This window comes from Myotis daubentonii, chromosome X (genome assembly GCF_963259705.1).
Source record: "Myotis daubentonii chromosome X, mMyoDau2.1, whole genome shotgun sequence".
Lineage (NCBI taxonomy): Eukaryota > Metazoa > Chordata > Mammalia > Chiroptera > Vespertilionidae > Myotis > Myotis daubentonii.
This window is the reverse complement of record NC_081861.1, coordinates 81,618,540-81,690,628: the sequence shown is the minus strand read 5'-3', so window position 1 is coordinate 81,690,628 and position 72,089 is coordinate 81,618,540.

The window sequence follows — 72,089 nt, the reverse complement described above, 5'->3', positions numbered from 1 at the left end:
GTCGTTTTAAAGTCTAGGGCTGGGCCAAACCTGTTTGCAAGCCTCAGGTGTGGTTTTCCTGAACTGCTGGGAACTTGGGATCTTGAAGCTTACTGACTTCAAATGATAAAATACTTATGTCTTGCATTTTTGATGTTTATTCTGAAAAATGTTACTGATTGAGAAATGCTGAATATTTGCTAAAAGTTTAAGGTTCAGATTGAATTTGGAGAAATTGTGTGTTGTGGTAGCTAAATGCCTTTGCTGAATGAATGTTTGGTGAAAGTATGTGAGTGTGGAGAGAGGGGGCCTGCCCTCTCCTATCCTTTGTGTGGCTCCACGACTTAGGTCAGGCTGGCAACTGAGTAAGGATCTGTGAAAACAGGTCACCACCTCCCTTGTCTGTCTCTCTTCACCGATCATCATGAGGTCGGGAGAACATAAACCTGCTGTTCTTAATTACATTTTAAAAAAAATTTTTAAAGGGGTACAATAGAGATTGTGTTATTGTAATGAATGCAGAAACATTAAGAAATCATGATTAAACAGGTGTTTGTTTGTGTGGAGTAGCCAATTTGCTACTGAGAGGGGTGACTGGAAGCAGACTTAATTCCTCTGGTAGGTTCTCACCAAAAGGTTGGTCGAAATTCTTTTCTGGGACATGGGTGCCAGGAGTGCCCCCATGCTCGTCTGGGAAGTTGTGCATTGTTTTGTTTATCTGCCCAGCTAGAGACTGGGCTAGTCTACAGAGAGAGTGTGAATACGAGTGTTTGTATATTTTGGCTGCTCATTACTAGTCTGTGAGAAGTAAAAGTTACTTTGATTTATTTTTCATTTCTGTTAATTCATCGTGCTGAACGTTTGGACTGGACCCACGATGATCCTGTCCTTAGCAGTGCCAAGAGAGAAAGGATGGAGACTTTATTCCCCCCAGCCAAAGGCCCCAACATCTGTGCTTGTCAGGCCCCTATCAGTGGACTTGGGCAGTGTTCCAGTTATCTGCCAAAATTCGCAAGATTGTAAAAGTACTTGTTCACAGAAAAGGTGTAAATGTGGATGTTTATTTGATGTTTATTTGTCTACTTAGGTATAAATATTTGTAGGTAAATAGAACCCCATTAATTATCTGGTGTATTCTCCAGCAGCCTATTCAGTCTTGACAGAGCCAATGGGACTAGTAACATCTAAGAAGACACCAGTTCTAAGAGCCACCAGACAAACTGCCTTTTTCCTTGTACATCAAAGTGGACTGTGGACCTCAGAAAGAACATGGTAACTCATTCGTTTCTAGTTATGCCAGAATGATTGTACCCCTTACTTGGACGTGATCTCTTACAGAAATGACAAGCCACCCATAAGCTTGTTCGAGATGCCCTGCAAGTGCCAACTAGGACTCTGTACATCATTTCCATCATGGGGACTCTGTGTGGGTAAAGAAGTTCAGGACCCCAGGACTCACCCCAACTTGAAAAGGACTATACCTGCAGAAAATTGTATAATAGGCTCAGATGATTCCTGCATCTTCATAAACATGGCTTCAGAAAAACAAGGACAATTTTACCTTATATAGAACGGTCCAAGAGTGGACTTTAGTCACCTCCCTAATATGTTTGTATAGCCCTGCCATATCTCATGTTTAGTAGTGGAGGATTTAGCTGCCTGAAGCAGCCATGTGGCCAATATTATGTTTCATTGTATTAATATGTTGTATTAACCTTCAATTATCTCACGGGTTTAAATGTATCTGTAGCTGTGGACCATTGATGGTCTACAGTCCTTGATAGTTTTAGGGAATAACTGGCAAGTGTCCAGTCTCCCACACTGAGGGACATTGATATAGCTATATGAAAGCATTCCTGGAAGGGGACTATATGGGATGAAACCCAAAAGTAAAGGGTGTCTGGTTGCCAAGAGGGTAGATGCGCAACTGGACAAAAAAGAATAACCATCAGGTTTTGGTCTCTATTGAGAAACAGCTAAAAGTTGGCAGCCTGTGTACTGTCTTGCAGGCCTGCATGATCATGCCCATGTCAGGGGTGGTACAAACCTTGGCAGTAGAGAGCTGGGAAAGGCCTATTTAGAATGGAAGGTCTGAGGCATAGTTATGCATTCTTAAAGGACTGACAAGAAAAATCAGAAGATCTTAGAGCAGATCAGTATGTTTTTCTCCTTATATAATTCCTCTGAAATCTGGCAATGCTTAACAAGTCATGCCAATATATTTCTTGGCATGAAATCAATAAGACCGGTTTTCAGTAGTGATTTTATTAACCGGAAACTTTGGAGTATCATGTTTTAAAGAAACCTGTCTGAGCTCTGAATTCTTGAAGCCAATAGGAGTACCACGGAGAAAGCCTGGTATCCTGCTTGGGAGCCTTGAAGATGGCCGGCGCTGGAGCTTCAGGCACATGTCCTACCATCACTGGTGGTTTGTAAGAGTAGAAGGGGAGCAATAAGGACCCCTCTGCATCCCTGTGGAACCCCAACACACTGGACCGCAACGAGTAGTAGGGCTACTGAGATGGGCCTTAAAGCCTAGAGCATGGGCTCAGGTGGAGTTGCTACAGGTGAGGGATTCACCTAACGCAGCAGATACTGCAGGCAGGCCTGATGGCAGCTGGATGGCTTGGCTTCCTGGCCCTATGGGGCACATCAAGATTAAATGATGAAATTCCAGCAAAGGTAGGCAGTTACCATTCTTGTTGTGTTTATGCAAACATAAGGCCAAATAGAATACAGTAGATGAATTCACCTTGATTTGGCTTTTTGATAGCCCTAGAGGAATTTTTAGGAAGAAAAACTCTACTCGATGGAGGTTATTAAAACTGAAATATTTTCTTTCCCTTCCACTCAGGCCATTTGTTATAGTTAGTCTCTGCCGGGTCACAAGCCCAGATCATTCTGTGCCCAGGACAGCAGGGAGCCTGACTGGAAGGTGACCTCTGACTAGACACACCCGCTGAAGTTCACCCTCAAGAAGACAGCGGACGTTGGCAGACCCCATGTAATACTCCCGCTGTTGTTGACTTACAGTCCTTCCATTATTAACAAACTAGTCCAATTTGTCAAGAAGTGTATAAAAGTAGTTCAGTTGATAGTTCAGTCCTTCTCATATTTGAGCCGGAAGTTCTAAGACAAGGGGGGATTCTTTCTGTCTTTCTGCCTCTTGTCTTCATTCAGCTTAAAGTCCAAATTTACCATTGCCACTATCTTGGTTATGTGAAAGGACAGAACAGGACTGATAGCTGTTTCTTTATCCCCTCTTCCAAGAAAAAGCCCCAGAATGTATCAGTTACTCAGCCAGCCCTTATCTAAGCCAATGGGAAAGCGGGGGATACTAGCCCAAGGCCAATAGTATGCTAGCCACCCCCCAGTCTTTGTGTAACCAGATCCTAGCTCCACCTTCCCCTTGCGTCTCTAGCCACTGCTCCTCACTCAACCAACTGGAATCGGGCAAAATAGTGGTCATAGGGTGCCCACACCCCCCAACACAAAGCCTTATGAATTCTTTGTTCCCTTGGGACTCAGGGCTCTCACTTGCATCCAGTAATGGAGGCAGGAGGGGGACCAAGTCCCGGGCTTGAATAAAAGACTCTATGCTTTTGCATCGGACTCGGCTCCCTAGTGGTCTGTCTTGGGGGATCTTTAAATCTGGGCATAGCATATGTATTTTGGAAATAAGTTAAACACAGAAAGACGTTGGTTTTGAGGAAGAAATTGGAAAATGATTTGGAAATGTGCTTGGAATTGAATGACAATGGATTGAATGAGGAAGTGTGTGTGGTCAAAAAGCACAAGGACGGAAATTTGGGTGAGGAATTACTGGGGAAGGAGCAACATTTCAATAATGTATTCTGACCTTATCTACTTCTTTGACATCCAATTGAGAAACTGACTTCTAATTCACTTTAGGACTTGCAGTTTCTTCACCCATCCTTGTGTTTGGAGTCTTATTCCTTGTCTCCACTAGACTACAAAATCTTCTTTGTAAGTTTGGCTATCTTGAGGCAAGAGACACTACTCAAAGTGTCCTGGCCTGTATATATAGTCTGTAGGTCACTGAGGAACCACTCAATACAGCTCTGGTTGCCCAAATTAAGTTGTTGCCATGGTGTGGGTTGACATCAGAAAGCCTCAACTTGACCATCCAGGAGGGTCAGGGGTAGAAGAGGATGAGAACTCTAAGATGCTCTGGTTATAGAAAAGAGAGACCTTCCTCTTACCACTTAAAATTTTTCCCAAACTTATCTCTATCTTTCTCTCTCTCTCTCTCTCTCTCTCTCTCTCTCTCTCTCTCTCTCTCTCTCCCTCTCTCCCCCTCTCTCTTATTTCCTCTAGTTCCACAAAAGTCAAGTATATGGCAGGGAGGCGGTGTTTCCTCTATGCAACTTCTCAAACGCCACTGTCATTTCAGTGGTCCATTCCACTATGTTCAGATATTACCATTTCCTATTATTTTGAGTGTTTTTTATAGATGTTTTATTTTAGAATAGTTCCATATTACAGAAAACTGTGAAGAAAATACGCATGTACACTATACCCAATTTCCCTTATTAATAATATCTAACTTGGGTATAGGGAAAATGTAACGTGAAGTCAATCATCAGTGAAACAGTTAGAGTGCAACCTCATTTCTCTAGTATAACTAATATCCACCAATGCTGTTCTGTACCAAGTTGTTAAATTAAAACTGTACCAGTTGTGGCATAAAACTTCACATCTTGAGCTGACAATCCTGTCAATAGTTCAACAATATTCCATAGTCTAGCATGTAAGAAAGAAATCAAATTCATTATGACACTGTCAAGTAAGACTCCCTCCACGTTCTGCGTGGAGTAGGGTTTGGTATCTGAAAGAGGAGCCGCACAACAAAAGAGGGAAAAACACACCAGATAATTTTGCAATATTGGGGACCAGGCTGCAAGTCCCGAAGGACTTCCTCCGTGTTTAGGCATCACTAAGCTTTTATTGATCTGGGATGCACCCATAGCGTAACCCTTCGGCAGGTGACCCCCTAGTAACAAGCAGACTAGCCCATCAGCAAGGATTTACATAATAATAAATGGGGGAGCAGTTTCAGCTTCCACTGTCTGGACAAACAGAGGTGGCGCCTAGGTCTGACCTTTGCTAGGGCACCCAGCCTTCTAGGGGTTCTCTGTCAATGCTTATCAGATAGTGAAGGCAATAAACAGTTCCCACATCTCCGCCTTGTTTTTCCTTAAAAAAACAGAAATAAACATATAAGAACAAAAAATGTTTAAGTCCCAAAATCAATGTCCAACCATTTTGAGTCCAAGTTTCAATGTCCGACAGTTCATGTGTACATGCCAGCAATGAAATGCTGGTTCTGGATGGTGGACAAATGCAGATCCGGTACTCTCTGGTTTGGTCCTGGGCAACCTGCAGCGCCTTACAGCTGCTGACTGCTAGCATGGCAAGGCGTCTTCACCATCTCCATCTCTGAACTGTCTCTCCTGTCTTTGTGGCTGGAGCAATCTGGTCTGTTTCTCTCCGGGATCTCTTGTTGCAGGAATCCACATGGTCTTGGAGTTGTTCTCTGAAAGTATACAAACATATACTCGACCAAAGGTTAATAAAGGCAATTTTACTTGGGGAATCCTTTTTATATTTGCCCAAATGATTTTCCTTTGTCAAGGACTGGTAGCTTTGCCCTCATCCCCTCTTCCAAGAAAAAGCTGAAGTATGTATCAGTTACTCAGCCTGCCCTTATCTCATCCAATGCGAATGGGGGCAAAGTAGCCCAAGGCCAAAAATATGGTAGCCACCGCCCTGTCTTTGTGAAACCAGACCCTAGATGTACCCTGCCCTTGCACCACTAGCCCCCGTCCCACACTCAACCAACCGGAATCGGCCAAATTAGTGTTCAGAGTGTGCCCTCACCCCGACCCCAAGCCCTATAAATTCTTTGTTCCCTTGGAACTCAGGGCTCTTTCTTGAATCCATTAATGGAGGCAGTGGGGGATCAAGTCCGGGTTTGAATAAAAGACTCTATGCTTTTACATTGGACGCGGCTCCCTAGTGGTCTGACTTGGGGGATCTTGAAATCTGGGCCTAACATTTGGGGGCTCGTCCAGGACCCCTGAGACTCAGGAGGGACCCCGATTTGGAGAGTCTGACTGACCGCGGTAAGTGTTTGTGTGTTGTCTGCTGTGTTCTGTGTGTTCTGTCCTGTGTGTGCTCACTTATGAAATCTCTAATGCCCGTAATGTCCTAGGTGGATGCACTGGGGGGCCACAGGTGGTAGGAGTTGGGGGACGCTCTGATCCTCCATCTGGATGGGCCAAGAAACCCCTCAATCTGAGGCAAGTGGTGGATGGCCATCGTCTAATCTAATCTGCTTGCCAGGCTCAGGTGTGGTTTTCCAGAACTGCTGGGAACTTGGGACCTTGAAGCTTCCTGAATTCAAATGATAAAAAACTTATGTCTTGCATTTTTGATGTTTATTCTAAAAAATTTTACTGATTGAGAAATGCTGAATATTTGCTAAAAGTTTAACTTTCGGATTAAATTGGGAAAAATTGTGTGTTGTGGGAGCTAAATGCCTTTGCTGAATGAATGTTTTGTGAAAGTATGTGAGTGTGGAGGGAGGGGGCATGCCCTCTCCTCTCCTTTGTGTGGCTCCATGACTTCGGTCTTGCAGGCAACTGAGTAAGGATCTGTGAAAACAGGCCAACCCCTCCCTTGTCTGTCTCTCGTCACCGATCATCATGAGGTCAGGACAAAGTAAACCTGCTCTTCTTAATTACAGGTTAAAAAACTTTTAAAGGGGTACAATAGAGATTGAGGAATTGGAATGAATGCTGAAACATTGAGAAAGCACGAGTGAACAGCTGTTTGTTTGTGTGGGGCTAGCCAATTTGCTACCGAGTGGGCGGAATGGAAGCAGTCTTCACTCCTCCGGTAGGTTCTCACCAAAAGGTTGGTCGAGAATTCTGTTCTGGGACATGGGTGCCAGGAGTGCCCCCACGCTCCTAAGGGAAGTTGGGCATTGTTTTGTTCATCTGCTCAGCTCCAGTCTGGGCTAGCCTACCGAAAAAGTGTGAATGTGAGTGTTTGTCTATTTTGACTAATCATTACAGGTCTGTGTGAAGTGGAAGTTACTTTGATTTATTTTGCATTTCTGTTAATTCATCTGGCTGAACGTTTGGACTGGACCTGCAATGGGCTGCAAGAATTTGTAGCAGTTCTCAGAGTCTTTTGCTCGGCATTACAGAAGGAATCAGCCCACATAGTTAATATAAACTTCTGTCTATAAGTTGCTCTTACCTGGGTTGTAAATCGCTGTAATTCCAAGATTGCTTAGTTCTGAGATTGCTTATAAAAGTGCAAGAGAGAAGTCTTTTCAAGTGAACTGTTTGCTTAGCAAATTAACAAAGTAGCAAATTTCAAAGAACTTGTTATTCATGGTTTTCTTATCTCTTTGGTGGACAGCTGCACAGGACGGCGAGAATTACTGCCTGTGACCGTAGTTTGTTTAACTTGTTGTTTTCAATTGTTTATTAGAACCCTCATAGAGAACATAACCTGGTCTTTCCCTTCCTCCCTCATCCGGATTCTGAAAGCATCTGTAACTGGATTTCTGATGGTCTCCAGGTTTTCTGTCTGCAAGAATCCTCCCTATGCACCTGTTATATTTCAAGGCCGACTCTGTGAGGAAAAGCAATCGGCCAGGGCAGAGACAAGAGGGCTGGGGTTTTGGCAGTTATGCTGCTGGCTGAAAACCTAACAGGTCTTATCTATGAACTTCAAGGTTACAAAAAAAAATAACTGTAAGCACAGTCTTTCTCTGCCCTGGTTTATATTTTTAACCCCTCCAATGCTGAATCAGACTGATACCTGTTCTTAGTTTTATCACAAAAGGTCTAGATATATCTTAAGAGTAAACGTACATTTAAAATATGTTCATAAATATTAATCTAAAATTGCTCAATGTTAACTTTTGGAAATCATTAAAGGATCAAGGTTTCTAAGAATAATAAACAAACGAACAAACAAACAAAAAAAAAAACCAACTAAACTCCCGCTAGAAAAACAGAGGAGGCACAAAGCCAGAATCCGCAGCCCCCCTGGTAATTTAGAACTGTTTGCCAGGCAGACTCAACCCCTGAGAGGCAGGTCAAAGAAGGGGTGGGGGGCTGAATGCCTGAGCTGCCCGCAAGGTCCAGAAGCCCCTGTTGGAGAATAAGCAGCGTGCACGTGGATCAATGATAGACTACAGGAGCTTCAGGAGCTGCTGTTCGGTACCGAGGTGCAGGCTAAGCTTGAGAACGCTGAGGTGCTGGAGCTACCTGTGCAGTGCATGCTGTGGGGCAGAGCTTGTGGGCACAAGCAGCTGCCGGCAGAAGCCAGCGAGCCCTTCGCTGCCTGCTACATCCAGTGAACCCTCTGCTAGAATCCATACCACTGCAAAAGGGCAGCGGCTTTGGGGATTTGCTGGGTTATGCTCGGGCTGGGCCTCTGGGAGACCCTAGGTGGAGCAGCTGGCTCACAGGAGGGGCTGATTTCCCCTTCTAGTGCACTCCCTAGAAAGAGGCCTTGTTGCTGCTCTGCCAAGAAGGAAACTGGTAAAAAGGCAAAAAGCAGGGCCCTAAGGGTTAACAAAAAGGCACTCTCCCTGGACCTGGAAGCCATCAGGACTTTGAAATTCTCCAAGAGAGGAGGAGTTTGACTCAGAGACTGGCTGAAACCTCCTTGGGGTAGAAAAAACGGAGGCTGCATTTTGAACTTATAGACTGCAGTTTGCTGGGCAGAGGTCCAAGCCCAATTATATAGGGGTTAAACTACCTGTGTATAGCAAAACATCTTTCTCCTGTGTCAGAATACATTTTAAGAAAATTGAATGCATGATAGATCAGTAAGCTCGGACTAGTAAAATAGGGAGACTGAGCAAAAAACCTATCTTCCCTAAACCAATGACACTTGGGAGTAAATGCTTTGCATTTGCCTCCCTAAACAAAGGTTAAATCCTTTATGTCAATCTGATTAGTGTCATTTGTTGTCCACACCCAGGGACAAATATAGTTAGAAAATAAGCCTTATTTTGATGAGCTCTTTTATTCAGGAGGAGCCAACCCAGTCCCTCCCTGCAACATGAATGATAAAATGTATGTTAAGGAATTTTAAAATTGCTCAAACCTCGCTGCCTGGGGTCCAGTTCTGCATGTGTAAGAAGGGACAGAGTAAAGTTTAGTACCAGGCCAGAAAAAGCTGGCAAGGCCATCCAAACCACCCAGCCACGCTTGGCCATAGCAGCCTGAGGCAGACCTCCTCGGACTGGCAACAGCTGACTCTGAATAGGATAGACTGGCCTTTTTCCTACTGGGCCCCCATGAGCCGATGGTCAAAATGAAGATCGGTGGCGAGACTGTGAACTTTATGACTGATACAGCGGCAGAGCACTCGGTAGTTACTCAGAAGGTAGCTCCCTTCTCAGGACAGGAAGTCACCATTATTGGAGCTACTGGTATGGTACCACAGCTGCAGACTGCTCTTCTACCCCCGCCAATGTCAGTTAGGCCGCCATTAGGTGGTTCATGAATTCCAATATTTACCAGTTGACCTGGTCCCTCTTGTGGACAGAGACTTATTAGCAAAAATGGAAGCAGAAACCACTTTTTCCAAGGATGGCTCAGCACAGCCTCGCTTGGGTGAAGCGACCTCCCCAATAATCCTGTCCTTAGTAGTGCCGAGAGAGAAAGAATGGAGACTTTAAACCCCACAGCCAAAGGCCCCCACATCTGTTCTTGTCAGGCCCCCATCAGGGGACTTGTTCAGTGTTCCAGTTATCTGCCGAAATTCCTGAGACTGGAAAAGTACTTGTTCACTGAAAAGGTGTAAATGTGGATGTTTATTTGATGTTTATATGTCTACTTAGGTATAAATATTTGTAGATAAATAGAACCCCTGGTTAATTTTCTGTTGTATTCTGGAGCAGCCTATACAGTCTTGACAGAGCCAATGGGACCAGTAACATCTAAGAAGATACCAGTTCTAAGAGCCACCAGACAAACTGCCTTTTTCCTTGTACATCAAAGAGGACTGTGGACCTCAGAAAGAACACGGTAACTCATTCGTTTGTAGTTATGCCAGAATGCCTGTAACCCTTATTTGGACGTGATCTCTTAGAGAAATGACAAGCCACACATAAGCTAGTTCGAGATGCACTGGCAGTGCCACCTCAGACTCTGTACATCCTTTCCAGCCTGGGGACTCGGTGTGGGTAAAGAAGTTCAGGACCCCAGGACTCACCCCAACTTGAAAAGGACTATACCTGCAGAAAATTGTATAATAGGCTCAGATGATGCCTGCTTCTTCATAGACATGGCTTCAGAAAGACAAGGACAATTTTACCTTATATAGAAAGGTCAAAGAGTGTACTTTAGTCACCTCCCTAAAATGTTTGTATAGCCCTGCCATATCTCATGTTTAGTAGCGGAGCATTTAGCTGCTTGAAGCGGTCATGTGTCCAATATTATGTTTCATTGTATTAATATATTGTGTTAACCTTCAATTCTCTTACAGGTTTAAATGTAGCTGTAGCTGTGGACCGGTGATGTTCTACAGTCCTCGGTAGTCTTTGGGAATAACTGGCAAGTGTCCAGTCTCCCACACTGAGGGAAATTGTTATAGCTATGTGTTAGCTGTCCAGGAAGGGGACTATATGGGATGAACCCCAAAAGTAAAGGGTGTCTGGCTGCCAAGAGGGCAGATGCCCAACTGGACAAAGAAGAATACCCATCAGGTTTTGGTCTCTATTGAGAAACAGCTAACAGTTGGCAGCCTGTGTACTGTCTTGCAGGCCTGCATGATCATGCCCATGTCAGGGGTGGTACAAACCTTGGCAGTAGAGAGCTGGGAAAGGCCTATTTAGAATGGAAGGTCTGAGGCATAGTTATGCATTCTTAAAGGACTGACAAGAAAAATCAGGAGATCTTAGAGCAGATCAGTATGTTTTTCTCCTTATATAATTCCTTTGAAATCTGGCAATGCTTAATAACACATGGCAATACATTTCTTTGCCTGAAATCAATAAGACCAGTTTTCAGTAGTGATTTTATTAACCGGAAACTTTGACTGGAGTATCATGTTTTAAAGAAACCTGTCTGAGCTCTGAAGGCTTGAAGACAATAAGAGTGCCACAGAGAAAGCCTGGTATCCTGCTTGGGAGCCCTGAAGGTGGCTGGCGCTGGAGCTTCAGGCCCATGCTCTACCATCACTGGCGGTTGGTAAGAGTAGAAGGGGAGCAATAAGGACGCCTCTGCATCCCTGCGGAACCCCCACACACTCTGGGCCACAACGAGTAGTAGGGCTACTGAGATGGGCCTTAAAGCCTAGAGCATGGGCTCAGGTGGAGTTGCTACAGGTGAGGGATTCACCTAACGCAGTAGATACTACAGGCAGGCCTGATGGCAGCTGGATGGCTTGGCTTCCTGGCCCTAGAGAGCACATTAAGATTCAATCATGAAATTCCAGCAAAGGTATTCAGTTACCATTCTTGTTGTATTTACGCAAACATCAGGCCAAATTGAATGCAGTAGATGAATTCATTTTGATTTGGCATTTTGATGGCCATAGAGGAATTTTTAAGAAGAAAAACTCTATTTCGATGGTGGTTATTAAAACTGAAATATTTTCTTTCCCTTCCACCAGGCCATTTGTTATAGTTAGTCTCTGCCAGGTCACAAGCCCAGATCATTCTGTGCCCAGGACAGCAGGGAGCCTGACTGGAAGTTGACGTCTGACTAGACACACCCACCGCAGATAACCACCAAGAAGACAGCGGACCTCGCCGGACCCCTTGTAATCCTCCTGCTGCTGTTGACTTACGGCCCTTGCATTATTAACAGACTAGTCCAATTTCTAAAGAAGTGTATAAAAGTGGATCAGTTGATAGTTCAGTCCATCTCATGATTGAGCCGGAAGTTCCAAGTCAAGGGGGATATAAATGGACTGAACAGGACTGATAGCTGTGTTCTTATCCCCTCTTCCAAGAAAAAGCCACAGAAGGTATCAGTTACTCAGCCTCCCCTTATCTCAGCCAATGGAAAGTGGTGGAACTAGCCCAAGGCAAAGGGTATGCTAGTCACCCCCATCTTTGTGTAATCAGAAAATAGCTGCACCCTCCCCTTGCATCACTAGCCCTCCACCCTCAATCAACCAACAGGAATCGGCCGAATTAGTGGTCAGAGTGTTTCTCCACCCCCCGACCGCAAGCCCTATAAATACTTGGTTCCTTTGGGACTCGGGGCTCTCTCCTACATCCAGTAATGGAGGCAGGAGGGGGACCAAGTCCCCGGCTTGAATAAAAGACTCAACGCTTTTGCATCGGATTCAGCTCCCTAGTGGTCTGTCTTGGGGGATCTTGAAATCTGGGCATAACATATGTAGTTTGGAAACAAGTTAAACACAGAAAGACATTTGTTTGGGGGAAGAAATTGGAGAATGATTTGGAAATGCGCTTGTAATTGAATGACAATGGATTGTAGAAGGAAGTGTGTGTGGCAAAAATGCACAAGGCCAGAATTTTGGATGAGGAATTAAGCGGGAAGGGGGAGCATTTGAATAAGGTATTCTGACCTTATCCACTCCTTCATCATCCAGTTGAGAAACTGACTTCTAATTCACTTTAGGACTTGCAGTTTCTTCATTCATCCTTGTGTTTGGAGTCTTCTTCCTTATCTCCACTAGTCTACAATATCTTCTTAGTAAGTTTGGCTATCTTGAGGCAAGAGACACTACGCAAAGGTTCCTGGCCTCTATATATACTCTCTAGGTCAATGAGGAGCCTCTCACTTTAGTTCTGGTTGCCCAAAATCAGTGGTTAACATGATGTGGCTTGACATCACAAAGCCTCAGCTTGACCATCCATGAAGGGCGGGGGTGGGAGAGAATGCAGATGTCTCAGTCCCTCTGGTTATAGAAAAGAGACCTTCCTCTTACCTCCTAAATTTTTTCCCAAACTGACCAATCTCTCTCATTTCCTCTAGTTCCATTATAGCCCAGCATATGGCAGGGAGGTGGTGTTTCTTCTAAGCCACTTGCCATAATCCCCGGCATTTCAGTGGTCCATTCCACTAAGTAAAGATATTACCATTTCCTAGGATTTTGATTGTTGTTTTAATGGATGTTTTATTTTAGAATAGTTCCATATTTACAGAAAAATTGTGAATATAATACCCATGTACACTTAAACAATTTCCTTTATTACTAATATATTACTTGGGTAAGGGGCAAATGTAACCTGAAGTGAATCATCAGTGAAATAGAGTGAAACCTCACTTCTCTAGTATCTCTAATACCCAACAACGCTGTTCTAGACCTGCTTGTTATAGGAAAAACTGTACCAGATGTGGCATAAACGTTCCCATCTTGAGCTGACAATCCTGTCAATAGTTTAACAATATTCAATAGTCTCCCATGTAAAAAGGAAATCAAATTCATTATTATACACTGCCAGCACTAACACAACACCCTGTTCCTCATGACTGTGACCACCACCATCCATACCACCCCCCTAATCTGAACCTAAATTAAACATCAGCTTCTTTTCTTCCTTGGAAGTATGAGAAAATGTTGAGGAAAAATCCCCCTTCAGTCTTCTCATGGTCCTTATTCTAGGTGTCTGGCTCAGTATGGAATGGCTTGGCTGATGCCCCAATTAAAGAATTCTACATTACTCCCTTCTCACATGACTTCCCACTCCTTAGCTCCCTCCCCATTATCTGAAAACTCACAAAAACACAAACACATTTCCTTTATACCCTTGCTGGTATTTATTCATGGAGACCATTAATGTTTTCATCTTCTCATAATGCCAATTTCTGAAGCATTGTTTATGGAGGGATACACATTATTAAGTGTGTTCCTTTGGGAGAACCTGGGTATCACCTGTGGTAGATGAACACTCCAGGGCTTCTTCTTCTGCATTTGTTGGTTTGCTTTCCGGAGATTTCCCCTTCCTGTAGTAAAATACAATTATCTCATTCTTTCTGTCTTTCTCCCTCTTTTCTTCATTCAGGTTAAAGTCCAAATTTACCATCGCCACTATGTTGGTTATTAAGTTTGGAAAAAAGTTAAACACAGAAAGACATTTGTTTTGGGGAATAAATTGGAAAATGATTTGGAAATGGGCTTTGAATTGAATGACAATGGATTGAATGAGGAAGTGTCTGTGACCAAAAAGCACAAGGCCAGAATCTTGGGTGCAGAATTACGGGGGAAGCGGCAGCAAATGAATAAGTTATTCTGACCTTATCCACTTCATCGTCATCCAGTTGAGAAACTGACTTTAAATTCACTTTAGGACTTGCAGTTTCTTCATCCAACCTTTTTTTTTGGAGTCTTATTCCTTATCTCCCCTAGTCTACAATATCTTCTTAGTATGTTTGGCTATCTTGAGGCAACAGACAGTACTCAAAGGGTCCAGGCCCCTATATATACTCTCTAGGTCAATGAGGAGCCACTCACTTCAGCTCTGGTTGGCCAAAATCATTGGTTTCATGGTGTGGCTTGACATCAAAAAGCCTCAGCTTGATCATCCAGGAAAGCGGGGGTGGCAGAGGATGCAGAAGTCTCAGACGCTCTGGTTATAGAAAAGATCTTTCCTCTAACCTCCAGAAATGTTTCCCAAACTGGTCTCTCTCTCTCTCTCTCTCTCTCTCTCTCTCTCTCTCTCTCTCTCATTTCCTCTACTTCTATTGTAGTCCAGCATATGGCAGGGAGGTGGTGTTTCCTCTAAGGCACTTTCTAAACTCCACCGTTATTTCAGTGGTCTATTCCACTATGTTCAGATGTTACCATTTTCTAGTATTTTGAGTGTTATTTTAATGGATGATTTATTTAATATAGTTCAAGATTTACAGAAAAATTGTGAAGAAAATACCCATGTACACCATAAACAATTTCCCTTATTAATAATATCTTACTTGGGTATGGGGCCAATGTAACATGATGTGAATCATCAGTGAAATTGTTAAAGTGAAACATCACTTCTCTAGTATATCCAATATCCAACAACGCTGTTCTAGACCAAGTTGTTAAAGGAAAAACTCTACAATTGTGGCATAAAAGTTCCCATCTTGAGAGGACAATCCTGTCAATAGTTTAACAATATTCAATAGTCTACCATGTAAAAAGGAAATCAAATTCACTATTATACACTGCCAGCACTAACACCACAAGCTGTTCCTCATGACTGCGACCACCACCATCTATCCCACCCCCAAATCCAAACCTAAATTAAACATCAGCTTCTTTACTTCCTTTCCAGTATGAGAAAGTGTTCAGGTTAAAATCACCCTTCTTTCTTCTCCGTGTCCTTATTCTAGTTATCTGGCTCAGTATGGAATGGCTTGTCTGGTGCCCCAATTAAAGAATTCTACATTACTCCATTCTCCCATTGCTGCCCGCACCTTAGATGCCTCCCCATCATCTGAAAACAAGCAAAAATAGAAACACATTTCCTTTATACCCTTGCTGGTATTTATTTAAGGAGACCAGCAATGTTTTCATCTTCTCATAATGCCCACTTCTGAAGTATTTTTTATAGAGGGAAACACATTATTAAGTGGGTTTCTCTGGGAGACCCTGGATATCACCTGTAGTAGACGAATACTCCAGCACGTCTTCTTCTGCATTTGTAAGCTTGCTTACTGGAGGTTTTCCCCTTCCTGTAGTAAAATACAATTATCTGATTCTTTCTGTCTTTCATTCTTGTCTTAATTCAGCTTATGGTCCAAATTTACCATCGCCACTATTTGGTTATGTTGTTTGGAAACAAGTTCAACACAGAAAGACATTGGTTTGGGGGAAAAAATTAGAAAAATGATTAGGAAACGGGCTTGCAATTGAAGGACAATGGATTGAATGAGGAATTTTCTGTGGCCCAAAAGCACAAGTCCAGAATCTTGGGTGAGGAATTACTGGGGAAGGGGCAGCATTTGAATAAGGTATTCGAACCTTATCCACTTCTTTGTCATCCAGTTGAGAAAGTAACTTCAAATTCACTTTAGGACTTGCAGTTTCTTCACCATCCGTGTGTTTGGAGTCTTATTCCTTACCGCCACTAGTCTACAATATCTTCTTAGTATGTTTGGCTATCTTGAGGCAAAAAACACTACTCATAGCGTCCTGGCCTCTATATATACTCCCTAGATCAATGAAGAGCCTCTCACTTCGGTTCTGGTTGCCCAAAATCAGTGGTTGCCATGGTATAGCTTGAAATCACAAAGCCTCAGCTTGACCATCCAGGAGGGGCGGGGGTGTGAGAGGGTGCATATGTCTCAGTCCCTCTGGTTATAGAAAAGAGACCTTCCATATACCTCCTAAAATTTTTCCCAAACTGACTTCTCTCTCTCATTTCCTCAAGTTCCATTATAGTACAGCATATGGCAGGGAGGTGGTGTTTCATCTAAGCCGCATGCCATACCCCCTGGCATTTCAGTGGTTCATTCCACTAAGTTCAGGTATTACCATTTCCTAGGATTTTGAGTGTTGTTTTAATGGATGGTTTATTTGAGAATAGTTCCAGATTTACAGAAAAATTGTGATTATAATAACCATGTACACCATACCAAATTTCCCTTATTACTAATATCTTACTTATGTATGGGGCAAATGTAACCTGAAGTGAATCATCAGTTAAACAGAGTGAAACCTCACATCTCTAGTATCGCCAATATCCAGCAATGCTGTTCTAGACCAAGTTGTTAAAGGAAAAACTGGACCGGTTATGGCATAAAAGTTCTCATCTTGAGCTGACCATCCTTTCAATAGTTTATCAATATTCAATAGTCTGCCATGTTAAAAGGAAATCAAATTCATTTTTATACACTGCCAGAACTAACACAACACACAGTTCCTCATGAATGAGACCACCACCATCCTTCCCACCCCCCAATCCAAACCTAAATTAATCATCAGCTACTTTTCTCGTTGACCATATGAGAAAGTGTTGAGAAAAAAAACCCCATTCAGACTTTTACTTGTCCTTATGCTAAGTGTTTTGTTCAGCATGGAATGGCTTGTGTGGTGCCCCAACTAAAGGTATCTACATTACTCCCTTCTGAAATGCCTGCCCCCTCCTTAGACCCCTCCCCATCAGTGAAACTGAGTCCAGCCTCACTTCTCTAGTATCTTCAATATCCAGCAATGCTCTTCCAGACCAATTTGTGAAAGGAAAAACTGGACCAGTTGCGGCATAAAACTTCAGATGATGAGCTGACCATCCTTTCCATAGTTTAACAATTTTCAATAGTCTACCATGTAAAAAGGAAATCAAATTCATTATTATACACTGCCAGCACTAACACCACACCCTGTTCCTCATGACTGAGACCACCACCATCCTTCCCACCCCACCAATCCAAACCTAAATTAAACATCAGCTTATTTTTTCCTTGCCAGTATGAGAAAGTGTTGAGAAAAAAAATCCCCATTCAGACTTTTCCTTGTCCTTATTCTAAGTGTCTGGCTCAGTATGGAATGACTTGCCTGGTGCACCAACTAAAGAAAATTACATTACTCCCTTCTCACATGTCTGCCCCCTCCTTAGATCCCTCACTATCAGTGAAACAGAGTCAAACCTCACTTTTCTATTATCTCCAATATCCAACAATGCTGTTCCTGACCAGGATGTTAAAGGAAAAACTGTACCAGTTGTGGCATAAAACTTCACATCTTGAGCTGACCATACTTTCAAAAGGTTAACAATAATCAATAGTCTGCCATGTATAAAGGAAATCAAATTCTTTATTATTCACTTCCAGCACTAACACAACACCCTATTCCTTATGACTGCGACCACCACCATCCTTCCAACCCCACCCAATACAAACATAAATTCTCTTTTGTACTTGCAGTTTCTTTATCCATCCTTGTGTTTGGAGTCTTATTCCTTATCTCTACTTGTCTACAATATCATCTTATTAAGTTTCGCTATCTTGAGGCAACGGAAACTACTCAAAGGGTCCTGGAATCCATATATACTCTTTAAGTTAATGAAGAGCCACTCACTTAAGCTCTGGTTGCCCAAAATCTGTGGTTGCCATGGTGTGGCTTGACATCACAAAGCCTCAGCTTGACCATCCAGGAGGAGCCGGGGTGGCAGAGGATGCATAAATCTCAGACACTCTTTTGATAGAACACAGACCTTCCCCTTAACTCCTAAAATTTTTCCCAAACTAACCTCTCTTTCTCTCTCTCTCATTTCCTCTAGTTCCATTACAATCCAGCATTTGGCAGGGAGGTGGTGTTTCCTCTAAGACAATTCCCATAGTCCCCCGTCATTTCAGTGGTCCATTCCTGTATGTTCAGTTGTTACCATTTCTTAGGATTTTGAGCTTTGTTTTAATAGATTATTTATTTTAGAATAGTTCCAGATTAACAGAAAAATTGTGAAGATAATACCCATGTACCCCATACCCAATTTCCCTTATTACTGTTTACTCACTTTTGAAGGGCGTAAATTTAACATGAAGTGAATCATTAGTGAAACAGTTAGAGTGAAACCTCACTTCTCTAGTATCTCCAATATCCAGCAGTGCTGTTCTAGACCAAGTTGTTAAAGGAAAAACTGGACCAGTTGTGGCATAAATATTCTTGTCTTGAGCTGACCATACTTGCAATAGTTTAACAATATTCAATAGTATACCATTTAAAAAGGAAATCAAATTCATTATTATACACTGCCAGCACTAACAAGACACCCTGCTCCTCATGACTGCAACCACCACTGTGGGAAACTCTTTATTGCCTTCACTATCTGATAATCATAGACAGAGAACTTCCGGAAACCCCCAAAGGCTGGGTGCCTTTGAATCCCTAGCTAACAAGCATGGAGCTAGGCTCCACCTCTGTTTGTCCACAATGGTAGCTGAAACTACTCCCCCATTTATTATTATGTAAATCCTTGCTGATGGCTAGTCTGCCTGTTAATGGGGAGTCACCTGCCTAAGGCTACTCCAGATCAATAAAAGATTGGAGCATCCTCAGCATGGGAGGAAGTCCCCCTCCTTGAGTTAGACTTGCCCACCTGGACCTCCAATATTGCAAAATTATCTCGAGTCTTTTTCCCTCATTTGATGTGCGGCTCCTTTTTCAGGTACTGAACCCTACTCCATGCGGGACTTGGAAGGAAACACTGGACATCTGGCTCCCAATGGGTAATCTGGAAGTGCAGGGCTCCCTGAGCGAGAAAGGAAGTTTCCATCGAAAAGGTGTGGAAAACTCACCAAAAAAAAAGGTGAGGGGAAGTCTACTGCAGGCAATGCCCAGGATCAACTACAGAAACCCGGGTCTGTAAGTACACTGGGAACGTTTTCTTAACCAGGCTAACAAACGGGGCAGGATTTGGCTTTAAGAAAGTAGATTCGGCTTTAAAAAGGTATATTTGGCTTTTAAAAAACTAAGAAACTGTATTATGTGCTTTTGATTTGCATGTTTAAAGTGTTAAAATTTTAGAAGGTAATCTTTTACAGTTTTTGCATGTTATTATAGAACATAACCTTTGCTTTTCTTGAGGAAGGTACATTAGATCTTAAAAGGTTGCCAAAACAGTTAGTTAGAACTTGGAAAAAGGTTAGCAGCAAGAAAAACCTCATCTCACAAAAGAAATTTTTCCATGGGGAACATAATATTGCATTTGACAAAGCCTTTTACAGAGGCTGAGGAGGAGTCTCCTCAACTGGTTCCCTCAGCTCCTCCTAGTGAGGAGTGGGAAGACACTTTAGAGGAATGGCCTTCAGGGTCCTCTCCACCTCCGCATGCACATCCTAATTGTGATATGCTTAATTCGCTGTCATTTGAATCACCTGTGCAAAAAGCCATCAGAGAAGGATTGAGGGAAATACCGGCGGAAGAAAGGCTTGCTTTCCCTATCATAGAGGTACCTAATCCACAGCTACCGAATCAGGTAATCAGACAGCATGTAAAAATTGACTTTAAAATGATAAAGGCCTTACGTGAAAGTGTAGTCCAAAATGGTCCAACAGCTCCTTTTACAGGAGAAATTATGTATAGTATTTCTGAAGCTTTCCTAATCCCTCATGATTGGTATTCTCTAGCACGTGCAACTCTGGATGGAGGAGATTATTTACTACGGAAAGGAGAATTCTTGGAGAGATGCCAGGAGCAAGCCCAAATAAACCGTGGGCTGAATGCTCAAATAACTTATGAAATGCTAGCAGGACTGGGACAATACAACGATGTTCGAACCCAGTTAGATTATGTGCAACTGGCATATGAGCAAATTCGAACTTGTGGAAGGAAAGCGTGGTGGACTTTACCAGCAAAAGGGGACTCTACGGGAGCTTTTAGTAAATGTTTACAGGGGCCTTTAGAATCATTTTCTGATTTTTTGGCTCATCTCACTCGAGCAGTGGGATGACAGATTCAACATGAGGCAGCAGGAGACATTTTAATTCAACAATTAGCCTATGAAAATGCCAATGATGATTGTCAGAAATGCCTGATGCCTCTGAGAAAAGGTAGTGCCATTACAGAAATGATTCGAGCATGTCAGAATGTGGGGTCAGGCACTTTTCAAGTGAATTTACTCACTGCCACTGCTACTGTAAATAAAAGGTGTCATAACTGTGGAAACATAGGACATTTTAGAAAAGAATGTAGACAACCAAGAAGGACACAAGGGGGCGCTCCAGGGAAAGGCGCTAACATCTCCCCTCCTGAGCCAATCAAAACAGATCCAACCTCTCTGTGTCCTAGATGCCAGAAGGGCTACCATTGGGCAGGCCATTGTAAATCGAGATGCCACAAAAATGGGCAGCCATTAAATCAAGACACAGGGTATGGCCAACCGCGGGGAAACGGCCAACGGGGCAAACCGCAGCCCCATCAATCAAAGGGGAGATCTGCCCTGCAAAGCCCACAGTGGAATCTCTGATTTGGGCCACTCCAGGAAGTGAAAGCCTAGATCTTAACAGTACTATAGCGGTCACTTTGACCCCTGATATGGCTCTGCAAGCTGCTCCTACAGGAGTCTGGGGACCTGTGCCAACAGGAACTTTAGGGTTAATTTTAGGGAGAAGTGGAAACACTCTGAAAGGATTAACTGTTTTGCCTGGAGTCATAGATTCAAATTATGAGGGAGAGATTAAAGTGATATTGGAATGCAATCATATTATGCAAATTACTCCAGGACAGATAATTGCTCAACTACTACTTCTACCTTATGCTCAACAAGGAAAGGCTATAAATAGAAAAGAGGAATGCAAGGACTTGAAAGCTCAGACATCTATTGGATACAGGAAATTAGCAAAACTCGTCCTATGATTAATTTGAGAATAGAAGGAAAAATATTTAAAGGCCTAGTAGACACTGGGGCAGATGTCAGCGTTATCAGCAAAGAATTCTGGCCTCCTAGTTGGTCCATGGTAGAAGCTATGGACTCAATTAGAGGGGTGGGAGTTCCTGGTAACACACAACGTAGTGCTGCAGTCTTAAAATGGCAAGATGAGGAAGGACAGACAGGATGGTTTCAGCCCTACATTGTCTCTGGAATTACAGTCAATGTATGGGGCCAGGATGTCTTAGAAGGTTTACAAGCTTGTATTATTACTGGCAAAGGTCAGCAGCTTGTAACTCAGATGGGACATCAGAGTGATCAAGGTGTAAAAAAACCAGGAAGGTGAGGATATCAACCTTTTTAGGATTGGTCACTGCTCAGTCTCCTCGCCCCCATGCTGATCCTATACAATGGAAAGATGATAAACCTGTATGGGTGGATCATTGGCCATTAACCAAGGAGAAATTAGGTCATATTCATGGATTGATACAGGAACAAATAGAAGCTGGTCATATAGAGCCTTCCAATAGCCTATATTTATTATACCTAAGAAGGTGGCAGGGAAATGGCGATTGATACATGATCTCAGAGCAATTAATGCTACCATGCATACCATGGGAGCTTTGCAACCTGGACTCCCAGCGCCTTCACAAATCCCTTTAAATTTGTCTCTCATAGTAGTAGATCTGAAGGATTGTTTTTCCACCATTCCCTTAGCACCTCAAGATAAAGAAAGATTTGCCTTTTCAGTGCCATCTATTAATAATATAGAACCCATGAGAAGATATCAGTGGAAAGTTTTGCCTCAAGGAATGGGCAATAGCCCTACCTTGTGCCAAAAATATGTGGCTCAAGCTGTTCAACCTTTAAGGGACAGATATTCCTGATGTTACCTTATCCATTACATGGATGACTTGCTCTTAGCAAGTCCACGGAAAGAGCAGACTTTAGAAATATTTTTCCAATTAGAGAAGGAGCTCCCGAAATGGGGCTTAAAAATTGCTCCAGAAAAGGTACAAAAAGAAACACCTTATAAATATCTGGGAACCATTATTGAAAACCAATGCATTAGGCCACAAAAAGGGGGACCTAAGAAAAGATTGTCTTAAAACTTTAAATGATTTTCAGGAATTATTAGGGGACATTAACTGGCTAAGACCCAACCTAAAAATCTCTACGGGAGGAATGACAAATTTATTTGATATACTTAGGGGTGACTCTGACCTTTCCTCACCCAGAACACTAACAGATGATACCAGAAAGGAGTTGATAAGAATTGAACAGGCGATATCCTTAGATCAAGTAGCATGGGTACAGCCTGAATTGCCTTTATTGGGACAGATTAACCATACTGCAAATAGTCCCACTGGAGTCATCTTCTAAAATAAAGACTCTCCCGCTATTATTGAATGGGTCCACGTAGGCCATCAGTCCTCTAAAACTACTATTACTTATATAGGATTGATGGCTCAATTAATATATCAGTTTAGGAAGCGTTGCAAGCAGCTTAGAGGAGAAGAACCTAAATGCATCTATCTGCCCCTCACTGGAAAGCAATTAGAAATGTTGTTTCAAACTGATGTAAATTGGCAAATTGGGTTAAGTGGATATTCAGGGGAACTTAGTTGTCACCTATTAAAAGATAAACTTTTACAATTTTTAAATAAGACCTCCATCATTATACCAAAAAATACTAGGCAGGAACCAATTCCTGGAGCTTTAACTGTTTTTACTAATGGGTCATCAAATGGGAAAGCTGCCTATCATACTATAAATTCTGACCGAGTCATACTGACCAGTCATACTTCTGTGCAAAGAATTGAGTTAGAAGCTATTAAGGCTGCATTGCAAGATTTCCAACAGCCTGTTAACATAATTTCTGATTCCTCTTATGCTTCGGGCCTAGTAAGTAGAATTGAAACTGCCCGGCTGAAATGGCTTAGTGACCAAAGTTTATTCTTACTATTTAAGCAGGTTCAGCAGATTGTGCAGCAGAGAAAATACCCTTTTTATATCACTCACATCAGGGCTCACAGTGTATTACCTGGCCCATTAACTAAAGGAAATGCACATGCTGATCAATTGGTTGCTTTATTAAAAGAGGCTTCAGAGTCTCATCAGCTTTTACATCAGCCTGCTAAAATGTTGTCCAAACAATTCTCAATCTCTCGACAGAAAGCAAAACAGATTATCAAGGAATGTCCCAGTTGCATGTTACATCTACCTCAAGGGCCTAACACAGGAGTCAACCCTAGAGGTTTGCTAAGGGACCATATCTGCCAAATGGATGTAACACATTATACTCCTTTTGGACGTCTTGGGGCGTTACATGACTCTGTAGATACTTTTTCAAAGGTCCTGTGGGCCACTGTATCTACAGGAGAGACGGCAAAACAGGTTATTAATCATTGCCTAGCTGCTTTTGCCGTCATGGGAATTCCAAAGATTATTAAAACTGATAATGGACCTGCTTATACAAGCTGTCAATTCCAGGAATTTTGTAAAAAGTGGAAATTTCAGCACATTACAGGAATACCGTATAATTCCCAAGGACAGGCCATTATTGAACGTCAACACCAAAGACTGAAATCTCAATTAGAAAAACAAAAAGGGGGGGATGATGGAGAAATCACCTGTGGGTAGGCTGCAACAAGCCTTAATTACTCTAAATTTTTTCACTTGTGATGCTGATGGAAAGACACCTATGGAGCTACATTGGTGTCAGAATAAAACAAAAGAAAATGGTCTAGTTAAATGGAAGGATCCCGAATCTGGTTTATGGAAGGGACCTGACCCATTATTAAGCTTTGGCAGAGGGTATGCTTGTACATTCCCAGCAGCCTGAGCATGGGTGGAAGTCCCTCTCCTTGAGTTGGACTTGCTCATCTGACCTCCAATACTGCAAAATTATCTCGTGTCTTTTTCTCTCATTTGTTGTGCGGCTCCTCTTTCAGATACCGAACCCTACTCCATGCTGGACGTGGACGGAAACAATCGACACACCACCATCCATCCCACCCCCCACACACCAATCCAAACCTAAATTAAACATCAGCTTCTTTCTTCCTTGCCAGTATGAGAAAGTGTTGAGGGAAAAATCCCCATTCAGTCATCTCTTTGTCCTTATGCTAAGTGTCTGGCGCACTATGGAATGGCTTGTCTTGTGCCCCAATTAAAGAATTCTACATTTCTTCCTTCTCACATGCCTTCCCCCTCTTTATATCCCTCCCCATCATCTGAAAACTCGCAAAAATACAAACACATTTCCTTCATACCCTTGCTGGTATTTATTCAAGGAGACCATTAATGTTTTCATCTTCTCATAATGCCCATTTCTGAAGCATTTTTGATAGAGGGATACACATTGTTATGTGTGTTCCTCTGGGAGACCCTGGGTATCACCTCTGGTGGATGAACACTCCAGCACTTCTTCTTCTGCATTTGTTGGTTTGCTTACTGGAGGTTTTCCCCTTCCTGTAGAAATATACAATTAACTGATTTTTTTCTGTCTTTCTCCCTCTTGTCTTCATTCAGCTTAAAGTCCAAATTTACCATCACCAAAATCTTGGTTATGTGAAAGGACATAACAGGACTGATAGCTGTGTCCTTATCCTCTCTTCCAAGAAAAAGCCGCAGCATGTATCGGTTACTCAGCCTGCCCTTATCTCAGCCAATGGGAATGTGGGGGAAACTAGCCCAAGCCCAAGAATATGCTAGCTACCCGCCTGTCTTTGTGTAAGAAGAACCCTAGCTGTACCCTGCCCTTGAGTCACTAGCCCCCTGACATCACTCAACAAACGGGAATCGGCCAAATCAGTGGTCACAGTGTGCTCCCAGCTCCCGAACCTAAGCCCTATAAATTCTTTGTTCCCTTGAGACTCGGGGCTCTCTCTTGCATCGAGTAATGGAGGCAGTGGGGGGACCAAGTCCTGGGCTTGAATAAAATATGTTATGCTTTTACATCAGACTCAGCTCCCTAGTGGTCTGTCTTGGGGGATCTTGAAATCTGGGCTTAACTTTTGGGGGCTCGTCTGGGACCTCAGAGCCTCACGAGGGACCCCGAATAGGAGAGTCTGACTAACCGCGGTAAGTGTCTGTGTGTTGTCTGTTGTGTTCTGTGTGTTCAGTCCTGTTGAGCTCAATTATGAAATCTGTAAAGCCCGTAACGGACTAGGTGGATGCACTGGGGGCCCACGCATGGGAGGAGCCGAGAAAACCCTCAAACTGAGATGAGTGGTGCAAGGCCATCGTCTTATCTAATCTGTAGTTTTGCTTCCATGGAGTCGGAAGGTTGTTTTGGTTTTGCTTCCATAGAGTTGGAAGATTGTATTTGTCTGTTTGTATATATATTTTTTCTGTTTTCTGTGGACTTACTGGACGGACGTTATGGACAGACTCAAACTACTCCTTTAAGAATTATGGTCGTTTTAAAGTCAAGGGCTGGGCCAAACCTGCTTGCCAGCCTCAGGTGTGGTTTTCCAGAACTGCTGGGAACTTGGGACCTTGAAGCTTACTGAATTCAAATGATAAAAAAAAAATTATGTCTTGCATTTTTGATGTTTATTCTTAAAAATGTTACTGATTGAGAGATGCTGAATATTTGCTAAAAGTTTAAGTTTCGGATTGAATTGGGAAAAATTGTGTGTTGTGGTAGCTAAATGCCTTTGCTGAATGAATGTTTGGTGAAAGTATGTGAGTGTGGAGGGAGGAGGCCTGCCCTCTCCTCTCCTTTGTGTGGCTCCACGACTTCGGTCAGGCGGGCAACTGAGTAAGGACCTGTGAAAACAGGTCACTCCCTCCATTGTCTGTCTCTCGTCACCAATCATCATGAGGTCAGGACAAAGTAAACCTGTTAAAAAATACTTTTAAAGGGGTACAATAGAGATTGTGGAATTGGAATGAATGCTGAAACATTGGGAAAGAATGAGTGAACAGCTGTTTGTTTGTGTGGAGCTAACCAATTTGCTAGCGATAGGGGGGGGCTGGAAGCAGTCTTAACTCCTCCGGTAGGTTCTCACCAAAAGGTTGGTCAAGAATTCTGTTCTGGGACATGGGTGCCAGGAGCGCCCCCATGCTAATCTGTGGAGTTGGGCATTGTTTTGTTCTGCTCAGCTCCAGTCTGGGCTAGTCTACCGAGAGAGTGTGATTACGAGTGTTTGTCTAGTTTGACTGTTCATTGCTAGTCTGTGTGAAGTGGAAGTTACTTTGATTTATTTTGCATTTCTGTTAATTCATCTGGCTGGACGTATGGACTGGACCCGTGATGGGCTGCAAGAATCTCTAGCAGTTCTCAGAGTCTTTTGCTCGGCATTACAGAAGGAATCAGCCCACTTAGTTAATATAAATTTCTGTCTATAAGTTGCTCTTACCTGGGTTGAAAATCGCTGTAATTCCAAGATTGCTTATTTCAGAGATTGCTTATAAAAGAATAACAGAGAAGTCTTTTCAAGTGAACTGTTTGCTTAGCAAATTAACAAAGTAGCAAATTTCAAAGAACTTGTTATTCATGGTTTTCTTATCTCTTTGGTGGACAGCTCCGCAGGATGGCGAGAATTACTGCCTGTGACTGTATTTTGTTTAACTTGCTGTTTTCAATTGTTTATTAGTACCCACATAGAGAACATAACCTGGTCTTTCCCTTCCTCCCTCATTCGGATTCTGAAAGCATCTGTAACTGGATTTCAAAAGGTCTCCAGGTTTTGTGTATGCAAGAAACCTCCCTATGCATTCGTTATATTTCCAGGCTGACTCTGTGATGAAAAGCAATGGGCCTGACTGAGACAAGGGGGGCCGGGTTTTGGTAGTTATGTTGCTGGCTGCAAACCTAACCGGTCTTATCAATTAACTTCAAGGTTTCAAAAAAATAATTGTAAGCAAAGTCTTTCTCTGCCTTGGTTTATTCTTTTAACCCCTCCAATGCTGAATCAGACCGATACCTGTTCTTAGTTTTATCACAAAAGGTCTAGATATATCTTAAGAGTGAAAGTACATCTAAAATATGTTCATAAATATTAATCTAAAATTGCTGAATGTTCACTTTTGGAAATCATTAAAGGATCAAGGATTCTAAGAATAAAAATAAATAAATAAATAAATAAATAAATAAATAAATAAATAAATAAACTCCCGCTAGAAAAGCAGAAGAGGCACAAAGCTAGAATCTGCAGCCCCCCTGGTAATTTAGAAGTGTTTGACAGGCAGGCTCAGCCCCTGAGAGCCAGGTCAAAGAAGGGGGGGTTGAATGCCTGAGCTGCCCACAAGGCCCAGAAGCCCTTGGGGGAGAAGAAGCCACATGCTCCTGGATCAACGCTAGCCTACCGGAGATGCAGCAGCTGCTGTTGGGCACCAAAGTTCAGGCTAAGCTGGAGAACACCGAGGTGCTGAAGCTTCCAGTGAGGCATGTGCTGCGGGGTAGAGCTTGTGGGCGCGAGCATCAGCAGGCAGAAGCCAGCGATCGCTTCGCTGCCGGCAACATCCAGTGAACCCACTGCTTGAGTCCATACCACTGCAAAAAGGCAGCGGCTTCCAGAATTTGCTGGGGGTCGCTCTGGCTGGGCCCCTGGGAGACCCTAGGTGGAGCAGCTGGCTCACAGGAAGGGCTAATATCCCCTTCTAGTGCACTCCCTTGAAAGAGGCCTGGTTGCTGCTCTGCCAGGAAGGAAAGTGGTAAAAAGGCAAAAAGCAGGGCCCTAAGGGTTAACAAAAAGGCACTCTCCCTGGACCTGGAAGCCATCAGGACTTTGAAATTCTCCAAGAGAGGAGGAGTCTGACTCAGGGACTGGCTGAAACCTCCTTGGGTTAGAAAAACCAGAGGCTGCATAGAGAACTTATAGACTCCAGTTTGCTGGGCAGAGGTCCAAGCCCAGTTATATAGGGGTTAAACTACCTGTGTACAGCAAAACATCTTTCTCCTGTGCCAGAATACATTTTAAGAAAATTGAATGCATGATAGACCAGTAATCTGGGACTAGTAAAATAGGGAAACTGAGCAGAAATCCTATCTTCTCTAAACCAATGACACTTGGGAGTAAATGCTTTGCATTTGCCTCCCTAAACAAAGGTTAAATCCTTTATGTCAATCTGATTAGTGTCATTTGTTGTCCACACCCAGGGACAAATATAGTTAGAAAATAAGCCTTATTTTGATGAGCTCTTTTATTCAGGAGGAGGCAACCCGGTCCCTCCCTGCAACATGAATGATAAAATGTATGTTAAGGAATTTTAAAATTGCTCAAACCTCGCTGCCTGGGGTCTAGTTCTGCATGTGTAAGAAGGGACAGAGTAAAGTTTAGTACCAGGCCAGAAGAAACTGGCAAGGCCATCCAAACTACCCAACCACTATTAGCCAGAGCCAACTGAGGCAGACCTCCTTGCAATGGCAACAGCTGACTCTTCCTAGGACAGACTGGGCTTTTTCCAACTTGGCCCCCATGAGCAGATGGTCAAAATGAAGATTGGGGGCCAGACTGTGAATTTTAAGATTGATACAGGGGCAGAGCACTTGGTAGTTACTCAGAAGGTAGCTCCCCTCTCAGGACAGGAAGTCACCATTATTGGAGCTACCCGTATGGTAGTATGGTACCACAGCTGCCGACTGTTCTGCCGTCCCCGCCGATGTCAGTTAGGCGACCATCAGGTGGTAAATGAATTCCTATATTTACCAGTTGACCTGGTCCCTCTAATGGACAGAGACCTTTTAGTCAAAATGGAAGCAGAAAGCACTTTTGCACCAGATGGCTCAGCACAGCCTTGCCTAGGTGAAGAGACCTCTCCAATGATCCAATCCTTAGCAGTGCCGAGAGAGAAAGGATGGAGACTATACACCCCCCAGCCAAAGGCCCCCATATCTGTGCTTGTCAGGCCCCAATCAGGGGACTTTGGCAGTGTTCCTGTTATCTGCCAAAATTCCCAAGACTGTAAAAATACTTGTTCACTGATAAGGTGTAAATGTGGATGTTTATTTGATGTTTATATGTCTACTTAGGTATAAATATTTGTAGATAAATAGAACCCCCGTTAATTATCTGGTGTATTCTCGAGCAGCCTATTCAGTCTTGACAGAGCCAATGGGACCAGTAACATCTAAGAAGACACCAGTACTAAGAGCCACCGGACAAACTGCCTTTTTCCTTGTACATCAAAGAGGACTGTGGACCTCAGAAAGAACATGGTAACTCATTCGTTTCTACTTATGCCAGAATGCCTGTACCCCTTACTTGGACGTGATCTCTTACAGAAATGACAAGCCACCCATAAGCTTGCTCAAGATGCCCTGGCAGTGTCACCTCGGACTCTGTACATCCTTTCCAGCCTGGGGACTCGGTGTGGGTAAAATAGTTCAGGACCCTAGGACTCACCCCAACTTGAAAAGGACTATACCTGCAGAAAATTGTATAATAGGCTCAGATGATGCCTGCATCTTCATAGACATGGCTTCAGAAAGACAAGGACAATTTTACCTTATATAGAAAGGTCAAAGAGTGTACTTTAGTCACCTGCCTAAAATTTTTGTATAGCCCTGCCATATCTCATGTTTAGTAGTGGAGCATTTAGCTGCTTGAAGCGGCCATGTGTCCAATATTATGTTTCATTGTATTAATATATTGTGTTAACCTTCAATTCTCTTACAAGTTTAAATGTAGCTGTAGCTGTGGACCGGTGATGGTCTACAGTCCTTGTTAGTCTTTGGAAATAGCTGGTAAGTGTCCAGTGTCCCACACTGAGGGACATTGTTATAGCTATGTGTTAGATGTCCTGGAAGGGGACTATATGGGATGAACCCCAAAAGTAAAGGGTGTCTGTCTGCCAAGAGGGCAGATTCCCAACTGGACAAAGAAGAATACCCATCAGGTTTTGGAATCTATTGAGAAACAACTAACAGTTTGCAGCCTGTGTACTGTCTTGCAGTCCTGCATCACCATGCCAATGTCAGTGGTGGTACAAACCTTGGCAGTAGAGAGCTGGGAAAGGCCTATTTAGAATTGAAGGTCTGAGGCATAGTTATGCATTCTTAAAGGACTGTCAAGGAAAATCAGAAGATCTTAGAGCAGATTAGTATGTTTATCTCATTTTACAATTCCTCTGAAATCTGTCAATTCTTAATAAGTTAGGGCAATACATTTCTTGGCATGAAATCAATAAGACCGGTTTTCAGTAGTGATTTTATTAACCGGAAACTTTGGAATATCATGTTTTAAAGAAACCTGTCTGAGCTCTGAAATCTTGAAGACAATAAGAGTGCCATGGAGAAAGCCTGGTATCCTGCTTGGGAGCCCTGAAGGTGGCTGGCGCTGGAGCTTCCGGCACATGCCCTACCATCACTGGCGGTTGGTAAGAGTAGAAAGGGAGCAATAAGGACAACTCTGCATCCCTGAAGAACCCCCACATACTCTGGACTGCAACGAGTAGTAGAGCTACTGAGATGGGCCTTAAAGCCTAGAGCATGGGCTCAGGTGGAGTTGCTACAGGTGTGGGATTCACCGAGAGCTGCAGATACTGCAGGCAGGCTTGATGGCAGCTGGATGGCTTGGTTTCCTGGCCCAATGGTGCACATTAAGATTCAATCATGAAATTCCAGCAAAGGTAGTCAGTTACCATTCACTTTGTGTTTATGCAAACATCAGGCCAAATTGAATACTGTAGATAAATTAATCTTGATTTGGCATTTTGATAGCCATAGAGGAATTTTTAAGAAGAAAAACTCTCTTTTGTTGGAGGTTATTAAAACTGAAATGTTTTCTTTCCCTTCCAACAGACCATTTGTTATAGTTAGTCTTTGTCGTGTCACAAGCCCAGATCATTCTCTGCAAAGGACAGCAGGGAGCCTGACTGGTATGTGACCTCTGACTAGACACACCCGCTGCAGATCACCCTCAAGAAGACAGCGGACCTCCGCAGACCCTTTGTAATACTCCGACTGCTGTTGACTTAGGGCCCTTGCATTATTAACAGACTACTCCAATTTGTCAAGAAGTGTATAAAAGTAGTTCAGTTGATAGTTCAATCCGTCTCAGGATTTACCTGGAAGTTCTAAGACAAGGGGGTAATGAAAGGACAGAACAGGACTGGTAGCTGTGCCCTTATCCCCTCTTCCAAGAAAAAGCCGCAGAATGTATCAGTTACTCAGCCTGCCCTTATCTCAGCCAATGGGAAAGCGGGGGATACTAGCCTAAGGCCAAGAGTATGCCCCCCACCCCCCTGTCTTTGTGTAACCAGACCCTAGCTGCACCCTACCCTGAAATCCCTAGCCCTCTACCCTCAATCAACCAACCGGAATTGCCAAATTAGTGGTCAGTGTGTGCCCCCACCCCGCGACACCAAGCCCCATAAATTCTTTGTACCCTTGGGACTCGGGGCTCTCTCTTGCATCTAGTAATGGAGGCAGCAGAGGGACCACGTCCCAGGCTTGAATAAAAGACTCTATGCTTTTGCATCAGACTCGGCTCCCAAGTGGTCTGTCTTGGAGGAATCTTGAAATATGGGCATAGCATATGTAGTTTGGAAACAAGTTAAACACAGAAAGACATTGGTTTAGAGGAAGAAATTGGAAAATGATTTGGAAAAGGGCTTGTAATTGAATGACAATGACTTGAATAAGGAAGGGTCTGTTGCCAAAAAGCACAAGGCCAGAATTTTGGGTAAGGAATTACTGGGGAAGTGGCAGCATATGAATAATGTATTATGACCTTAACCACTTCTTCGTCATCCAGTTGAGAAACTGACATCCAATGCACTTTAGGACTTGCAGTTTCTTCACTGATCCTTGTGTTTGGAGTGTTATTCCTTATCTCTACTAGTCTACAATACCTTCTTAGTAAATTTCGCTATCTTGAGGCAAGAGACACTACTGAAAGGGTCCTGGCCTCTATATATACTCTCTAGGTCTATGAGGAGCCACTCACTACTGCCCTGGTTGCCCAAATTAATTGGTTGCCATGATGTGGCTTCACATCAGAAAGCCTCAGCTTGACCATCCAGGAGGGTCGGGGGTGGAAGAGGATGCAGCAGTCTCAGATGTTCTGGTTATACATAAGAGACTTTCCTCTTACCACTTAAAATTTTTCCCAAAATGATCTCTCTCTCTCTCTCTCTCTCTCTCTCTCTCTCTCTCTCTCTCTTTCTCCCGATCTCTCTCTCTCATTTCCTCTATCTAGTTCCTATATAGTCCAGCATATGGCAGGGAGGTGGTGTTTCCTCTAAGACAATTGCCATACTCCACCGTCATTTCAGTGGTCCATTCAACTACGTTCAGATATTAAATTACCCTAGAATTTTGAGTGTTGTTTTAATGGATGATTTATTTTAGAATAGTTCCAGATTTACAGAAAAATTGTGAAGATAGTATCTGTGCACACCATACCCAATTTCCCTTATTACTAATATCTTACTAGGGTATGGGGCAAATGCAACATGAAGTGAATCATCAGTAAAAAAGAGTGAAATCTCACTTCTCTAGTATTTCCAATATCCAGCATTGCTGTTCTAGACCAAGATGTTAAAGGAAAGACTGTACCAGTTTTGGCATAAAACTTCACATCTTGAGCTGACAATCCCGTCAATAGTTTAACAATATTCAATAGTCTACCATTTGAAAACAAAATCAAATCCATTATTATACACTGCCAGCACTAAAACAACAACCTATTGCTCATGACTAGGACCACCACCATCCATCCCACCCTCCCCCCCCCCGAATCCAAACCTAAATTGAACACCAGGTTCTTTTCTTCCTTACCTCCTGGAGGTTGTTGTCTTGTTTACTGGAGGTTTTCCCATTCCTGTAGTAAAATACAATTATCTGATTCTTTCTGACTGTCTCCCTGTTGTTTTCATTCAGCTTAAAGTCCAAAGTTACCATCAGTACTATCTTGGTTATGTAGTTTGGAAACAAGTTAAACACAGAAAGACATTGGTTTTGGGGAAGAAATTGGAAAATGATTAGGAAATGTGCTTGTAATTGAATGGCAAAGGATTGAATGAGGAAGTGTCTGTGGCAAAAAAGAACAAGGCCAGAACTTGTGTGAGGAATTACTGGGGAAGCGGCAGCATTTGAATAAGGTATTCTGACCTTATTCACTTCTTCGTCATCCAGTTGAGAAACAGACTTCTAATTCACTTTTTGACTTGCAGTTTCTTCATCCATCCTTGTGTTTGGAGTTTTGTTCCTTATCTCTACTAGTCTACAATATCATCTTATTAAGTTTAGGAATCTTGAGGCAACAGACACTCCACAAATGGTCCTGGCCTCTACAGATTCTCTTTAGGTTAATGAGGAGCCACTCACCTCAGGTCTTGTTGCCCAAAATCAGTGGTTGCCATGGTGTGGCTTGACATCACAAAGCCTCAGCTTGACCATCCAGGAAGGGCAGGGGTGGCAGAGGTGCAGAAATCTCAGACACTCTGGTTAAAGAACAGAGACCTTCCTCTTAACTCCTAAAATTTTTCCAAACTGATCTCTCTCTCTCTCTCTCTCTCTCTCTCTCTTCTTCTAATTCCATTATAGTCCATCATATGGCAGGGAGGTGGTGTTTCCTCAGAGACAATTGGCATACTCCACCGTCATTTCAGTGGTCCATTCCACTAAGTTCAAATATTTACGTTTCCTAGGATTTTGAGTGTTGTTTAATGGACTATTTATTTTAGAATATTTCCAGATTTACTGAAAAATTGTGAAGATAATAACCATGTAAACCATACAAAATTTCCCTTATTACTAATATCTTATTTATGTATGGGGCAAATGTAACATGAAGTGAATCATCAGTGAAACAGAGTGAAAGCTCACTTCTCTAGTATCTCTATATAAAGAAATGCTGTTCTAGAGCAAGTTGTTAAAGGTAAAACTGGACCAGTTGCGGCATAAAACTTCAGATATTGAGCTGACCATCCTTTCAATAGTTTAACAATATTCAATAGTCTGCCATGTAAAAAGGAAATCAAATTCTTTATTATACACTGCCTGCACTAAGAAAACACCCTGTTCCTCATGACTGCGACCACCACCATCAATCCCACCCCACCAATACAAACATAAATTCACTTTTGGACTTGGAGTTTCTTCATCCATCCTTGTGTTTGGAGTCTTATTCCTTATCTCTACTAGTCTACACTATCATCTTATTAAGTTTCTCTATTTTGAGGCAACAGACTCTACTCAAATGATCCTGGCCTGTATATATACTCTTTAGGTTAATGAGGAGCCACTCACTTCAGTCCTGGTTGCTTAAAATCAGTGGTTGCCATGGTGAGGCTTGCCATCACAAAGCCTCAGCTTGACCATCCAGGAGGGGCAGAGGATGCAGAAATCACAGACACTCTGGTATAGAACAGAAACCTTCCTCTTAACTCCTTAATTTTCCTGAGCTGTCCACTCTCTCTCTCTCTCATTTCCTCTAGTTCCATTGTAGTCCAGCATATGGCAGGAAGGTGGTGTTTCCTCTAAGACAATTCCCATACACCCCCGTCATTTCAGTGGTCCATTCCACAATGTTAGAATATTAAAGTTTCCAAGGATTTTGAGTGTTGTTTTAATGGGTGTTTTATTTTAGAATAGTTCCAGATTTACAGAAAAATTGTGAAGATAATAACCATGTACACCATACCCAATTTCCCTTATTACTAATATCTTACTTATGTATGGGGCAAATGTAACATGAAGTGAATAATCAGTGAAACAGTTAGAGTGAAACCTCACGTCTCTAGTATCTCCAATATCCAGCAATGCTCTTCTAGACAAGTTTTTTAAGGAAAAACTCGGCCAGTTGCGGCATAAAACTTCAGGTATTGAGCTGACCATCTTTTCAATAGTTTAACAATATTCAATTGCCTACCATGTACAAAGGAAATCAATTCAATTTTCTACACTGCCAACACTAAAACAACACCCTGACCCTCAGGACTACGACCACCACCATCCATCCCACATCCCCCCGCAAAACAAACATAAACTCACTTTTGGAGTTGCAGTTTCTTCATCCATTCTTGTATTTGGAGTCTTATTCCTTATCTTTACTACTCTGCACTACAGGCTTATTAAGTTTCACTATCTTGAGGCAAGAGACACTACTCAAAAGATCCTGGCCTCTATATATACTCATTAGGTTAATGAGGAGCCACTCACTTCAGCTCTGGTTGCTGAAAAACAGTGGTTGCCATGGTGTGGGTTGATATCACAAAGCCTCAGCTTGACCATCCAGGATGGGCGGGGGTGGCAGGGAATGCAGAAATCTCAGACACTCTGGTTATAGAACAGAGACCTTCCTCTTAACTCCTAAAATTTTCCCCAAACTGACCTCTCTCTCATTTCCTCTAGTTCCATAATAGTCCAGCATATGGCAGGGAAGTGATGTTTCCTCCAAGACAATTGCCATACTCCCCTGTCTTTTCGGTGGTTCATTCCACTAAGTTCAAATATTAACGTTTCCTAGGATTTTGAGTGTTGTTTAATGGACTATTTATTTTAGAATATTTCCAGATTTACAGAAAAATTGTGAAGATAATAACCATGTACCCCATACACAATTTCCCTTATTACTAATATTTTACTTATGTATCGGGCAAATGTAACATGAATTGAATCATCAGTGAAAGTTAGAGTAAAACGTCACTTCTCTAGTATCTCTAATATCCAGCAAGGCTGTTCTAGACCAACTTGTTAAAGGAAAAACTGGACCAGTTGTCGCATAAAAATTCACATTTTGAGCTGACCATCCTTTCAATAGTTTAACAGTATTTGATAGTCTGCCATGTAAAATGGAAATCAAATTCTTTGTTATACACTGCCATCACTAACACAACACCCTATTCCTCATGACCGCGACCACCACCATCCATCCCACCCCGACCAATACAAACATAAATTAACTTTTGGACTTGCAGTTTCTTCATCCATCCTTGTGTTTGGAGTCTTATTCCTTATCTCTATTAGTCTACACTATCATCTTATTAAGTTTCTCTATTTTGAGGCAACAGACTCTACTGAAATGGTCCTGGCCTCTATATATACTCTTTAGGTTAATGAGGAGCCACTCACGTCAGCCCTGGTTGCTTAAAATCAGTGGTTGCCATGGTGTGGCTTGACATCACAAAGCCTCAACTTGACCATCCAGGAGGGGCAGGGGTGGCAGAGGATGCAGAAATCTCAGACACTCTGGTATACAACAGAAACCTTCCTCTTAACTCCTAAAATTTTTCCTCAACTGTCCTCTCTCTCTCATTTCCTCTAGTTCCATTGTAGTCCAGCATATGGCAGGAAAGTGGTGTTTCCTCTAAGAAAATTCCTATACTCCCGCGTCATTTCAGTGGTCCATTCCACTATGCTCAGTTGTTACCATTTCCTAGGATTTTGAGTGTTGTTTTAATGGAGGTTTTATTTTAGAAGAGTTCCAGATTTACAGAAAAATTGTGAAGATAATAACCATGTATACCATACCTAATTTGCCTTATTACTAATATCTTACTTATGTATGGGGCAAATGTAACATGAAGTTTATCATCAGTGAAACAGTTAGAGTGAAACCTCACTTCTCTAGTATCTCTAATACACAGAAATACTGTTCTAGAGCAAGTTGTTAAAGGAAAAACTGGACCATTTGCGGCATAAAACTTCACATTTTGAGGTGGCCATCCTTTCAATAGTTTAACAGTATTTGATAGTCTACCATGAAAAAAGGAAATCAAATTCATTATTATACACTGCCTGCACTAAGACAACACCCTGTTCCTCATGACTGCGATCACCACCATCCATCCAATCGCCCCCAAAATACAAACATAAATTCACTTTTGGACTTGCAGTTTCTTCATCCATCCTTGTGATTGGAGTCTTATTCCTTATCTCTAATAGTCTACAATATCTTCTTATTAAGTTTCGCTATCTTGAGGCAACAGACACTACTCAAAGGGTCCTGGCCTCTATATAAACACTTTAGGTTAATGAGGAGCCACTCACTTCAGTTCTGGTTGCACAAAATCTGTGGTTGCCTTGGTGTGGCTTGACATCACAAAGCCTCAGCTTGACAATCCAGGAAGGGCAGGGGTGGAGAGGATGGAGAAATCTCAGACACTCTGGATATAGAACAGAGACCTTCCTCTTAACTGCTAATTTTTTTCCCAAATTGTCCTCTCACTCTGTTTTATTTCGTCTAGTTCCCGTATAGTCCAGCATATCGCAGGGAGGTGGTGTTCCCTCTAAGACAATACCCATATTCCCCTGTCATTTCAGTGGTCCATTCCACTATGTTAGAATATTAAAGTTTCCAAGGATTTTGAGTGTTGTTTTAATTGTTGTTTTATTTTAGAATAATTCTAGATTTACAGAAAAATTGTGAAGATAATAACCATGTACACCATACCCAATTTCACTGATTACTCATATCTTATTTATGTATGGAGCAAATGTAACATGAAGTGAATCATCAGTGAAACAGTTAAAGTGAAACCTCACTTCTCTAGTATCTCCATTATCCAGCAATACTGTTCTACAGCATGTTGTTAAAGGAAAAACTGGAACAGTTGCGGCATAAAATTTCAGATCTTGAGCTGACCATCCTTTCAATAGTTTAACAATATTCAATAATCTAACATGTAAAAAGGAAATCAAATTCATTTTTATACACTGTGAGCACTAACACAACACCTTGACTCTCAGGACTGCGATCACCACCATCCATCCCACCTCCCCCCGCAAAACAAACATAAACTCACTTTTGGACTTGCAGTTTCTTCATCCATCCTTGTGTTTGGAGTCTTATTCCTTATCTCTACTACTCTGCATTATCATCTTATTAAGTTTCGCTATCTTGAGGCAAGAGACACTATTCAAAAGGTCCTGGCCTCTATATATACTCTTTAGGTTAATTAAGAGCCTCTCACTTCAGCTCTGGTTGCCCAAAATCAGTGGTTGCCATGGTGTGGGTTGACATCACAAAGCCTCAGCTTGACCATCCAGGAAGGGGGGGGGGCATGGCAGAGGATTCAGAAATCTCAGACACTCTGGTTATAGAACAGAGACCTTCCTCTTAACTCCTAAAATTTTCCCAAACTGACCTCTCTCTCATTTCCTCTAGTTCCAAAATAGCCCAGCATATGGCAGTGAGGTGGTGTTTCCTCCAAGACAATTGCCATACTCCCCCGTCATTTCAGTGGTCCATTCCACTAAGTTCAGATATTAACATTTCCTAGGATTTTGAGTGTTTAATAGACTATTTATTTTAGAGTATTTCTAGATTTACAGAAAAATTGTGAAGATAATAACCATGTACACCATACACAATTTTCCTTATTACTAATATCTTACTTATGTATCGGGAAAATGTAACATGAATTGAATCATCAGTGAAACAGAGTGAAACCTCACCTCTCTAGTATCTCTAATATCCAGGAATTCTGTTCTAGACCAAGTTGTTAAAGAAAAAGCTGCACCAGTTGTCGCATAAAACTTCACATTTTGAGCAGACCATCCTTTCAATAGTTTAACAATATTTGATAGTCTGCCATGTAAAAAGGAAATCAAATTATTTGTTATACACTGCCAGCACTAACACAACACCCTGTTCCTCATGACTGCGACCACCACCATCCATCCCGCCCCCACTAATACAAACATAAATTAACTTTTGGACTTGCAGTTTCTTCATCCTTCCTTGTGTTTGGAGTCTTATTCCTTATCTCTACAAGTCTAAACTATCGTCTTATTAAGTTTCTCTATTTTGAGGCAACAGACTCTACTCAAAGAGTCCTGGCCTGTATATATACTCTTTAGGTTAATGAGGAGCCACTCACTTCAGCCCTGGTTGCTTAAAATCAGTGGTTGCCATGGTGTGGCTTGACATTACAAAGCCTCAGCTTGACCATCCAGGAGGGGCAGGGGTGGCAGAGGATGCAGAAATCTCAGACACACTGGTATACAACAGAAACCTTCCTCTTAACTCCTAAAAATTTTCCTGAACTGTCCTCTCTTTCTCTCTGATTTCCTCTAGTTCTATTGTAGTCCAGCATATGGCAGGAAGGTGGTGTTTCCTCTAAGAAAATTCCCATACTCCCCCGTCATTTCAGTGTTCCATTCCACTATGTTCAGTTGCTACCATTTCCTAGGATTTTGAGTGTTGTTTTAATGGAGGTTTTATTTTAGAAGAGTTACAGATTTACAGAAAAATTGTGAAGATAATAACCATGTATACCATACCTAATTTGCCTTATTACTAATATCTTACTTATGTATGGGGCAAATGCTACATGAAGTGAATCATCAGTGAAACAGTTAGAGTGAAAGCTCACTTCTCTAGTATCTCCAATATCCAGCAATGCTGTTCTAGACCAAGTTGTTAAAGGAAAAACTGGACCACTTGCGGCATAAACTTCAGATCTTGAGCTGAAAATCCTTTCAATAGTTTAACAATATTCAATAGTCTACCATGTATAAAGGAAATAAAATTCTTTATTAATCACTGCCAGCACTAACACAACACCCTGTTCCTCATGACTTCGACCACCACCATCCATCCCACCCCCCCTCTGTTATGGGTTGGCTCAGTGAGGTAGACCACCGACTCAGAATTTATATTTAGGAGCCTTTATTAAGCTGGCCAGCTGTTTGCAGTTCCAGCACCCCGCGGAAGCAAAGGCGGAACTGCAGCAATGACTGCAAGCATTACAGCCTATTTATTTGCAAAAACTACAAAGTTCCAAAACCTTGTTTACGCAATTTGTTCCTGACCCAGTATAGCATTATCACCTTCCTATCTATGTTTTTCGGGAACAGAGAGCACAGTATATTGAGGAGGGACCATGAGACCATATCTCAAGGCCTTACCTGATGTCAGTACCTTCCTATCCGTCTGTTCCTGGAACAGAAGGTACAGAGCGCACTGATATTCAGCCCTGTACATTCCCTAGTGGTCTTAATTGGGAATCAAATGTTTGATTCAACGTCCTCTTCTAAGATTCTGGACTATTGGGTGTATAAAACCATTAACTTTACAGCCTGTATCCAAAAGCTGTCGTATTTCCCCATGAGCTGGCGAGGTCGTGGCTGCAGGTGGAATAGGGCTGGGGCTCCCAGAGCTTTCTGACCCAGGGGAAACAGGAGGTTTAGCTGGGGCTGGGTGCTGGGCCTGGCCTGGCCTCTCTGGCTTGTCTAGATGACTCAAGGGGCCAATTGGGTTGAACCACCGGGAAAGAGTTCGGCTTTGAATGGTGAAGAGCTGGCCTGGGTCTCGGCCGCTTACATAGAGTCTTAGTCCCCACGTCCTTCCCCCTTCCCTTTGGTCAGTCCGCCAGGCGAGAGGCATGAGGAGGATGGGGTTACAATTTCCGATTGTGCAGTTCTTCTAGTTTCACAGCTAGTCTCTGCTCCCCCATCACATAAGTAGGCTTCTCTGGGAGCCTTTGTGCTGGCAGGGCTACGAGAACTTCTCGGGGCCCTACTGGTCTTTAAGCCTCGTCCTTGGCGGTTTGGTCTGCAAGTCGATTTCCCTGTGCTTCGGGACTATCACCCTTCTGGTGCAATGGCAATGAATTACTGCCACTTCTTTTAGCCCCCATATGGCTGCCAGGAGGTTAAGTATCTCAGAAGCGTTCTTAATGTCCTTTCCTCCTTAGGTCAGGAGGCCTCTTTCCTGATATAGGGCCCCATGCACGTGTATAGTGGCGAAAGCATACCGACTGTCTGTGAAAATGTTCACTCTTTTTCCTTTTCCCCACCAGAGGGCCTGAGTGAGTGCTATAAGTTCTGCCTTTTGTCCTGAGGCGCCTTGTCCTAAGTCCTGTGCCCAGAGAACCTCCTTTTGTGTCACCACTGCTGCCCCAGCATATCAGGTACCTTCCTATACGAAGCTGCTCCCGTTGGTGTAGAGGGTTTCATCTGGATTCTACAGGGGCTGGTCCACAAGGTCCTCTCGGAAGGAAGTGAGGGAAGTCAATGTCTCCTCACAGTCATGCAAAAAGGGGCCTCTGCCAAATCGTCAGGGAGGAGTGTGGCTGGGTTTAAGGCAGCTGTTTTCAGGAAGCTGACTCATGGTGGGTCTAGCAGTAAGACCTGGTACTGTGTAATGTGGACTTTGGACATCCATCTCTCCCGGGGGGCTCCTTAATAAGGTCTCAACTGCAAGCGGAGGAACTACTTGGAGATTTTGGCCAAAGGTTAGCTTTGAGGCTTTCTTTACAAGGAGTGCTGTGGCTACAATGGCTCTCAAGCAGTTGGGCCATCCCGAGGCCACCGGATCAAGTCTCTTAGAGGGATAAACTACGGGGTGTTTACATGGTCCTAGGGGTTTTGTGAGGACCCCTTTCGCCACCCCTTTGCTTTCAGCTACATATAGCTGAAAGGGTTTGGTTAGGTATGGCATGGGGTGTGCCGGGGCGCTTATCAGGGCTTCTTGCAGTCTCTTATGAGCCTCTTCCTCCTTTTCTGTCCCGACCAGGGCGGCCTCAGTTTCCCCCTTTGCATAGTATAGTGGTCTAGCAATTTCTACAAAACCTAGTATTCATAACCTGCATTAACCCACTGCCCCCAGGAACTCCCGGACTTGCCTTTTGCTGGTAGGCCTGTGGATTGACAAAATGGCCTTCATTCTGCTACTGGATAAAGTTCGCCTACCCTCTTCTATGTTGTAACCCAAATATGTTACTCGGGTAGTACATAGCTGAGATTTCTTGGTTGAGACCCGATACCCCAAATGATCTAGGGTGGTCAGCAACTCTTGAGTGGCCTGTCTACAGTCCTGTTCCTCCTCCGTGGCCGGTATCAGGTCGTCTACATATTGGAGCAAAGTCACCCTTGGATGGTCCTGACGGACCTCCAAGAGGTCTTGGTTTAGGGCCTCATCGAACAGAGTGTGTGAGTTCCTAAACCCTTGTGGCAACCTAGTCCAAGTTAACTGTCCAAACTCCCCCTCTGTTCTGGTCCACACACTCAAAGGCGAAAATAGATTGACTCTGCTTTGCCAAGGGAAGGGAGAAAAAGGCATCCTTGAGGTCTAAAACAGTATAGAACCGGTGTTCTGGCTTGAGGAGGCTGAGAAGAGTGTAAGGGTTCAGAACCGTGGGATGGAGAGTCTAAACCCTCTTGGTTACCTCCCTTAAGTTCTGCACCGACCTGAAATCCTCAGTCCCTGGTTTCTGTATTGGCAACAGGGGAGTGTTCCAAGCAGATTGGTAAGGAATCAAGATTCCAGCCTCTTTCAGCGTCTTAATGTGCTTGGCGATTCCCACTCTTGCTGTCTCTCATTGGATATTGCCGGACTCTGACTGGGGTGTTACTGCTGGTTAGCTGGACTACAATTGGAGGCCGGTGTTTAGCTAACCCTGGTGGATTGTCCTCTGCCCAAACTCCCAGGATAGCTTGTCTTAGTTGTTGGAGATAGGCATCCGCGGAGATTTCCCCAGGCTCCTCCTCATGTAGTAAATATTCCTCCTGTAAGGGCAATGTCAGAAGATAGATCCCCGCAGTCCCTGGGTCTTGCAACTTGACCTCTGGCCCTGGCCCTTCAAAAGAGATTGTGGCCCGTAATTTACTCAGCAAGTCCCAGCCTAGCAGAGGGTAAGGGCACTCTAGCCTTACTAGGAATGAGTGAGTCACAGCCGTTTCCTAGGTCGCTGATCCGACCTTTAGTCCATGGGTAGGATTTCACTTTTCCAGTTGCCCCTTTGATGGGGATTTTGGTCTTAGAGACTGGACCCACTGGCTGTTGCACGACAGAGAAGGTGGCTCCAGTGTCCACAAGGAAGTCCACATTTTAACCCCCCACTGTCAGAGTTATCCTGGGCTCTTAGGGGCAGGCTGAGCCGTGACAACCCTAATCCACCTCCTACACCAGCACGGGAGTCGGTTCCCCAGAACATTCAGGGCATTCCCTTTTCCAGTGTCCTTCTTTTTTGCAAAGTGCACACTGATTTCTTCCAAGCCTGGCTTGGACTCCTTTTCTCCCACGAGGTTTCCTTTATTCTTATTGTCACTCCGGCCCCTTGGGCCTTTTTCCTCGTTCAGGGCCAGGAGGACCTTGGCCATCCGGGTGTTTAAACCTGCCGTCCAGTCCTCCCGATTGTTGAAAACCTTCTGGGCAACCTCAACCAACTCAGAGATTGATTTCCCCTCAAAGCCTTCTAACTTCTGCAATATTTTCTAATATCTGGGGCCGCCTGGGAAACAAATGCTACAATGACAGCCCTCTGATTTTTTGGGGCATCAGGGTCAATGGGGGTATACACCAGATAGGCCTCGCACAGCCTATCCAGGATAGCTGCCGGGATCTCATTAGGCCCCTGGACTGTCTATGTCACCTTAGAGAGGTTTGTGTGTCTCTGAGCAGCAGCTCAGATGCCCCCCAATAGAGTCTGGCGAGACCGATCGAGAGCCTCCTTTCCGCTCTCACTATTGGGATTCCAGTCAGGTCGCCTGGAGGGAAACACAGCCTCTAATCTATCTTGGTCAGAGGTAGGCTGCCCATCCGGACCCAGTACAAATCTCCTCCCTTCTGCCTTGACTCTCCCTCTCTCCTGTGAAGTGAAAAGAGTTTGCATCAACTGTTAGCAATCATCCCAGGTAGGTTGATGGGTAAAAAACACAGACTAAAAGAGAGATTAACCCCTGTGGGTTCTGGGAGAAAGAAGGATTCTGGTTCTTCCAATTGTACAGGTCACTGGTAGAAAAGGGGACATAGGGGAACCAAGATGGCGGCGATATAGGCAGAAGTGTCCCAGGTCGTGTCCTGGAGCAAATGGAGCGAGCAGCTGAAGCTAGTAACACTCACACCGAATTGGCGAAATTGCTCAGCTGGTGAGAGGCTTTGCAGCTGGGAAGAGCAGAACTCCCCTGGAAAGGTAAAAAAAAACAGGGATTTGGGCAGGAAAGTTTGCCAGACCTCTGAGCCCAGAGAGTCGGAGGGAGACCGCGTGGTAGACAGCCGAGTCCCCTGGGACAGGCACAGCCCCTGACCGGGGAAAGGAGAACCGCGGGATTCCTGGCGCCGCCAGGGAAATTGAGAGCTGGGTTCTGTGACCGCGGAGGACTGAGCCTAATGGGGGCAGCCTGAAGAGCTGACCTGACCATGCAGTCCCGGTAAGAGAAGAAGCTTACAGAAACCAAGCCTTCCCCGTTTCCGCGGCCGGCATTTGTTTGTTTGTTTTCACTGAATCCTGTTCATGGGACATTTTGGATACAGACACTCACCTGTGCTGAAGAGAGGGAGAGTGTGCTGAGGAGTGGAATCTGGGGAGAGACTGGGGAAAGAGGGGGATCCAGGAGAGGTGGTAGTGAATTGAGTGCTGAGACACCCCTGAGCCCAGGACTGGGGCAGCCACCCGCTCCTGAGAGTGAGTCTCCTCCCCCCCAGCCCCCAGGCAAGGAGCACAGCCACACCCAGATTCCACCCTGTAGGGGATCAAGGATTAAGATAACCTGATCAGTCCCTGGGAGTTAACAGGGTCTGGCCTATAGGGGGATTTTCAATCCCAACAACAACACAGCGCCGGTAACTAACTATTACACAGTCAGCTCTGGGCAGTGAACTTCCACTGGACAGAGAGGCCCTATAGCCTCAGAGGCCAACCCCAGAACACTGCCACCCAGAGGCTGACCCACAAACTGACTCTTTGCTAAACAGAAAATAAGGCAGTCTGGGAAATAAATGCGGCATGCTTTAAAATAAGGACTGTGGTTTACAACACAGAGGAACAGTATATCGCAGGGAAACTCAACACTCTCCTGAATACCTGGAAGGTCTAAGGCGAGCCACACTGAAGAATAGAAGAAACGAAGGACCTCCACTACTGCAATTTTTTTTCTTTTTTCACTTTTTAACTAGGAAACCAATTTTTTTTCATTCTTTTTTTTCTGTTCTTTTTTTTTCTTTTTTTTTCTTTCTTTTCTTCTTTTTCCATCACCTGATTTTACCCTTTTGATTACTACCTTCTTATTTTTAACCAGTATTATTACTGCTACCATTTTTTAAAGTGTCATTTTATTTTTTCTTTATTTTATTTTGGGATTAGTGTTCACCATTCTATTTTCATCGTTATATTATTGGTTGTTTCTAGTTTGCATTCATATCCAGGGAGCTGTTGCTGGAATTTGTTGGGATTAATGGCTGTTCTATAGGAGCATTCTCCTCATATAAAAAGTCTCTTCCCTCTTCCACTTCATTCTCTCTGTTTGCTCTTTTTTTTTTCTTTTCTTTTCTCGCTTTTATTTTCCCCCTTTCTTTTTCCCAATTTCATTTTTGCACTCCCTTTTTTTGGTCCCTACTTTTCTTTTCCTTTTTCTCTTTTATCTTTTTCTCTTCCTTCTTCCTTATCCTCTAATTCTCTTAATTCAGGTGGACACTTTTAATTGGGGTTATTAATATCGTGAATATATTTGTGTATAGTGCCTGGTACGTGGTGCCTTGTTGTGTTTGTATTTTGTGCCTTTAAATCAACGCAGCAGATCCAAGCAACAGCAACCTCCTGAGCACCTCATCCTCTGCTGAGGAACAGCAGCTGTACGTGAAACCTCGCCCCACCAGCCGGAAGAGCCACCACAGCTGTGAACAGCACCCACCAGAGGAGCTGCTGCCAACTGAAGAGCAGCTGCTACCGCAACCGCCCGAAGAGCAACCACAGACCAAGGAGTCACTGCCACCAAGGGAGCAACCACTGAACAACTCAATGTCTAGATATGTCAGTGAGATCAAACATGGGTAGACAAAGAAACCCCCAAAGGAAAGAGAAGGAGGACTCTCCAGAAAAGCAGCTAAGTAATACAGAGGCATGCAACATGACAGATAAAGAATTCAGAATAAGGATCCTAGAGTGCATAAACCGGATGGAGGAAAAAATCGACAACCTCTGCAAGAAGCAAGAAGAAACAGATGAAAAAATCGATAACATATGGAAGAAGCTAGAAGAAACAGATGAAAAAATCAACAACCTAAGTAAGACCCAAGAAGAAATGAAGAGTGATATAGCTGCAATGAAAAACTCCATTGAAAGTATCAACAGTAGACTAGGAGAAGCGGAGGACCGAATAAGTGAATTAGAAGACAAGGAAGCAAAACACACCCAAACTGTACTCCAATTGGAGAAAAAAATTAAAAGACAGGAGGAGAGCCGGAGAGCCTAAGGGAGCTTTGGGACAACATGAAACGAAACAACATACGAATAATAGGAGTACCAGAACAACAGAAGGATGAACAAGGATTAGAAAACCTACTCGAAGAAATAATATCAGAAAACTTTCCTGAGGTGGGGAAGAAAAAAGTCACACAAGCCCAGAGAGTCCCAAACAAGGTGAACCCGAAAAGACCCACACCAAGACACATCATAATCACCATGGCAAATGTTCAGGACAAAGAGAGAATCTTACAGGCTGCAAGAGAGAGACGGAAAGTTACATACAAGGGATCTCCCATTAGATTGTCAAATGACTTCTCAACAGAAACACATCAGGCCAGAAAAGAATGGACTGAAATTTACAAAGTGATGCAAAGCAAAGGACTGAATCCAAGAATACTCTATCCAGCAAGGCTATCATTCAAACTTGAAGGGGAAATAAGAAGCTTCACAGACAAAAAAAGACTAAGGGAGTTTGTCACCACCAAGCCAGTAATGCAAGGAATGCTAAAGGGACTGGTATAAAAATAAGAAATAAAAAGCTCAGAAAGAAAATAGCCACACAAAAAAAGTAATGGCTACAAACAAGTACCTTTCAATAATAACTTTAAACGTAAACGGACTAAATGCTCCAACCAAAAGACATCGAGTGGCTGAATGGATAAAAAAACATGACCCATACATCTGCTGTCTACAAGAAACCCACCTCATTAGAAGGGACTCACACAGACTGAAAGTGAAAGGATGGAAAAATATCTTTCAGGCAAATGGAAGGGAAAAGAAAGCTGGGGTAGCAATACTTATATCGGACAAAATAGACCTCAAAGTGAAGGCCTTAACAAGAGATAAGGAAGGCCACTTCATAATACTAAAGGGATCAATACAACAAGAAGATATAACCCTGGTAAACATATATGCACCCAATGTAGGAGCACCCAAATTCATAAAAAAACTCCTGGAAAATATCAAAGGAGAGATCGACAACAATACAATCATAGTAGGGGACTTTAATACACCATTGACAGCACTGGATAAGTCCTATAGACAAACAACCAGCAAAGATACAGCAATCCTAAATGACTCACTAGATCAGATGGACTTAATAGACATCTTCAGAACACTTCACCCCAAAGCCAGAGAATGTACATTCTTCTCAGGTGCTCATGGGACATCTTCAAAAATAGACCACATATTGGGTCACAAGCAAAGTATCCCCAAATTCAAGAAGATTGAAATCATAAAAAGCGTCTTCGCAGACCACGATGGCATAATATTAGAAATAAACTACAATAAAAACAACCCAAAATACTCAAACACCTGGGAGCTGAATAGCATGCTATTAAATATTGATTGGGTTACCAATGAGATCAAAGAAGAAATTAAAAACATCCTGGAAACTAATGACAATGAAAACACAACAATCCAAAACCTATGGGACACATTGAAAGCAGTCCTGAGAGGGAAGTTTATAGCTCTACAGGCCTATCTCAAAAAACAAGAAAAAATGGTAGTAAATCATCTAACTCTACAACTCAAAGAATTAGAAATAGAGCAACAAGAAAACCCCAGAGTGAGCAGAAGGAAGGAGATAATAAAGATTAGAGCAGAAATAAATGACATAGAGACCAAAAAAACAATACAGAAAATCAATGAAACCAAGAGCTGGTTCTTTGAAAGGATAAACAAGATTGATAAACCTCTAGCCAGACTCACCAAGAAGCAGAGAGAGAGGACCCAAATAAATAAAATCAGAAACGATAGAGGCGAAATAACAACAGACCCCACAGAAATACAAATGATTGTTAAAAAATACTATGGACAGCTTTACTCCAACAAACTAGACAACCTGGAGGAAATGGACAAATTCCTAGAAAAATACAGCATTCCAAAACTCAATCAGGAAGAATCCAAATATCTCAACAGGCCAATAACTATGGAAGAAATTGAAGCATTCATCAAAAAGCTTCCATCAAACAAAAGCCCAGGACCAGACGGCTTCACAGGGGAGTTTTACCAAACATTCAAGGAAGAACTAAAACCTATCCTCCTCAGACTACTACAAAAAATTCAAGAGGAAGGAACACTTCCAAGCTCATTCTATGAAGCCAGCATCAACCTAATACCAAAACCAGGTAAAGACAACACAATGAAAGAGAATTACAGGCCAATATCCCTCATGAACATAGATGCCAAAATCCTCAACAAAATCTTAGCAAATCGGATCCAGCAGTACATCAGAAAGATCATACACCATGACCAAGTAGGATTTATCCCAGGGATGCAAGGATGGTACAATATCCGCAAATCAATAAACGTGATACATCACATAAACAAATTGAAAGAAAAAAACCACATGGTCATATCAATTGATGCAGATAAAGCATTTGACAAAATTCAACACCCATTTTTGATAAAAACTCTCAGCAAGGTGGGAGTAGAAGGATCATACCTCAACATAATAAAAGCCATATATGACAGGCCCACAGCCAACATCATACTCAACGGACAAAAACTAACACCATTTCCCCAAAGAACAGGAACAAGACAGGGATGCCCCCTCTCACCACTCCTGTTCAACATAGTACTGGAAGTGTTAGCCATTGCAATTCGGCAAGAAGAAGAAATAAAAGGCATCCAAATTGGAAAAGAGGAAGTAAAACTGACCTTATTTGCAGACGACATGATATTATACATACAAAACCCTAGAGATTCCATCAAAAAGCTACTAGACTTAATTCATGAATTTGGCAATGTAGCAGGATACAAAATTAACCCCAAGAAATCTGAGGCATTTCTATACACCAATAGTGAACTTTCAGAAAGAGAGATTATAAAAACAATCCCGTTTACCATTGCACCGAAAAAAACTAAGCTACCTAGGAATAAACTTAACTAAAGAGGTAAAAGACCTCTACTCAGAAAACTACAGGACGTTGAAAAAAGACATAGAGGAAGACATAAACAGATGGAAGAACATACCGTGTTCATGGATTGGTAGAATCAACATCATTAAAATGTCCATACTACCCAAAGCAATCTATAAATTCAACGCACTTCCCATTAAAGTACCAACAGCATACTTCAGAGATCTAGAACGAACTTTCCAAAAATTCATCTGGAATAAAAAAAGACCCCGAATAGCTGCAGCAATCCTGAAAAAGAACAAAGTAGGTGGGATCTCAATACCAGATATCAAGTTGTATTACAAAGCCACTGTTCTCAAAACTGCCTGGTACTGGCACAAGAATAGGCATATAGATCAATGGAATAGAATAGAGAGCCCAGAAATCGGCCCGAACCAATATGCTCAATTAATATTTGACAAAGGAGGCAAGAACATACAATGGAGCCAAGATAGTCTCTTCAATAAATGGTGTTGGGAAAATTGGACAGATATATGCAAGAAAATGAAACTAGACCACCAACTTACACCATAAACAAAAATAAACTCAAAATGGATAAAGGACTTAAATGTACGACAGGATACCATAAAAATTGTAGAAGAATCCAAAGGCAAGAAAATCTCAGACATATGCCGAAGCAATTTCTTCACTGATACAGCTCCTAGGGCACTTGAAACTAAAGAAAAAATGAACAAATGGGACTACATCAAAATAAAAAGCTTCTGCACAGCAAAAGAAACCATCAACAAAACAACGAGAAAACCCACTGTGTGGGAAAACATATTTGCCAATGACATATCTGATAAGGGCCTAATCTCCAAAATTTATAGGGAACTCATACAACTTAACAAAAGGAAGATAAACAATCCAATCAAAAAATGGGCAAAGGACCGAAATAGACACCTTTCAAAAGAGGACATTCAGAAAGCCAAGAGACATATGAAAACATGCTCAAAGTCACTAATCATCCGAGAGATGCAAATCAAAACAGCAATGAGGTACCATCTCACACCTGTCAGACTGGCTATCATCAACAAATCAACAAACGACAAGTGCTGGAGAGGTTGTGGAGAAAAAGGAACACTTGTGCACTGCTGGTGGGAATGCAGACTGGTGCAGCCACTATGGAAGACAGTATGGAGTTTCCTTAAAAAACTGAAAATGGAACTCCCATTTGACCCTGTGATCCCACTTCTAGGAATATATCCCAAGAAACCAGAAACACCAATCAGAAAGGATATATGCACCCCTATGTTCATAGCAGCACAATTCACCATAGCTAAGATCTGGAAACAGCCTAAGTGCCCATCAGTAGATGAATGGATTAGAAAACTGTGGTACATCTACACGATGGAATACTATGCTGCTGTAAAAAGGAAGGAACTCTTACCATTTGCAACGTCATGGATGGAACTGGAGAGCATTATGCTAAGTGAAATAAGCCAGTCAATGAAGGAAAAATACCACATGATCTCACTCATTCGTGGACAATAGAGACCATTATAAACTTTTGAACAATAATAGATACAGAGGCAGAGCTGCCTCAAACAGATTGTCAAATTGCACTGGGAAGGCCGGGGAGGGTTGGGGGGCAGGAGGTAGGGGTGTAAGAGATCAACGAAAGGACTTGTATGCATGCATATAAGCATAACCAATGGACATAAGACACTGGGGGATAGGGGAGGCTAGGGGACTGTCTAGGGCGGGGGGATAAAATGGATACATATGTAATACCCTTTGTAATACTTTAAGCAATAATAAAAAAAATGTTACTGATTGAGAAATGCTGAATATTTGCTAAAAGTTTAAGGTTCAGATTGAATTTAGAGAAATTGTGTGTTTTGGTAGCTAAATGCCTTTGCTGAATGAATGTTTGGTGAAAGTATGTGAGTGTGGAGAGAGGGGGCCTGCCCTCTCCTATCCTTTGTGTGGCTCCACTACTTAGGTCAGGCAGGCAACTGAGTAAGGATCTTTGAAAACAGGTCACCACCTCCCTTGTCTGTCTCTCTTCACCGATCATAATGAGTTCGGGACAACGTAAACCTGCTGTTCTTAATTACATTTTAAAAAAAATTTTAAAGGGGTACAATAGAGATTGTGTTATTGTAATGAATGCAGAAACATTGAGAAAGCATGATTAAACAGGTGTTTGTTTGTGTGGGCTAGCCAATTTGCTACCTAGAGGGGGGACTGGAAGCAGTCTTAATTCCTCCGGTAGGTTCTCACCAAAAGGTTGGTTGAGAATGCTGTTCTGGGACATGGGTGCAGGAGTGCCCCTACGCTCGTCTGGGGAGTTGTGCATTGTTTTGTTTATCTGCTCAGCTAGAGACTGGGCTAGTCTACCGAGAGAGTGTGAATACGAGTGTTTGTATATTTTGGCTGCTCATTACTACTCTGTGAGAAGTAGAAGTTACTTTGATTTATTTTGCATTTCTGTTAATTCATCGTGCTGAACATTTGGACTAGACCCACGATGATCCTGTCCTTAGCAGTGCCAAGAGAGAAAGGATGGAGACTTTATACCCCCCAGCCAAAGGCCCCAATATCTGTGCTTGTCAGGCCCCTATGAGTGGACTTGGGCAGTGTTCCTGTTATCTTCCAAAATTCCCAAGACTGTAAAAGTACTTGTTCACTGAAAAGGTGTAAATGTGGATGTTTATTTGTCTACTTAGGTATAAATATTTGTAGACAAATAGAACCCCCGTTAATTATCTGGTGTATTCTCGAGCAGCCTATTCAGTCTTCACAGAGCCAATGAGACCGGTAACATCTAAGAAGACACCAGTTCTAAGAGCCACCGGAAAACTGCCTTTTTCCTTGTACATCAAAGAGGACTGTGGACCTCAGAAAGAACATGGTAACTCATTCGTTTCTAGTTATGCCAGAATGACTGTACCCCTTACTTGGACGAGATCTCTTACAGAAATGACAAGCCACCCATAAGCTTGTTCGAGATGCCCTGACAGTGTCACCTCAGACTCTGTACATCCTTTCCAGCCTGGGGAATCGTTGTGGGTAAAGAAGTTCAGGACCCCAGGACTCACCCCAACTTGAAAAGGACTCTACCTGCAGAAAATTGTATAATAGGCTCAGATGATGCCTGCATCTTCATAGACATGGCTTCAGAAAGACAAGGACAATTTTACCTCATATAGAAAGGTCCAAGAGTGGACTTTAGTCACCTCCCTAATATGTTTGTATAGCCCTGCCATATCTCATGTTTAGTAGTGGAGGATTTAACTGCCTGAAGCGGAAATGGTGTCAATATTATGTTTCATTGTATTAATATATTGTATTAACCTTCAATTATCTCACAGGTTTAAATGTAGCTGTAGCTGTGGACCATTGATGGTCTACAGTCCTTGGAAGTTTTTGGGAATAACTGGCAAGTGTCCAGTCTCCCACACTGAGGGACATTGATATCGCTATATGATAGCATTCCTGGAAGGGGACTATATGGGATGAACCCCAAAATTAAAGGGTGTCTGGTTGCCAAGAGGGTAGATGCCCAACTGGACAAAAAAGAATACCCATCAGGTTTTGGTCTCTATTGAGAAACATCTAAAAGTGAGTAGCCTGTGTACTGTCTTGCAGGCCTGCATGACCATGCCCATGTCAGGGGTGGTACAAACCTCGGCAGTAGAGAGCTGGGACAGGCCTATTTAGAATGGAAGGTCTGAGGCATAGTTATGCATTCTTAAAGGACTGACAAGAAAAATCAGAAGATCTTAGAGCAGATCAGTATGTTTTTCTCTTTATATTATTCCTCTGAAATCTGGCAATGCTTAATAAGTCATGGCAAAACATTTCTTGGCATGAAATCAATAAGACCGGTTTGCAGTAGTGATTTTATTAACCGGAAACTTTTTAGTATCATGTTTTAAAGAATCCTGTCTGAGCTCTGAAGTCTTGAAGCCAATAAGAGTGCCATGGAGAAAGCCTGGTATCCTGCTTGGGAGCCCTGAAGATATCTGGCACTGGAGCTTCAGGCACATATCCTACCATCACTGGCGGTTTGTAAGAGTAGAAGGGGAGCAATAAGGACCCCCCTGCGTCTCTGTGGAACCCCCCCACACTGGACCGCAACGAGTAGTAGGGATACTGAGATGGGCCTTAAAGCCTAGATCATGGGCTCAGGTGGAGTTGCTACAGGTGAGGGATTCACCTAACGCAGCAGATACTGCAGGCAGGCCTGATGGCAGCTGGATGGCTTGGCTTCCTGGCCCTATGGGGCACATCAAGATTAAATGATGAAATTCCAGCAAAGGTAGACAGTTACCATTCTTGTTGTGTTTATGCAAACATCAGGCCAAATTGAATACAGTAGATGAATTCATCTTGATTTGGCATTTTGATAGCCATAGAGGAATTTTTAAGGAGAAAATCTCTATTTCGATGGAGGTTATTTAAACTGAAATGTTTTCTTTCCCTTCCACCAGACCATTTGTTATAGTTAGTCTCTGCCGGGTCACATGCCCAGATCATTCTGTGCCCAGGACAGCAGGGAGCCTGACTGGAAGGTGACCTCTCACAAGACACACCCGCTGAAGTTCACCCTCAAGAAGACAGCGGAGGTTGGCAGACCCCATGTAATACTCCCGCTACTGTTGAGTTACGGCCCTTACATTATTAACAGACTTGTCCAATTTGTCAAGAAGTGTATAAAAGTAGTCCAGTTGATAGTTCAGTCCTTCTCATATTTGAGCCGGAAGTTCTAAGACATGGGGGAATTCTTTCTGTCTTTCTTCCTTTTGTCTTCATTCAGCTTAAAGTCCAAATTTACCATCGCCACTATCTTGGTTATGTGAAAGGACAGAACAGGACTGATAGCTGTGTCCTTATCCCCTCTTCCATGAAAAAGCCCCAGAATGTATCAGTTACTCAGCATGCCCTTATCTAAGCCAATGGGAAAGCGGGGGATACTAGCCCAAGGCCAAGAGTATGCTAGCCACGCTCCAGTCTTTGTGTAACCAGATCCTAGCTGCACCTTCCCCTTGCGTCTCTAGCACCTGGTCCTCACTCAACCAACTGGAGTCGGCCAAAATAGTGGTCAGAGTGTGCCCCCACCCCCCAACACAAAGCCTTATGACTTCTTTGTTCCCTTGGGCCTCGGGGCTCTCTCTTGCATCCAGTAACGGAGGCAGAAGGGGAACCAAGTCCCGGGCTTGAATAAAAGACTCTATGCTTTTGCTTCGGACTCAGCTCCCTAGTGGTCTGTCTTGGGGGATCTTTAAATCTGGGCCTAGCATATGTAGTTTGGAAATAAGTTAAACACAGAAAGACATTGATTTTGAGGAAGAAATTGGAAAATGATTTGGAAAAGTGCTTGGAATTGAATGACAATGGATCGAATAAGGAAGTGTGTGTGGCCAAAAAGCACAAGGACAGAATCTTGGGTGAGGAATTACTGGGGAAGGGGCAACATTTGAATAAGGTATTCTGACCTTATCCACTTCTTTGACTTCCAGTTGAGAAACTGACTTCTAATTCACTTTAGGACTTGCAGTTTCTTCACCCATCCTTGTGTTTGGAGTCTTATTCCTTGTCTCCACCAGACTACAATATCTTCTTACTAAGTTTGGCTATCTTGAGGCAAGAGACAATACTCAAAGTGTCCTGGCCTGTATATATAGTCTGTAGGTCACTGAGGAACCACTCAATACAGCTCTGGTTGCCCAAATTTAGTGGATGCCATGGTGTGGCTTGACATCAGAAAGCCTCAGCTTGACCATCCAGGAGGGTCGGGGGTGGAAGAGGATGAGAACTCTCAGATGCTCTGGTTATAGAAAAGAGACCTTCCTCTTACCACTTAAAAATTTTCCCAAACTGATCTCTCTCTATCTTTCTCTCTCTCTCTCTCTCTCTCTCTCTCTCTCTCTCTCTCTCTCTCCCTATCTCCCTCTCTCTTTTCCTCTAGTTGCACTAAAGTCCACCATATGGCAGGGGGGTGGTGTTTCCTCTATGCAACTTCTCAAACCCCACTGTCATTTCAGTGGTCCATTCCACTATGTTCAGATATTACCATTTCGTATTTTGAGTGTTGTTTTTATAGATGTTTTATTTTAGAATAGTTCCATATTACAGAAAACTGTGAAGTTAATACGCATGTACACCATACCCAATTTCCCTTTTTAATACTCCCGTACTTGGGTATGGGGAAAATGTAACGTGAAGTGAGTAATCAGTGAAACAGTTAAAGTGAAACCTCATTTCTCTAGTATAACTAATATCCACCAATGCTGTTCTATACCAAGTTGTTAAATTAAAACTGTACCAGTTGTGGTATAAAACTTCACATCTTGAGCTGACAATCCTGTCAATAGTTTAACAATATTCCATAGTCTAGCATGTAAAAAGGAAATCAAATTCATTATGATACTGTCGAGTAAGAATCCCTCCACGTTCTGCGTGGAGTAGCATTTGGTATCTGAAGGAGGAGCCGCACAAAAAATGAGAGAAAAACACAGGAGATAATTTTGCAATATTGGGGAACAGGCTGCAAGTCCCGAAGGACTTCCTCTGTGTTTAGGCCTCACTAAGCTTTTATTGATCTGGGATGCACCCATACCATAGCCCTTAGGTAGGTGACCCCCTAGTAACAAGCAGACTAGCCCATCAGCAAGGATTTACATAATAATAAATGGGGGAGCAGTTTCAGCTACCACTGTCTGGACAAACAGAGGTGGCGCCTAGCTCTGACCTTTGCTAGGGCTTCAAAGGCACCCAGCCTTCGGGGGGGTCTCTGTCAATGCTTATCAGATAGTGAAGGCAATAAGCAGTTTCCCACATCTCCCCCTTATTTTTTCTTAAAAAAACAGAAATAAACATATAAGAACAAAAAATGTTTAAGTCCCAAAATCAATGTCCAACCGTTTTGAGTCCAAGTTTCAAAATTCGACAGTTCATGTGTACATGCCAGCAATGAAATTCTGGTTCTGGATGGTGGACAAATGCAGATCCGGTACTCTCTGGTTTGGTCCTCGGCATCCTGCAGCGCCGCACAGCTGCTGACTGCTAGCATTGCAAGGCGTCTTCACCATCTCCATCTCTCAACTGTCTCTCCTGTCTTTGTGGCTGGAGAAATCTGGTCTGTTTCTCTTCGGGATCTCTTGTTGCAGGAATCCACATGGTCTTGGAGTTGTTCTCTGAAAGTATACAAACATATACTCGACCAAAGTTTAATAAAGGAAATTTTACTTGGGGAATCCTTTTTATATTTGCCCAAATGATTTTCCTTTGGCTTATTTTGACACCACATATGTTTTTCATGGGTGTCTTGCTGTTAGCAGTACAAAATGAAAAAAATAATTTTTTTAGATGTAATTTAGTTACAGGATATTTTTCCTTACATGGTATTCTTCCACTATCCCCCTTTTTTGATTTAATTAGGAGGCTTATGGAAAATTTTATAATGCACTCTAGATAACTTTAAATTTTTATTTTTTTTGCACAAAAATATGACTTCTTTAGGTTCATTGCATGTTAAGCAATTTTACCATGAAATGAAAATTTTGGTTAATACTATATGAATAATTACTTATTTCAAGTTAGCCAAATTTAATTAATTTGAAAACTTGACAACTATTTTACTGTCAAATTTAATATTCTAACAATGATCTTAATTTACACTGTAAATATTATTGGAAAGGATCACTTTCCGTGCTTGAGGAGGCCCCAGGATTCCTGTTGTTAGGCTAGATTTAAATTTGGAGTCTGTTAAACTAAGCCTTTGTTTTTCTGGGTACCATTTTCAGCTGGACCAAGTCTCCTCTATTATTTGGTTCCTGATCTGGGCTGGGCATGGGAAGCAAGAAGCAGCCATGGGGACAGGAGACCTTCCTCAGAAGGGGTGAGTGTTCAAGCCCCTGCACCATTGGGGGGTGAGGATCTGTGCCCCACCTCTGTTGAACCCCAAGTTTTCTCCTAATGGCCCCCGGCTGTGCCTGTCTTAGTTCGCCCCTCCCTGTGGGGTCTTACCCGTCTCTGACTATTAACCATCTCTGGGCCAAGTAGAGTGATGTGAGGTTCAGTTCTGTCTCCATGTTAACCTATGTCCCTCTGGCCTCCATGCCCAGCAACTGCCTTTGGATCCCCTCGCCTGCTGGCGGGGCCCCGGTATTGATCATAGGGAACCCAGGTTTCTTCTCCAGAGAGGGCCCAGCTTACGCCATTGGGCAAGAGACAGATCCATGGTACCAGCTTTTCATGATCCCAGCTTGAACGGAGAGCTCAGGTAACAGCTGTAGACAATTGGAATCCTCTTCGCAAAAAAATCAAGAAAGGTCAATACGGAATGCTTAAGTGCCTTCCCCAGGAGGCCCTTCACAGTGGAAAGGAATAAATCCCTTCATGTCAAAGAATTAGTTTATAAGTTTGTTTGGGATAAATGCACAAAATACTGTTGTAAAGCACCAAAAATTATTAATGAAACTTGTAGAATAATACCATGTAGCAATATTCTTTGTACTAGGTCATGACAACTTAATTTTCTAAACTGGCTGTCTCAAGGTTTGGAATGAGGAACCTAGTTTTCAAAAAATAAGAAAGAAATTTAAAGAAGTAGAAATAGTATGCTATCTAAATTACAGTTTTGGATGACCACATTATCTAGAGTCCTTGGTGACCTAGGTTAAACTTAGGCATGTTATCTAAATTACAGTTTTGGGTCTAGAACCCTTGAGTGACCTGGGTTAAACTTAGGCACTTAGGCAGTTTTGGGTCTCCAGAACACTGAGTTGACATGCTAACTGGAGGCCTCTGAACTTGGGATAGCTGTGCTGTCCTACCCAGGTAAGGAAAAATGTGCCTTCTAAGACATATGAAACTTATAGTTTTTACCTGAATTAATTGTTACCATACTTCACTTTACCATGCCCCAGGTGGTCTCTGGGCTGTTCCTTTTATTCTGACACCAATGTAGCTCCATAGGTGTCTTTCCATTAGCATCACAAGTGAAAAAAATTAGAGTAATTAAAGCTAGGTGCAGCCTACCTGTAGGTGATTTCTCCATCATCCCCCTTTTTTGTTTTTCAAGTTGGGATTTTTAAAAGCTGATGGGACTCTGAAGCCTCTTTTAATAAAGCAAAAAATTGATCAGCATGTGCATTTCCCTTAGTTAATGGGCCAGGTAATATGCTGTGAGCCCTGATGTGGGTGATATAAAAAGGGTATTTTCTCTGCTGCACAATCTGCTGAACCTGCTTAAATAGTAAGAATAAACTTTGGTCACTAAGCCATTTCAGCCGGGCAGTTTCAATTCTACTTACTAGGCCTGAAGCATAAGAGGAATCAGAAATTATGTTAACAGGCTGTTGGAAATCTTGCAATGCAGCCTTAATAGCGTTTAATTCAATTCTTTGCACAGAAGTATGACTTGGTCAGAATTTATAGTATGATTGGCAACTTTCCCATTTGATGACCCATCAGTAAAAACAGTGAAAGCTACAGGAATTGGTTCCTGCCTAGTGTTTTTTGGTATAATGATGGAGGTCTTATGTAAAAATTGTAGTAGTTCATATTTTTAATAGGTGACAGCTAAGTTCCCCTGAATATCCACTTAGCCCAATTTTCCAATTTAAGTCAGTTTGCAATAACATTTATTCTTTTAACTTTACTTGCTCTTAGTTATGGACAGTAAATGACATTAATTAAATTTCTGGTATTAGTCTTTAAGTAAATTTACATAAACTTTGTTTAAGGAGGCAAAACACAAATTATTTAATTTAGCTTATGAGGCGCAATATATTGATTTTTAATTTTACTTAGACACCTGAAGGAAACCTCTTTTTATTTCCTTTCAGACAGCTTTCTCACACAAGCAACAAATGTGAAGAACATGGTTGCCTTTTGAGATTTTAACAAATACTTTCGCAAAGCTATATATTTCAAGTGATTTTTCATTTATGGTGACTAATTATTATCAGATTTAGTATTTTAACAACAATCTTTAAATGTTAGCAATTACATTTTTAAAGAGTATACCCTTTGGCTTATTTGCATATACATAGGAATCATGGGAAGCCTTCAGTAACCTTTTCAGAAGAATTTACTTTACTAGGATTCAATTGCTTACAAGGATTGTAATTTAAGTAAGTATTTTTTAAAAAATCAAAGCAAGTAAATTTAATATTTAGTAAACTTCTGATTCACAAGGGGCAAACGCTGCACCACTTCCTGCCTAATTTAAAATGCAGTAGTGAGGTGCTTTTGTTATGTCAAATTACATATTAAAATTTCACTGCTGAATTTTAAAAATATTAAACAAAATAACTTGTTTTACCCTTTCTCAGAGGCAAAAACTTAAAATATATTCATTAATTTTTATTTTATAAAGCTTCCCATGTGATTTCAAGTGTATTAAATTTAGCTAAATTAAAAAATCCTGTAAAAAGACAGAATAAACTTTTGAAAACATTTCAGGGCCCGGGAAATTTCTCAAAGTCATTCCTTGGTTATAGTTTTGAAATCCAACTTGAAAGACCATCAACTATATATATATATATGATTTAAAAATTATATAATTACTTTAATTATTAAGAGATATCAGTTAAATTTAAACTGGTTTTAAAATTTTGGCTGGGGTCACAGAGATTGGATTACTGTTATCAGTCCCTTTTAATGCTTTGACATAAGCTATTTAACTTTTGTTTAGGGAGGGAACATATAACCTTTAATTGTCCTTAGTTTAAGGAAAGCAGGGTTTTCTAGATTTAAGAGATTAGAAACACTTTCTGCCCCATCCGCATTTCTGTAGTGAAATTCCGCCTTAAAGCTCCACCCCTGAAATTCCATCCTGCCTCAGTGAGAAGACATTCCTTTTGTGATAGGCTATATCAGAGGGCAGGGCCTTTGCTGTTTCAAGATGGCGGCCCCCAGGAGCGGGGTAAGCCATGCGGCCAACATGGCGGTTGCCAAGTCCCACAGCTCAACATTGTGGCTGTCTACACTGTTCTCTGACAGAAAAGATGATTTCCTTATTCTCACAATAAACAATGGAAGAGCAAACCAAAATCCTTAAAAGGTGGATGGCCAACATTATATTGTAGACAAACAGAAATCTCTTTAGCTGTTTATACCCTTTATAATTACCTTAAAGAATATTAATCAAATTTAAACTGGTTTTTGTATTAAAAATTTCAGTTGAGATCTTAAAAATTATCCTCTTTTTTTAAAATCAGACCAAGAAGTAATATATTTTGAATTCCTAATCATTTAAGAGAAAAAACATTTAATTTTTTTTCAAAAACAAGTTATACATTAGATATTTAATTAATTTCTCCTGGTTCAATTTGCACCTTAAACTTTAAGAGCTTTAAATCTTAGGTAGTAAAATAAATACTTGGCATTTTTCAAATCAATACTTTTGCATTTAAGGATACATTTAAAATAAAATATAAGGCATTTTCAATTAATACATTAACTTCTATCTTCTAGACTTCATACTAGGCATACTCAGATCAACATTTCAGTATTGTAAATCTCAATACTTTTAGATGATTTGAACCTGAAAGTTTTAAGTTTCCAGCCAATAAGCCTGGCATAGCTGCTAAATTTCAGAATGGTCACAATTTTCCTGCTGGGGAAGTCAAGAAGCAAAACCATAGCTATTCACAGGTAAACTTGACTAGCAACTTCCTGGTGGTACTTGCCTCAGGGCAGGAAATTTCAAAAGAGCTACTTTAAATCGCCTTGGGAAACCAGCCTGCATTTCTTTCTCAGGTTCATGTTTGCCATATTTAAGGCCAAAACAGTCTCGGGTTTTTATTCTGTACACAGCAAAAGGTCAAGTTCAGCTCAAAACTATGCGCACTCGTTTTTTAAACTGGCCTTTCCCCTTTACATGTGCAAAGAAATCCTGGATGCATTTATGAATTTGTAAAAGCTTTTCAATTACAAGAAGGACTTTAATTTTAGAATACTTGGGGAGGGGGCGTCCATATTGGATCGCCACGTGCTCCTTCTTCCCTTCCCCCACATCCTGCTTTGGGGGAAGTTTCAGCAAATGTCTCAGATGGCGTATTTTTCCCAAAGTCATGCTTAATAGAAAAAGTCATTTTAAACTTTTTCCTATTTCGCTTTCTAAAACAATGGCTAGCACCTAAGTTTATCTTAGCCAATTTTAGGTGTTCCAAACATGTTCTCCAGTAATTTTTAAATAAAATATTGAGTAATCTCATTGTGGGAGAGCTTAGAGCTCTGCCCTTTCCAGCCACCTTTGAATCTCTCACACCAGAGGCAGATTCAGCAGCAAGGTTTCATTACTTATTACCGATTTTAGATTCCAAACATAAATTCAGATATTAATTTGAAAAAGAAACCACATTGAGGTGACCATGGCACCCTTTTTTCAGCCTGATTTAAGAGTACCTTTTAATATTCCAATTTCTTGCCGAAACCTGTTTGGCTCAGTGGATAGAGCGTCAGCCTGTGGACTGAAAGGTCCCGGGTTCGATTCCGGGCAAGGGGTGTACCTGGGTTGCGGGCATATCCCCAGTGGGAGATGTGCAGGAGGCAGCTGATCGATGTTTCTCTCTCATCGATGTTTCTAACTCTCTGTATCTCTCCCTTCCTCTCTAAAAAATCAATAAAATATATTTTAATGAAAATATTCCAATTTCTTTATAATTTGGCCTGTTTGCACAGGTGATTCTATTAACAGAGAATCAAACATTTCAGAATTAGGACATGGATGTGGAGGGAGCCATGAAGGCCATTTCTCCTATTTTTTTCTTTTCTTTCTGCTCCTCTTAAGGAGCGGAGGGTGCAAGGGGGAAGAGATCCATCCTCCTTGACCTCTCCTAAAGCCTCTAGGAAATGAAATGCCGTGTTTTGGCAACTTTAAGATCTAATGTACCTTTTTCAAGAAACCAAGGGTTATGTTCTATAATAACATGCAAAAACTATAAGATATTACCTTCTAAAATTTTAACTCATTAAGCATGCAAATCAAAAGTCTATAATAAAGTTTCTTACTTTTTTTAAAAAAAAGCCAAATATACCTTTTTAAAGCCAAATCTACTTTTTTAAAGCCAAATCCTGCCCCGTTTGTTAGCCTGGTTAAGAAAACGTTCCCAGTGTACTTACTGACCCGGGCTTCTGGAGTTGAACCTGGGCATTGCGTGAGTTGGAATTCCCCTCAGTTTTTTTTTTTGGTGAGTTTTCCACATCTTTTGGGTGAAAACTTCCATTTCTCGCTCCAGCGAGGCCTGCACTTCCAGATTACCCGTCTGGCACCAGATGTCGAGTAAGATTCCCTCCACATTCTGCATGGAGTAGGGTTCGGTATCTGAAAGAGGAGCCACACAACAAATGAGAGAAAAAGACACGAGATAATTTTGCGATATTGGGGAACCAGGCGGCAAGTCCCAAAGGACTTCCTCCGTGTTCAGGCCTCACCAAGCTTTTATTGATCTGGGATGCACCGATAGGATAGCCCTTAGGGAGGTGACCCCCTAGTAACAAGCAGACTAGCCCATCAGCAAGGATTTACATAATAATAAATGGGGGAGCAGTTTCAGCTATCACTGTCTGGACAAACAGAGGTGGCGCCTAGCTCCGAACTTTGCTAGGGCATCAAAGTCACCCAGGCTTCGGGGGGTTCTCTGTCTATGCTTATGAGATAGTGAAGGCAATAAACTCACTACAGCTCTGGTTGCCCAAATTAAGTGGTTGCCATGGTCTGGCTTGACATCACAAAGCATCAGCTTGACCATCCAGAAGGAGCAGGGATGGAAGAGGATGCAGAAGACTCAGATGCTCTGGTTATAGAAAAGAGACCTTCCTCTTACCACTTACAATTTTTCCTAACTGATCTCTCTCTCTCTCTCTCTCTCTCTCTCTCTCTCTCTCTCTCTCTCTCTTCTCTCTCTCTCTCTCTCTCTCTCTCTCTCTCTCTCTCTCTCTCTCTTCCACTAGTTCCACTAAAGTCCAGCATATGGCAGGGAGGTGGTGTTTCCTCTAAGCGACTTCTCAAACTCCACCATCATTTCAGTGGTGCATTCCACTATGTTCAGATATTACCATTTCCTATTTTGAGTGATGTTTTAATAGATGTTTTATTTTAGAATAGTTCCATATTACAGAAAAACTGTGAAGTTAATACGCATGTACACCATACCCAATTTCCCTTATTAATAATATCTTACTTGGGTATGGGAAAAATGTAACATGAAGTGAATCATCAGTGAAACAGAGAGAAACCTCACTTCTCTAGTAATACTAATATCCAGCAATGCTGTTCCACACCAAGTTGTTAAAGGAAAAACTGCACCAGTTGTGGCATAAAACTTCACATCTTGAGCTGACAATCCTGCCAATATTTAACAATACTCAATAGTCTAGCATGTAAAAAGGAAATCAAATTCATTATTATACACTGACAGCACTAACACAACACCATGTTCCTCGTGACTGCGACCACCACCATCCATCACACCCCCCAATACAAACCTAAATTTTACATGAGTTTCTTTCCTTCCTTGCCAGTATGACAAAGTGTTGAGGAAAAAATCCCCCTTCAGTCTTCTCCTTGTCCCTATTCTAGGTGTCTGGCTCAGTATGGAATGGCTTGTCTGGTAGCCCACTTGAAGAATTCTACAATACTCCCTTCACACATGCCTGCCCCTCCTTAGATCCCTCCCCATCATCTGTCAACACGGAAAAATACAAACACATTTCCTTTATATGCTTGCTGGTATTGAGTAAAGGTGACCAATAATGTTTTCATCTTGGCATAATGCCCATTTTTAAGCATTTTTAATACGGGGATACACATTATTAATTGTGTTCCTCTGGGAGCCCCTGGGTATCACCGCTGGTAGATGAACAGTCCAGCACTTCTTCTTCTACATTCGTTTGCTTGCTTACTTTAGGTTTTCCGCTTCCTGTAGTAAAGTACAATTATCTGATTCTTTCTGTCTTTCTCCCTCTTGTCTTCATTCAGCTTAAAGTCCAAATTTACCATCGCCACTATCTTGGTTATGAAGTTTGGAAAAAAGTTAAACACAGCAAGACATTGCTTTTGAGAAAGAAATTGGAAAATGATTTGGAAAGGGCTTTTAATTGAATGAGAATGGATTGAATGAGGAAGTGTCTGTGGCCAAAAAGCACAAATCCAGAATCTTGGGTGCAGAATAACTGGGGAAGGGGCAGCATTTGAATATGTTATGCTGACCTTATCCACTTCTTCGTCCTCCAGTTGAGAAACTGACTTCTAATTCACTTTAGGAACTTGCAGTTTCTTCATCCATTATTTTGTTTGGAGTCTTATTCCTTATCTCCACTAGTCTACAATATCTTCTTATTATTTTTGGCTATCTTGAGGCAACAGACAGTACTCAAAGGGTCCAACTCTCTTTATATACTCTCTAGGTCAATGAGGACCCACTCACTTCAGCTCTGGTTGGCCAAAATCAGTGGTTCCCATCTTGTGGCTAGACGTCTAAAAGCCTCAGCTTGATCATTAAGGAGGGGCTGGGGTGGAAGAAGATTCAGAAGTCTCAAACACTATGGTTATAGAAAAGAACTTTCCTCTTACCTCCTACAATTATTCCCAAACTGATCTCTCTCTCTCTCTCTCTCTCTCTCTCTCTCTCTCTCTCTCTCTCTTATTTCAACTATTTCCAGTATAGTCCAGCATATGGCAGGGAGGGGTTGTTTCTTCTAATCCACTTTCCATACCCCCTGGCATTTCAGTGGGCCATTCCACTAAGTTCAGATATTACCGTTTCCTAGGATTTTGAGTGTTGTTTTAACGGATGTTTTATTTTAGAATAGTTCCATATTAACAGAAAAATTGTGAAGATAATACCCATGTACACTTAAACAATTTCCCTCATTACTAATATATTACTTGGGTATGGGTCAAATGTAACATGAAGTAAATCAACAGTGAAATAGAGTGAAACCTCCCTTCTCTAGTATCAGCAATATCCACCAATGCTGGTCTAGACCACGTTGTTAAATGAAAAATTGTAACAGTTGTGGCATAATCTTCACATCTTGACCTGACAATCCTGTCAATAGTTTAACAATGTTCAATAGTGTACCATGTAAAAAGGAAATAAAATTCATTATTATAAACTGCCTGCACTAACACAACACACTGTTCCTCATGACTGCTACCACCACCATCCATCCCACCCCCCCAATCAAAAATTATATTAAACATCAGCTTCTTTTCTTCCTTGCCAGTAGGAGAAAGTGTTGAGACAAAAATCCCCAATCAGTCTTCTCCTTGTCCTTATTCTAAGTATCTGGCTCAGTATGGAAAGTATTGTCTTGTGCCCCAATAAAGAATTCTACATTAGTCCCTTCTCACATGCCTGCCCATCCGTAGATCCCTCCCCATCATCTGGAAACACACAAAAAACATACAAACACATTTCCTTTATACACTTGCTGGTATTTATTCAAGAGACCATTAATGTGTTAATCTTCTCATAATGCCCATTTCAAAGCCTCAGTTTGACAATTCAGGTGGGGCGGTGGTGACAGAAGATGCAGAAACCTCAGACCCTCTGGTTATAGAAAAGAGAACTTCCTCTTACCGCCTAAATTTATTCCCAAACTGATGTCTCTCTCTCTCTCATATCCTCTAGTTACATTATAGTCCATCATATGGTAGGGACGTGCTGTTTCCTCTAAGCCACTTCCATACTCCCCCTTCATTTCAGTGGTCCATTGCACTATGTTCAGATATGAACATTTCCTAGGATTTTGAGTGTTGGTTTAATTGATGGTTTATTTTAGAATAGTTCCAGATTTACAGAAAAATTGTGAAGATAACCATGTACACCATACCCACTTTCCCTTATTACTAATATCTGACTTCGGTATGGGGCAAATGTAACATGAAGTGAATCATCTTTGAAACAGTTAGAGTGAAACCTCACTTCTCTAGTATCTCCAATATCCAGCATTGCTGTTCTAGACCACGTTGTTAAAGGAAAAACTGTACCAGTTGTGGCATAAAACTTCACATCTTGAGCTGACAATCCTGTCAATAGTTTAACAATATTTGAGGAAGAAAATGGCAGAGGTTTAGAGGGACTTGTTGGTGCCTTGTCCTGGAGCTGATAAGGGAGAGCAGCTGAAAGGGGTCACATACAGCCCGAATAAGCAGAGGAGATTCAGCTGAGAGACAGTCTGCAGCCAGGAAAGACAGAGAATTACTATAAAAAGGGAATGGGTAGAGGCTGAGGCTAAATCCTCTCCAGGTGCGCTGGCTCAGCCGCAGAGACCATGCCAACTTGAGTGGCTGTTACTGATATCCAGATACCAGCTACTAACCCAGCAACAATGGCTCTCAAGCAGGGCGGCTATGTGAACTCAGAGGAGCCCTGCTTCTCCCCACGGAAAGGTTAGACTTCCCCCAACGGTGCGGTTTTCAATTTAGATTGGAGAGTGGAAAGCGGGCAGGATGGGGTGAACTCTGCGCCCCACAAAGACCGCGGCCGTTGGAGCCGACGTGACCCACGAGTGTGGAAGGTCTACCCCAGGGCTGCTGTCAGAAGGGAACGCTATAAATAAGCCCACAGTTGGACTGGACACAAATGGGAAGCCTCAGATTATGCCAGTTTGCCGGCTACTTGGTGCAAGGTGCCAGAGTGTGTGCAGAGACTCCATGCAGATCTGGAAGGTGGAGCCTTGTGAGTTCGCACCTCTTCCCAGAATCTTAAATCCGTGCATTTGATTATTGAACCCAGTGCATGGGATTACCCAGTTGGGGTCAGTCGCAGAGCTTATAAGGGAAGATTGTTTTTGGGGAGCCTGGGAAACAGAGCAGGAAGTGACTACTGGGGAACCAGCTTCAGGTACAATAGAGAACACCTGGTCAGAGAGGTCTTATAGCCTCAGAGGTCAATCCCGACACACTGCCACCCAGAGGCAGAGCCACGAACTGACTCTTGTGTAAATACAGATAAGGGCTGTCTGGGAAACCAATACAGCCTGCCTTAAAATCAGGACTGTGGCTTACAACATGGAGGAACAGTGTATCAGAGGGAAATTCAACATTCTCCTGAATACCTGGCGTGCCAAAATGAAGGGCAGAAGATCTGAAGCACCGTCATTACAGCCCATTGTTTTTTTTTTTACTTATTGTTTCACCTTTTAACTAAGAAACCATTTTTTTTTTTACTTTTTTCATCACCTGATTTTACCCTTTTAATTACTACATTTTTATTTTTAACCAGTATTATTACTGCTACCATTTTACCATTTTTTAAAGTGTCATTTTATTTTCTCTTTATTTTATTTTGGACTAGGGTTTTCCATTCTATTTTCATCTTTCCTTTAGCATCATTTTCCTCTACCTCAATTGTGCCACTGTGCTAACACCCTCTTCCCCACTTTTCCCCTTTTTCTGTCCTGTTTCTCTTACCCTATTCCTGCTTTAGATTTTCCCTATTCTTCTTACCCCCTGTCTAAATTTCACCCTACTTATATATCCCTTTTCCAATCCCCTGCTCTAAATCCTTATACACCTCTCCCTTACCTTTCTTCACTATCCAATTTTTTCTCTCTTCTTTTCTCTATTGTTTTGTTGCTGTTTATTTGATTGTTGAGTATATTTGTTTTTTTTAAAGATTGTTTGTGAGGTGGTTCTGCTTTTTCTTTTTGTTTTTCTTTTTCACATCCCACCCTCCCCACACCAGTTATTTTTGTGCTTCTGTTTACCCTTGCCTTGCTTGATATTATTGGTTGTTTGTGGTTTGTATTCACTCCGGGGATCCATTGCTGGAATTTGTTGGGACTAGTGGCGGTTCTATCGGATGTTTCTCCTCATAGGAATAGTCTCCTCCCGTCTTCTACTTCATTCTCATTTCTCTCTCTCTTTTTTTCTGTTTTCTTCTCTATCTTTTTCTCTTCTTTCTTCCTTGTCCCCCACCTCTCTTAGCTCGGGTGGCCACCTTTATTTGGGGTTATTATTACCGTAAATACATTTGTGTTCAGTGTCTGGTACATTGTTCCTTGTTGTGTTGTATTTTGTGCCTTTATATCAACGCAGCAGATCCAAGCAAGAGCGGCCTCCTGATCACCACACGCTCTGTCTGAGGAACAGCTGCTGTGTGTGAAGCCTCCCTCCACCAGCCAGAAATGCCACAACAGCTGTGAAGAGCACCCAGCAGAGGACCTGCTCCCAACAGAGGAGCAGCTGCTACCACAACCGCCCAAGGAGCAACCACAGCCCGAGGTGCCACTGCCACCTAGGGAGCAGCAACTGAACGACTCAATATCTATATATGTCAGTGAGATCAAACATGGGTAGACAAAGAAATCCTCAAAGGAAAGAAAAGGAGGACTCGCCAAAAAAGCAGCTAAGTGATACAGAGGCATGCAACATGACAAAAACGGAATTCAGAATAAGGGTCCTAGAGTGCATAAACCAGATGGAGGAAAAAATCAACAACTTATGCAAGAAGCAAGAAGAAATAGATGAAAAAATCAACAACATAGGTAAGACCCAAGAAGTAATGAAGAGTGACATAGCTGGAATAAAAAAAAAAAAAAAAAAAAAAAAAAAAAACCATTGAAAGTATCAACAGTAGAGTAGGAGAAGCAGAGGACCGAATTAGTGAATTAGAAGACAAGGAAGCAAAACACACCAAAACTGAATTCAATTGGAGAAAAAAATTAAAAGACAGGAGGAGAGTCTAAGGGAGCTTTGGCACAACATGAAATGAAACAACATACGAATAATAGGGGTGCCAGAACAACAGAAAGAGGAACAAGGATTAGAAAACCTACTCAAAGAAATAATATCAGAAAACTTCCCTGAGGTGGGGAAGAAAAACGTCACACAAGCCCAGAGAGTCCCAAGCAAGGTGAAGCCGAAAAGACCCACACCAAGACACATCATAATGACCATGCCAAATGTTCAGGACAAAGAGAGAATCTTACAGGCTGCAAGAGAGAGATGGAAAGTTACATACAAGGGATCTCCCATTAGATTATCAAATGATTTCTCAACAGAAACACATCAGGCCAGAAAAGAATGGATGGAAATTTACAAAGTGATGCAAAGCAAAGGACTGAATCCAAGAATACTCTATCCAGCAAGGCTATCGTTCAAAATTGAAGGGGAAATAAGAAGTTTCACAGACAAAAAAAGGCTAAGGGAGTTTATCACCACCAAACCAGCAATGCAAGAACTGCTAATGGGACTGGTATAAAAAGAAGAAATAAAAAGCTCAGAAAGAAAACAGCCACACAAAAAAGAAATGGCTACAAACAAGTACCTTTCAATAATAACTTTAAATGTAAATGGGCTAAATGCTCCAACCAAAAGACATCGAGTGGCTGAATGGATAAAAAATCATGACCCATACATTTGTTGTCTACAAGAGACCAACCTCATTAGAAGGGAATCACACGGACTGAAAGTGAAGGGATGGAAACATATCTTTCAGGCAAATGGAAAGAAAAGAAAGCTGGGGTAGCAATACTTATATTGGACAAAATAGACCTCAAAGTGAAGGCCATAACAAGAGATATGGAAGGCCACTACATAATACTAAAGTGATCAATACAACAAGAAGAAATAACCCTGATAAACATATATGGACCAAATGCTGGAGCACACAAATTCGTAAAAATACTCCTGGAAGATATCAAAGGAGAGATAGACAACAATACAATCATAGTAGGGGACTTTAATACAGCACTGTCATCACTGGATAAATCCTCTAGACAAACAATCAGCGAAGAACCAGCAATCCTAAATGACTCACTAGATCAGATGGACTTAATTTAAATCTTCAGAACACTTCACCCCACAGCCACGGAATATACATTCTTCTCAATTGCTCATAGTACAGATTCAAAAATAGACCACATATTGGGTCACAAACAGACTCTCCCCAAATTCAAGAAGATTGAAATCATACCAAGCATCTTCTCAGACCACGATGGCATAATATTAGAAATAAACTACAATAAAAACAACCCCAAATACTCAAACACTTGGAAGCTGAATAGCATGTTATAAAATATTGATTGGGTTACCAATGAGATCAAAGAAGAAATTAAAAACATCCTGGAAACTAATGACAATGAAAACACAACAATCCAAAACCTTTGGGACGCAATGAAAGCAGTCCTGAGAGGGAAGTTTATAGCTCTACAGGCCTATCTCAACAAACAAGAGAAAATGGTAGTAAATCATCTAACTCTACAACTCAAAGAATTAGAAAGAGAGCAGAAAAAAACACCCCAGGGTGAGCAGAAGGAAGGAAATAATAAAGATTAGAGCAGAAATAAATGACAAAGAGGCCAAAAAAATAATACAGAAAATCAATGAAACCAAGAGCTGGTTCCTCGAAAGGATAAACAAGATTGACAAACCTCTAGCAAGGCTCACCAAGAATCAAAGAGAGAGGACCCAAATACAAAATCAGAAACGATAGGGGCGACATAACAACACACCCCACAGAAATACAAATGATTGATAAAAAAAATACTATGGACAGCTCTACTCCACCAAACTAGACAACCTGGAGAAAATGGACAAATTCCTAGAAAAATACAACATTCCAAAACTCAATCAGGAAGAATCTAAAAATCTCAAAAGGCCAATAACTATGGAAGACATTGAAGCCGTAATCAATGGAATACTATGCTGCTGTAAAAAAGAAGGAACTCTTACCATTTGCAACAGCATGGATGGAACTGGAGAGCATTATGCTAAGTGAAATAAGCCAGTCAATGAAGGAAAAATATCACATGATCTCACTCATTCATGGATAATAGAGACCATTATAAACTTTTGAACAGTAATAGATGCAGAGGCAGAGCTGCCTCGAAGAGACTGTCAAAATGAAGCGGGAAGGCCGGGGAAACTTGGGGGGCAGGAGGGAGGGGTATAAGAGATCAACTGAATTAGTATATGCATACATACTAATATATGCATAACCAATGGACATGGGATGCTGGGGGTGGGGGATGCCAGGGGATAGTCAAGGGCAGGGGGAAAAATACACACATGTAATACCCTTTGTAATACCTTAAGCAATAAAAAAAATAAAAATAAAAAACAGTTTAACAATATTCAATAGTCTACCATGTAAAAAGGAAATCAAATTCATTATGGTACATTGCCAGCACTAACACAACACCCTGTTCCACATGAATGGGACCACCATTATCCATCCCACCCGCCAAATCCAAACCTAAATTAAACATCAGTTTATTTTCTTCCTTGCTTACTATAGGTTGTTGTCTTCCTTACTGGAGGGTTTCCCCTTCCTGTAGTAAAATACAATTATCTGATTCTTTCTGTCTTTCTCCTTCTTGTCTTCATTCAGCTTAAAATCCAAAGTTACCATCAGAACTATTTTGGTTATGTAGTTTGGAAACAAGTTAAACACAGAAAGACATTGGTTTTGGGGAAGTAAATTGGAAAATGATTAGGATATGTGCATGTAATTGAATGACAATGGATTGAATGAGGAAGTGTCTGTGGCCAAAAAGCACAAGGCCAGAATCTTGGGTGAGGAATTACTGGGGAAGGGGCAGCATTTGAATAAGGTCTAATGACGTTATACAATTCTTCGTCATCCAGTTGAGAAACTGACTTTAAATTCACTTTAGGACTTGCAGTTTCTTCATCCATCCTTGTGTTTGGAGTCTTGTTCCTTATCTCTACCAGTCTACAATATCGTCTTATTAAGTTTCGCTATCTTGAGGCAACGGACACTACTCAAAGGGTCCTGGCCTCTACATATACTCTTTTTTTAAAATATATTTTATTGATTTTTTTACAGAGAGGAAGGGAGAGAGATAGAGAATTAGAAACATCA